The 71,461-nt window shown below is 49.0% G+C and overlaps 2 protein-coding genes and 1 long non-coding RNA gene across 14 annotated transcripts; 2 read left to right on the plus strand and 1 right to left on the minus strand.

Annotated features, from left to right (window-relative positions):
- The first annotated feature begins 504 nt into the window (after positions 1 to 504).
- On the plus strand, positions 505 to 31,181 carry LOC140420403 (uncharacterized). Of its 10 annotated transcripts, none has more exons than XM_072504421.1 (4): positions 505 to 627; positions 30,276 to 30,366; positions 30,510 to 30,729; positions 30,884 to 31,181. In XM_072504421.1, exons 1-4 carry the CDS (start codon positions 513 to 515, stop codon positions 30,971 to 30,973), a joined length of 516 nt encoding a protein of 171 aa, XP_072360522.1. In that variant the 5' UTR covers positions 505 to 512; the 3' UTR covers positions 30,974 to 31,181. The 10 variants fall into 10 exon arrangements, 6 of the variants coding, with proteins under 6 accessions (XP_072360522.1, XP_072360517.1, XP_072360518.1 ...); XR_011946344.1 differs by lacking the exon at positions 505 to 627 and adding an exon at positions 29,623 to 29,675 and having other exon boundaries at positions 30,510 to 30,741; XM_072504416.1 differs by lacking the exons at positions 30,276 to 30,366; positions 30,510 to 30,729; positions 30,884 to 31,181 and adding exons at positions 2,935 to 3,843; positions 5,455 to 6,762.
- On the minus strand, positions 19,917 to 30,051 carry LOC140420394 (uncharacterized). Of its 2 annotated transcripts, none has more exons than XM_072504402.1 (2): positions 29,313 to 30,051; positions 19,917 to 26,903 (listed from the first exon to the last, which is right to left on the minus strand). In XM_072504402.1, the coding sequence occupies exon 2, from the start codon at positions 26,516 to 26,518 to the stop codon at positions 25,583 to 25,585; it is 936 nt and encodes a 311-aa protein (XP_072360503.1). In that variant the 5' UTR covers positions 26,519 to 26,903; positions 29,313 to 30,051; the 3' UTR covers positions 19,917 to 25,582. The 2 variants fall into 2 exon arrangements, with proteins under 2 accessions (XP_072360503.1, XP_072360502.1); XM_072504401.1 differs by having other exon boundaries at positions 27,666 to 30,051.
- A 14,162-nt stretch (positions 31,182 to 45,343) lies between the features above and the next one.
- On the plus strand, positions 45,344 to 51,022 carry LOC140420409 (uncharacterized). 2 transcript variants are annotated; one of them, XR_011946348.1, is made up of 3 exons: positions 45,344 to 45,698; positions 47,393 to 47,781; positions 50,559 to 51,022. It is a non-coding gene; the product is annotated as an uncharacterized lncRNA (long non-coding RNA). The 2 variants fall into 2 exon arrangements; XR_011946347.1 differs by having other exon boundaries at positions 45,348 to 45,698; positions 47,393 to 47,724; positions 50,559 to 51,021.
- The last annotated feature ends 20,439 nt before the right edge of the window (positions 51,023 to 71,461 follow it).

Raw genomic sequence — 71,461 nt, forward strand, 5'->3', positions numbered from 1 at the left:
ACACCCCCGCGCCGGGGAAACTGCTCTATCCACCGGGAGGGGGGCAGGGACTGCGCATGTCCAAAGGAGAGGCGAAGAAGCGCGTGCGCAGTGACGGTTATTCCCGCTGAGGTCAAATGCGCATCCATGACCACATGACATCCGTTGCCCAATATGTCACCCAGATATCTGAAGTTAACAAACTGTTTTCTAAGGGGGACGTCACAATCAAACCCAGTGACATGTACTTTGTGTCCGGAATGGGGTCACTGCCCTCCACTCCCACGTTCATCCCAGTCCCAGGGGTTTGGAGATTGGGCTCCGGATGGGTACTGGCAGCTGAATCTCCCATAGTCCCCAGCGCCAGGGAAACCGCTCTATCCGCCATGGGGGGGAGGAAAGACAGGGGCTGCCCATGTCCAAAGGAGAGGAGATCCTGCGCATGCGTAGTGACGCTTACTCCAATTGAGGTCAAAAGGGCATCAATGATCACGTGACATCCGTTGATTATGTTTTCAGTTGGCCAGAATCCAATGGGAGTTGGAGGACCGGAAGGACTCTGGTCCTCCAACCAATCAGAGTGCGGGCGTTGTGTTAATGATGTTCCAGCTTCATGCAGACTGAAACGTCCTGCTGTGCGCAACATCTGTGAGTAACTCTTTTATTGTCGTCACAATTATTACAGAAACCAATTTACAAGGCTCCAGGCCTCATTACACTTCAAATTGACGATTAAACACACTTCAAATTGACGATTAAACAGTCACTGAACACGAAACAGCTGCAAGGCACAATTACATTTCACAGTAACGTTGTAACAGTCATTGAACACAAACAGCTGCAAAGCACAGGCCCGAAATACGTTTCCAAATACCAATTAACCAGTCACTTATCACAACCAGCCGCAAGGCACAGGCCCTATGCATAGTTCAAGTAACAATCGGACAGTCACATAACACGAACAGTCGTGAGGCACAAGGCCACGAAACCAAACGACCGTTCCAAAAGCAAGAAGGAACAGAGAACCACAATACACAAGTACATCGAGGCAACGACCTCTAAACATATAAACAAGCAGTCGCGAGGCACAAGGCCTCGAAACCATACGACCACTCCAAAAGAAACAGAGAAGAAAAGAAAAGAAACAAAACCCAAAAGTACAACACAAGACACAGGCACATTTCAAGGTGACGACTCTAAACACATAAGACAAGCAGTCGCGAGGCACAAGGCCCCGATACAATACGGCCGCTTCGGAAACAAATATGACCCACAGGGCCTCGATACATTTTAACAGTGTCATATCAAACCCAATCACCAGGCACCAGGCCTCAATTCACCCCAGAAAAGATTTAACAGGATAGAATCAATCACCGAACACTAATCCCCGCTCACCCACCCCGTTCACCCCGCCCTGCAGCCGACACCCCGGGGGAAAGGCTCCTCCTCGCGAAGAGCACAGACCATCGGAGAGCCAGACCCGGGCGCGGCGGAGGAGAGAGGGTTCCCCCCTCCTGGACCCCGCCCAAAGGCACGGGACCATTCGGAGGGAGAGCAGTTTCACACCAACTAGCGTTCCACCACAATTACTAATTACCATTTCAGGGAAACCCGAAATGAGTTGAATGTCATAGGCTGCTAAAGAAAACGAAAGCAAAGAAAACATGAAAACAAAATCCCTTAGTACTCATAGAAAAGTCCATAAAAAAGAGTCCATTAATTTTGCACGTTCCACCTCATGACCCCGGCGCTCCAGCCGAAATTTCACAAGGAACACCATGTCCTCAAAGTCCTCCAATGGCAGCGGCCAGAGTCGCTCCAATGTTGGCAACAGTCGACAACGGGGAAGAAAGTCCCAGAGTCAGTCCCAACCGCCCACAGGGCGTCCAGGGGGGCCGAACCCCCGGAGACCCCAGGAACGGCAGCAACCCACCCCGGGCTGCAGGCCGTGGGCCGCCAATCGGGTATCCACTCCCGGTTCCGACCCGCCGCTTCCAGCAGCCGATCCAGCTGCCATCCTTCCTCCATTCCTTCGTCCTCCATTGGGCGAACTCAAAACCGCCGACAGCAAACCTCGCAGTCCGAAGCAGCGTCTCCGCAGCTCAACCGCTGACTTGAAACACGACTGGTCGCAGTACTCCGAAACCGGTCTTCTCCCCTTCCCTCGGGGACCAGGAGCAATGGGCGCCGAGTTGCTGTTTCACCCCATCCAGGAAGCTCCCAGAGGCGGCCTGCCTTTCGAATCGGCCCGGGGGCGGACACCAAGCTCGCACACAACCGCCCAAGCTCCTCCACTTTTCACCCCAGGAGTTTGGACAGTGTCGGCCGTAGCTCCCACAATCCCCCGCGCTGGGGAACCCGCTCTATCCGCCGCACGGGCGGGTGATCAGGTACTGCGCATGTGTGGAGGAAAGCCCAGCCCCTGACCTTCCTGTGAGGTGTTGGCTAATGGATAGAGTTAGGACCGGAAGGACGCTGGTCCTCCAATCAGCACGGGCTTTATGTGAAAGGAGATTGGGCTTCACACAGACTGAAACGTCCTCCTGTCTCCAACATCTGTGAGTAAAACAGTTTCTTTTTTCCCCCCTTTCCATTTATTTTCTCATTCTCACCTTCAATTGGTCACTTGCAGCAACTGAAGGGAAAGGAAGTGAATCCAGGGAGGGTGCCGACTCTGCAAAGCTTGGCCCAGGTCTCTCTCTCTCTCTCTCAAAGACATTGACATCCTTTGCTCCCTCAGCTCGACACATTTATTTGTCTGGCTAAAAGGATTCAGAGACTTTACAGTGCAGAAGGAGGCCAATTGTCCCATTGAGTCTGCACCGGCCCTTGGAAAGACCATCCCACTTAAGCCCACCCCATCCCCGAAACCCAGTAACCTCACCTAAACTTTTTGCACACTAAGGGCAATTTATCCTGGCCAATCCACCTAACTTGCACATCTTTGCACTGTAGGAGGAAACCGGAACACCCGGAGGAAACCCACGCAGACACGGGGAGAACGTGCTGACTCCGTACAGACAGTGAACCAAGCCGGGAATCGAACCTGGGACTCTGGAGCTGTGAAGCAACTGGCCTAACCACTGTGCTACCTTGCTGCCCCTGATGGTCTCTTTCCTAGTGTTCACAATTAGTGGTCTGGTTTCCCCAGGAGATGGCTGACATTTAAGGGGACAGTAAATTAATGTAGGATTGAAATATGTGTAGTGTTGTTATATCATACAGATTAGATATATTATTGGTTCTGTAATAAAGCACATTTATTATTATTTCCGGTTGTGTAATATAGTACTGTAGAGCTACATTATATATTTCCAGAAGAGAAAATGCTGGAAAATCTCAGCCTGTCTGGCAGCATCTGTAAGGAGAGAAAAGAGCTCATGTTTTCGAGACCAGATGACCCTCTGTCAAAGGTAAAAAGGATAGAAGGTGGGAGATATTTATACTGTAGGGCAAGGGAAAGAAAGGTGAGTCAGAACCACAGAAACAAAGGAAATAGAGTGCTAAAGGGCAGCACAGTGGTTAGCACTGTGGTTTCACAGCGCCAGGGTCCCATGTTCAATTCCCTGCTTGGGTCACTGTGCGGAGTTTGCACGTTCTCCCCGTGTCTGTGTGGGGTTTCTCCGGGTGCTCCGGTTTCTTCCCAAAAGTCCCGAAAGATGTGCTATTAGATAATTTGGACATTCTGAATTCTCCCTTTGTGTACCCGAAAACCTGCTGGAATGTGGCGACGAGGGGCTTTTCACAGTAACTTAATTGCAGTGTTAATGTAATTATACTTAATAAAATAAAGATGATAATGGCAGTCCCCAGAGAGAATAAAAGGTGTGAAAGACCAAACAGCAGAGAAACTAAAATCAGAGGGTAAGCTGTGACAGATGTAGATGTGGGGGTAAGGGGGCATTGTTGGGAGAGAGACAAAATGAGAAAAAGGGGGGGAAGGGGGAAGCAAAGGGAACAAAAGGTAAAGAAAGGGGGGGATAAGATCGGGGGAAAGAGTGAGGGGCAAATATATATATGAAGAAAGTCAAGAAAGGAATAAAAGGTAATAGACAGTGAAAATGAAATGGAAAGAAAACAAAGGGGTTGAGGTGGGGTAGAGCTCATCATCTGAAGTTGTTGAATTTGATGTTGAGACCGGAAGGCTGTAGCGTGCCTAACCGGAAGATGATATGCTGTTCCTCCAGTTTGCGTTGAGCGTCACTGGAACATTGCAACAAGCAAAGGGCAGGCATGGGAGCAGGGTCTTGTGTTAAAATGGCAAGCAGGGACAGCACGGTGGCACAGTGATTAATCACTGCTGCCTCACGACGCTGAGGTCCCAGGTTCGATCCCGGCTCTGGGTCACTGTCCACGTGGAGTATGCACATTTTCCCCGTGTCTGCTTGGGGTTTGCCCCACAACCCAAAGATCTGCAGTGTAGGAGGATTGGCACGGTAAAATTGTCCCTTAATTGGAAAAAATGAATTGGGTACTCCAAATTTATATATATATATATATAAATAAATAAATAAAATGGCAAGCAACGGGAAGGTCAGGGTCCTGAGTGTGCACAGACCTAAGGTGCTCAGCAAAGCGACCACTACCATCGAGAAGGACAAGAGCAGCAGATACCTGGGAACCCCACCACCTGGAGGTTCCCCTCCAAGTCACTCACCAGATCGACTTGGAAATATATTGCCATTCCATCACTGTCGCTGGGGCAACTTCCTGGAACTCCCTCCCTAACAGCACAGTGGGTGTGCAAGGAGGCCACTGACGACCACTTTCTGAAGGGCAACTAGGGATGCGCAACAAATACTGGCCTAACCAGCGACACCCAAATCCTGTAAATTAATTTATTTTAAAAACAAATTTAGAGTACCCAATTCTTTTTTTTCCCAAGTAAGTGGCAATTTAGCATGGCCAATTCACCCACCCTGCACATGGTTTCACATTGTGGGGATGAGACCCATGCAGACACGGGGAGAATGTGCAGACTCCACACGGACAGTGACACGGGGCCGGGATCTTCAATGAATTTAAAGACAATGTAGTGATGCTTTGGAATTCTCTACCCCAGAGGACTGTGGAGCCTCAGTCGACAAGTATTTTCAAGACAGAGATTGATAGGTTTCTTGCTATTGAAGATATTGAGGGATATGGGGGACAGTGTGGGAAAATGGTGCTGAGGTAGATCAGCCAATGATCTCATTGAATGATTGAGCAGGCTCGATGGGCTGAATGGCCGACTGCAGCTCCTATTTGTTATGATCTCTGTGTCCAGGACGGGAAGCAGTGAGCATGGATCTGTCAATCATCCTGAATCAGCACCTTCAGGAGAATTGGGAGGGTGAATATTAGTGAGAATGGAGGGAGAGTGTGTGGGATGGAGATTTACAGCTTTTGGGGAACGAGAGAGGAAAGAATGTTCCTGAGAAATTAAAATAATCTCTTCTGAATTTCTATCCTGTACTGTCCAAACTCCTTTTACAGGATGTTAAAAGGATCGGATTTACAGACCAAAATCTCAAACATCACGGCTAATTCTGACAGTCACTCGATTCATCGGCCATTATCTAGGAGTAATGTTTACTCAACCTGTTGGCTTCAAAAGATTTTAAACATCATTGTGACTGGAAAAGCACCGAGACACACGCACTGACTGTGGAAAGAGCTTTAACCAGTTACACAGTCTGAAAAACATCACACCATTCACAGCGGGGAGAGACTGTACACGTGTCCTGTGTGTGGTCAAAGCTTCAACTGATAGTCCAACCTGGAGAGACTCGAGGAAACCCAAAATATGGAGAAACCATGGAAATGTGGGGACTGTGGGAAGGGATACAGAGCCCCATCAGAGCTGGAGATTCATCGACGCAGTCACACTGGGGAGAGACCATTCACCTGCTCTCAGTGTGAGAAGGGATTCACTCAGTTATCTAGCTTAAACTTACATCTGCAAATTCACACTGGGGAGAGGCCGTTCACCTGCTCTCAGTGTGGGAAGGGATTCATTCAATTATCTCGCCTGAATTTACATCAGCGAATTCACACTGGGGAGAGGCCGTTCACCTGCTCTCAGTGTGGGAAGGGATTCACTCAGTTGTCCAGCCTGAAGATACACCAGCGTGTTCATGCTAGGGAGAGGCCGTTCACCTGCTCTCAGTGTGGGAAGGGATTCAGTCAGTTAATCAACCTACAGGCACACCAGCGAGTTCACACAGGGGAGAGGCCATTCACCTGCTCACAGTGTGAGAAGGGATTCACTTACTTATCCAACCTGCGGAGACACAAGTTTGTTCATGCTGGGGAGAAGCCGTACAACTGCTCTCAGTGTGAGAAGGGATACAGTGACTTACCCAACCTGCGAAGACACCAACTTGTTCACAATCAGGAGAAGCCGTTCACCTGCTCTGTGTGTGAGAAGGAATTCACTCAGTTATCCAGCCTGCAGACACACCAGCGAATTCACACTGGGGAGAAGCCGTTCACCTGCTCTCAGTGTGAGAAGGGATTCACTTACTTATCCAACCTGCGGAGACACCAGCGAGTTCACACTGGGGAGAGGCCGTTCACCTGCTCTTAGTGTGGGAAGGGATTTTGTGTTTCCTCGTCCCTGCTGAGACACCAACAAGTTCACAATTGATTACAGTGATGGATTCTGCTGTTATTGTTTCTGCTTCGATTACATCCAGGACTGCATTTCGTTCTCTCTTCTCTTTCTCTCTCCGGGATTCTGAGACAGGAAAAGCTTCTATAGGAATGTGAAAAGATTAGCAAAGACCAATATATGTCCATTCCAGGCAGCGAAGGAGAGTTTATAATGGGGAATGAGGAAATGGCAGAGAAACTAAACAATGTGTGTCTGTCTTCACGAAGGAAGATACAGAAATTGTCCCAAAAACACGAGAGAACCATGGGACTCGTGAGCACGAGGGACTGAAAGAGATTAGTATTAGTGAAAAAGTAGTATTGGAGAAATTAATGTGGTTGAAAGTTAATGAATCCCCAAAAGCTGCTGCTCGACATCCCAGAGTGTTGAAAGAAGTGGCTGTAGAGATAGTGGATACATTGGTGATCATCTTTCAAAATTATATAGGTTCTGGAATGGTTCCTGCAGATTGGAAGGTGGTAAATGTAACCCCATTATTTAAGGAGGGAGAGAGAAAACAGGGAACCAGAGACCCATTAGTCTGATATCAGTAGGAGGGAAAATGCTACAATCTATTATAAAGGATGTAATAACATACGATTTAGGAGCAGGAGTAGGCCACTCGGCCCCTCGAGCCTGCTCCACCATTCAATAAGTTAACGGCTGATCTGATTAAATCCTCAAAACCAGATTCCCGCCGACCCCCCTCCCCACGCCCCCCCCCCCCCCCCCCCCCCCCAATAACCTTTCACCTTCTTACTTGGCAAAAATCTATCCAGCTCTGCCTTAAAAATATTCATAGACTCTGCTTCCACTGCCCTTTGAAGAAGAGAGTTCCAAAGACTCACAATCCTCGGAGAAAATAAGTTCTCCTCTGCCTCAAATGGGCAAGTTATTACTTTTCAAGTGACTCCAATTTCTAGATTCTCCCACAAGAGGAAACATCCTGTCCACATCCACCCTGTCAAGACCCCTCAGGATCCTGTACGCTTAAATCAAATCACCTAAACTCCATCGGACACAAGCCCAGCCTGTCCAATCATTCCTCATAAGACCAGCCTCCAATTCCAGGTATGAGTCCAGTAAACCTTCTCTGAACTGCTTCCAACACATTTACATCATTCCTTCAATGAGAGCAATACTGTACACCGTGCTCCAGATGTTGTCTCACCAATGTCCTGAATAACTGAAGCATAACCTCCCTACTTTTGTCTTCAATTCCCCTCACAATAAACAATAACATTCTATTAGCTTTCCTAATTACTTGCTGTACCTGTATACTCGCCTTTTGTGATTCATGCTCTTGGACACCCAGATCCCTCCGAATCTCAGAGCTCTGCAATCTCTCACCATTCAGATAAGAATTTTTATTTTTTATTTTTGCCAAAATGGATAATGTCACAATTTCCCACATAATACTCGATTGGGCAGATCTTTTCTCACTCACGTAACCTTTCTATAATCCTTTGTAACCTCCTTATGTCCTCTTCACAATTTACTTTCCTACCTATCTTTGTATCATTGGAACATAGGAGCAGGAGTTGGCCATTCAGCCCGTCGAGCCTGCTCCACCATTCAATACGATCATGGCTGATCATCCACTTCAATGTCTTTTTCCCCACACTGTCCCCATATCCCTTTGTGTTATTGGTATTTAGAAATCTGTCAGTCTCTGCTTTAAACACACTCAATTACTGAGCTTCCACAGCCCTCTGGGGTCGAGAATTCCAAAGATTCACAACCCTCTTGAGTAAAGAAATGTCTCCTCCGAGACCGGTCCAAAGTGATTTTCCCCTTATTTTGAAACTGTGTCCCCTGGTTCCAGACTCCCCAACCAGGGGAAACATCTCACCTGCACCTACCGTGTCTATTCCATTCAATATCTCAGAAGTTTTGGTGAGATCACCACTCATTCTTCAAAACTCGAGTGAATACAGGCCCAGTTTCCCCAATCTCTATTCATAGGACAGTCCTGCCATCCCCTGTGGTCTCTGGTTCCCTGTTTTCTCTCTACCTCCTTAAATAGCGGGCTTAGATTTACCACCTTGCAATCTATAGAATATTGAAAGATGATCACCAATGTATCCACTATCTCTCCAGCCACCTCTTTCAACACTCTGGGATGTAGAGCGTCAGCTTTTGGAGATTTCCGATTTATTTTTTTATTGCCACGTGTACCGAGGTACAGTGAAAAGTATTGTTCCACGTACAGTCCAGACAGATCATTCCAAACATGGAAAAAATACCATTTATTAACTTTCAACCACATTAATTTCTCCAGTACTAGTTTTTCACGATTAATAATCTCGTTCAGTTCCTCAATCTCACGAGTCCCTTAGTGTTCTCATGTTTGGGGGAAATTTCTGTATCTTCCTCTGTGACGACAGACACACAGTTTAGTTTCTCTGTCATTTCCTTATTCCCCATTATAAATTCTCCTGCCTTTGCCTGGAATAGACCCACAGTGGTCTTTGCTAATCTTTTCCTTTTCACATTCCTATAGGAGCTTTTCCAGTTGGTTTTATGTTTCTCGCCAGTTTGCTCGCATATTCTATTTTCTCTTTATCAGTCTCTTGGTTTGGTTTTCAGCAAAGGACGACCAAGTTCCCAATCCTCGGGCTTGCTACTATTTGGGCCACTTTATGAGCCTCTTCCTTTGATCTAATGCAATCTTTAATTTTGCTTGTCAGCCACGGTTGCAAAACGTCTGTTGGATTTTTGTTTATTAAGGGAGTCTATATTTTATGTAAATATGTAACAATTCCTCAAATACTTGTGATTGCCTGTCTATCGTCAGAGCTTTTATTGTAATTTCCCAATCCAGCACAGACAACTGTGAATACAGGCCCAGTTTCCCCAATGGCTCATCATAGGACAGTCCTCTGTGGTAAAATGTGCCGTGGCCTGTATTTTAGGCTCGATAAAATCAGACACTTTAAATTAAAAATTGGACATTTTAAATCAAGCCACAGCCAGCTCCAGCAACCAGCCTGAATACACTGAACTCCGACAAGCTGCCAGCACATGTCTGGAGCTGCTCTGCTCCATCAATCACCAATCAAGAGATAATTGGCTCTATTCATCGATTGATTGTTTTGAATAGACAAAGTTACATAACAAACAATGCACCGGGAAATGGACTCCTGTGGACAGATTCCAGTGTCCTGCTGAGTGGCCATTGGTAACTCCATTGGGTGGTACCACTCCCACCCTGTGACCTCATCGGCTGGGGTCAGAGAACATTCTGGGAGGACCTAGAAAGGGTATAACGATCGAACCCTCTGACCGCCCAGCAGTGAAGACTCCACGCAGAGGTAATCAAGACAACTGACTCGAGACAGAAAGAAGCAGCAGCGAGACCCATCTTCTCAGAAGAAGACCCCGAGGAGATTGAGATACAGAATCAAACCCGCAGCTCGAATGAGTCCATCGGCTCGGGTACTATTGAGAATCTTGGGACTGTAATTAGTGGGATAATTTAAGGGTAACTGTTTTACTGCTTGTGGAATAAAGTTATGTGATTTATACACTCCGTTGTCCTTTGTTTATCTGGTCAATAAAGATACCTGGGTAAAACATTTGATTAATAAACTGGTCGAAGTGTCTGTGGTTTTATAGAAACAACACCTCCCATCCCCGGAACAAGTCTGGTGAACTTTCCTTACTCCCTCTGTGGCAACATTATCTTTCCTGAGGCAAGGGGAGTAAAACTGCACACAGTACTCCAGCTGTGGTCTAACCAAGGTTCTATACTATTGAAGCAAGTCTTCACTCCTCCTTTACTGAAATCTGCTTGTGATAAAGGCCAACATCCCATTCGCCTTCCTAATAACTTGCTGCGCCTGTATGTTAGCCTTCAGTGACTTATTGATGAGGACACCCAGGTCCCTTTGTACATCTACACTTTCTAATCTCTGACCATTTCAGAAATACTCTGCTCATCGGTTCCTCCTTCAAAGTAATAATCTTACATATTTCCACATTATATTCCACCTGCCATGTCCTTGCCCACTCACTAAGTCTGTCCAATTCCTCCTGTATCCGTTATCTTCCTCACAACACACATTCCCACCCAGCTTTGTGTCATCAGTGAACTTGGAAATATTCCATTTGGTCCCCACATCCAAATCATTGTATAAACTATGAATAGCTGGGCCCAAATACTGATCTTTGCAGTAACCCACTTGTCCCAACTGCTAATGTGAGAATGACCCATTTATTCCTCCTCTCTGTTTTCTGCCTGTTAGCCAATCCTCAATCCATGCAAGTATATTACCTCCCATCCCATGTGTTTTCATTTTGCTGAGTAACCTCCTGTGGGGTGTTTATCATAAACCTTCTGAAAATCCAAGTGTGCCACATCCACGGACTCCCCTTTATCAATTCTGTTAATAACATCCTCAAAAACTCCAAAGGTTTCGTCAGACATGATTTCCTATTCCGAAATCCATGTTAGAAGTCTTACAACACCAGGTTAAAGTCCAACAGGTTTGTTTTGAATCACTAGCTTTCGGAGTGCAACTCCTTCATCAGGTGAGGAAGAAGCTCCTTCACCTGAGGAAGGAGCAGCGCTCCGAAAGCTATTGATTCGAAACAAACCTGTTGGACTTTAACCTGGTGTTGTAAGACTTCTTACTGTGCCCACCCCAGTTCAACGCCGGCATCTCCATATCATAAATCCATGTTAATTATTATTATCCAGGTGTCCATTTACACATCCTGTATAATAGATTCTCGCATTTTCCCAATACTGATGTCAGGCTAACAGGTCTGTAGTTCACCGTTTTCTCTCTCCCTCCCTTCCTGAACAGTGGGGTGACATTTCCTATCTTTTAATCTGCAGGAACCATTCCAGAATCTATAGAATTTTGGAAGATGATCACCAATGTATCTGTGATCTCTATAGCAACCTCTTTCAACTGGGATGTAGAATATCAGGTCTCGGGGACTCATCAATATTCAATCCCATTAATTTCTCCAATGCAGCATAAGACCATAAGACATAGGAGCGGAAGTAAGGCCATTCGGCCCATCGAGTCCACTCCACCATTCAATCATGGCTGATTTCAACTCCATTTACCCGCTCTCTCTCCATAGCCCTTAATTCCTCGAGAAATCAAGAATTTATAAACTTCTGTCTTAAAGACACTCAACTTCCCGGCCTCCACCGCCCTCTGTGGCAATGAATTTCACAGACCCACCACTCTCTGGCTGAAGAAATTTCTCCTCATCTCTGTTCTAAAGTGACACCCTTTTATTCTAAGGCTGTGCCCCCGGGTCCTCGTCTCCCCTGCTAATGGAAACAACTTCCCTATGTCCACCCTATCTAAGCCATTCATTATCTTGTAAGTTTCTATTAGATCTCCCCTCAACCTCCTAAACTCCACGAATATAATCCCAGGATCCTCAGACGTTCATCGTATGTTAGGCCTACCATTCCTGGAATCATCCGTGTGAATCTCCGCTGGACCCGCTCCAGTGCCAGTATGTCCTTCCTGAGGTGTGGGGCCCAAAATTGCTCACAGTATTCTAAATGGGGCCTAACTAATGCTTTATAAAGCTTCAGAAGTACATCCCTGCTTTTATATTCCAAGCCTCTTGAGATGAATGACAACATTGCATTTTCTTTCTTAATTACGGACTCAACCTGCAAGTTTACCTTGAGAGAATCCTGGACTAGGACTCCCAAGTCCCTTTGCACTGCAGCATTATGGATTTTGTCACCGTTTAGAAAATAGTCCATGCCTCTATTCTTTTTTCCAAAGTGCAAGACTTCGCACTTGCCCACGTTGAATTTCATCAGCCATTTCTTGGACCACTCTCCTAAACTGTCTAAATCTTTCTGCAGCCTCCCCACCTCCTCCATACTACCTGCCCCTCCACCTATCTTTTATATCATCGGCCAACATAGCCAGAATGCCCTCAGTCCCGTCATCTAGATCGTTAATATATAAAGAGAACAGCTGTGGCCCCAACACTGAACCCTGTGGGACACCACTCGTCACTGGTTGCTATTCCGAAAAAGAACCTTTTATCCCAACTCTCTGCCTTCTGCCTGACAGCCAATCGTCAATCCATATTAGTACCTTGCCTCGAATACCATGGGCCCTTATTTTACTCAGCAGTCTCCCGTGAGGCACCTTATCAAAGGCCTTTTGAAAGTCAAGATAGATAACATCCATTGGCTCTCCTTGGTCTAACCTATTTGTTATCTCTTCAAAGAACTCCAACAGGTTTGTCAGGCACAACCTCCCCTTACTAAATCCATGCTGACTTGTCCTAATCCGACCCTGCACTTCCAAGAATTTAGAAATCTCATCCTTAACAATGGATTCTAGAATCTTGCCAACAACCGAGGTTAGGCTAATTGGCCTATAATTTTCCATCTTTTTCCTTGTTCCCTTCTTGAACAGGGGGGTTACAACAGCGATTTTCCAATCCTCTGGGACTTTCCCTGACTCCAGTGACTTTTGAAAGATCATAACTAACACCTCCACTATTTCTTCAGCTATCTCCTTTAGAACTCTAGGATGTAGCCCATCTGGGCCCGGAGATTTATCAATTTTTAGACCTCTTAGTTTCTCTAGCACTTTCTCCTTTGTGATGGCTACCATATTCAACTCTGCCCCGACTCTCCGGAATTGTTGGGATATTACTCATGTCTTCTACTGTGAAGATTGACGCAAAGTACTTATTTAATTCCTCAGCTATTTCCTTGTCTCCCATCACTAGATTACCATCGTCATTTTGGAGCGGTCCAATGTCTACTTTTGCCTCCCGTTTGTTTTTAATGTATTTAAAGAAACTTTTACTATCATTCCTAATGTTACTGGCTAGCCTACCTTCATAATTGATCCTCTCTTTCCTTATTTCTCTCTTTGTTATCCTCTGTTTGTTTTTGTAGCCTTCCCAATCTTCTGACTTCCCACTACTCTTTGCCACATTATAGGCTTTCTCTTTTGCTTTGATGCATTCCCTAACTTCCTTTGTCAGCCATGGCTGCCTAATCCCCACTCTGATAACCTTTCTTTTCTTTGGGATGAACCTCTGTACTGTGTCCTCAATTACTCCCAGAAACTCCTGCCATTGCTGTTCTACTGTCTTTCCCACTAAGCTCTGCTCCCAGTCGATTTTCGTCAGTTCCACCCTCATGCCCCTGTAGTTACCTTTATTTAACTGTAACACCTTTACATCTGATTCTACCTTCTTTCTTTCAAATTGGAGATTGAATTCTACCATATTACGATCACTGCCTCCTAAGTGTTCCCTTACTTTAAGATCTTTAATCAAGTCTGGCTCATTACATAACACTAAGTCCAGAATGGCCTGTTCCCTCGTGGGCTCCATCACAAGCTGTTCCAAAAAGCCCTCCTGTAAACATTCAATGAATTCCCTTTCCTTGGGTCCACTGGCAGCATTATATACCCAGTCCACCTGCATATTGAAGTCCCCATGATCACTGTGAGCTTGCCTTTCTGTCATGCACTTTCTATTTTGTGGTGCATTTTGTGCCCCCGGTCTTGACCACTGTTAGGAGGCCTGTACATAACTCCCATTATGGTTTTTTTGCCTTTGTGGTTCCTCAACTCTACCCACACGGACTCCACATCATCTGACCCTATGTCGTTTAGTGCTATTGATTTAATTTCATTCCTAATTAACAAGGCAACCCCGCCCCCTCTGCCCACCTCTCTGTCTTTTCGATAGGTTGTGAATCCCTGGATGTTTAAATGCCAGTCCTGAACCCCCTGCAACCACGTCTCTGTGATGCCTACCACATCATACCTGCCAGTCACAATCTGGGCCACAAGCTCATCTACCTTGTTCCGTACACTGCGCGCATTTAAATATAGCACCTTTAATTCTCCATTGACCGTCCCTTTTTGTTTTCTTAGTGTGGTAGACCTTGGTTTACTGAGCCTTTCCATACACTGTCATATTTTGTGGGGTGGGGACTATCGTAACCTCTCCTGAGTTTTGTCTTTTCTTGCTTTTTTTGTATTCCTAAGCAGCTACGCTTCCCACTGATTACTTCACCTCTTGGTTCCCTGACTTTCCCTTCCCCCCCCTCTTAGTAATCCTTTATTCCTCATTCTCCCTAGTTCCTTGGATCTCTAACTTTGGGAAATTTCTTTCGCTAAATTCTCCATTCCTGAGACTAAGTGTTGATGCCGGGGCAGGATTCGAGAGTTCTACGATAGCAAAACTGATGCCGCACCTGGTCCAATTCAACGACTGTTGAGGGGCCAGGACCGGCACAACATGGAACACAATCCATTCCAATGAGAAACAGTGCCAGATTTGCCGGATTCACGATTGACACTCGGGAGGCTGACAAGCTGCAGAAACACACTTCACTCCACATACACACCATCCCAGCTAACAAGATGGCAGTGAGGAGAGTGGCATCCCGCTTTACAGACACAGAGCTTGAGATCCTGCTGGACGCCATGGAGGAGATGTGGGCAACCCTGTACCGTGGCCCGGGAAGGAGGCTGCCAGCTGCCACCATTCATCGTGCCTGGGCACAGGTGGCAGAGGCAGCAACCTCCATGAGCAACACCTTCCGGACAGGCCAACAGTGCTGTAAAAACCTGTACAACCTCCTCAGGGTGGCCAGGGTAAATAGGCAGCACTGTGCCTCTGGCACCAAACTCGTCCCATGCTGTTTCTTAACTCCACCCAAACAGATTCTACATTTTGTATTCCTAATCTGAGACCCTCCCTTACTAATGTACTGATCCCGTCCCTTATTATCAGTGCAACACCACCTCCTTTTCCTTTTTGCCTGCATCATCAGCAAACTCAACAATCATTACCTTCAGACCCATCATCCAAGTCATTGATACAAATTGTAGAAGATTGACGCCCCAGCACTGGTCCCTTTGACACACCACTCGTTACATCTTGCCAACCAGAAAATGATCTATTTATGCTTCATCTCGGTTTTCTGGTAGCTAGCCAATCTTTCACTGTGAAAGATAGTTCTGGAGTTAAAGGCTGCCAGTTTGGGAAAAGAAAAGAACGGAACCCTCGGGAATGAATAATCACTTTGGACTGTAGTGTACTTAAGGTGTAGGTTTCCTACAAAAATAATGTTTAGTTAACATTGCTTCTAGTTTGTTTGTTGCAGTAAAAGTTATAAACCTTAAGTCCTGTCATGTGATCCTTTAATTTGTTGACTGGGGATTTGATTTTTGTTTTGAAGTTACTGATCTTTACAGAGATCCTAATCCACAAGTTTTGTCTTCCCATTTGAACCTCGGGCATCTTTCTGTCTCTATTGCTCGTGTCAATGACAGCGAGGCAACTGAGCTGAGGGCTGAATTTAGCTGAGAATAACGGGGCTGTGCCCCAGTTGAGAATCTGCCATGGGCGTCACACTAACAGAGAGACAGGAAGGTGCTGGAGGACTGACTGGGAAATCAAGGGTTTGGGATGATCAGACTGATGGTGTCTTGAACCTGGGGTCCGGTGCTCCTGTGCCCAAAGGGGCTGTTAGGGGCTGTTTAGTACAGGGCTAAATCGCTGGCTTTGAAAGCAGACCAAGGCAGGCCAGCAGCACGGTTCAATTCCCGTACCAGCCTCCCTGAACAGGCTTTTTCATTTGAAGCCTACTTGTGACAATAAGCAATTTTCATTTCATTTTTCATTTTCAAGTGGGGAGTCACGGGAACAAGCTACAGAGGAACCGAAGAGAAACATTGTAAACATCCTTTTACCATGGTTACTCTTTTACTCTGGTTGTCTTTGATCTGCAAGTAATTTTCTGATATTTTTTAAAACCATGTTCTATTTCATTAATAAACTTGTTTCATTAAAAATATTTCATTTTTGGTGGTCTTTTTGTGCTTAAATTCATTCACTTTGGGGAAAGTGGGTGAAAGAGGTTGACAGGCTCTTTAACTGAACGTGAGTCTCTCTTAAGCTAATTGCAAAGGAGCCAGAGGGGGAGAGGAGATTTATTTTGACACAATGTTTGAAAATATGGTTCAGAGAGTCAATCGGGATTGACTCGTTTATTGAGTCTTTTTCAGGAAATTACAAGGGATGTCAATAAAGGGGAACCTGTAGATGTGGTTTGTCTAGGTTTCCAGAAGGTATTCCCCAGGGTGCCACATCAAAGGTAATAATAATAATAATCTTTATTGTCACAAGTAGGCTTACATTAACACCAAAATGAAGTTACTGTGAAAAGCCCCGAGTCACCTGTTCGGGTACACAGAGGGAGAATTCAGAATGTCCAAATTATCTAATAGCACATCTTTCAAGACTTGTGGGAGGAAACCGGAGCATCCAGAGGAAACCCACGCAGAGACAGGGAGAATGTGCAGACTCCGCACAGACAGTGACCCAAGCTGGGAATTGAACCTGGGACCCTGGCGCTGTGAAGCCATAGTGCTAACCACTATGCTATCATGCTGCTGATTACACATAGTAAGAGCTCTTGGTGGCATGTGGGGGTGGGGGAGAGAAAAACGTATCAACATGAATAGAGGATTGGTTAGCTCACATTAAGCAGAGAGTAGGTATAAATGGGTTACGTTTGGGTTGGTAAGATGCGACAAGTGGAATGTCACAAGGATCAGTGCTGGGCCCTCAACGATTTTACAATATATATGAATGAGTTGGATGATGGGATTGAATGTATGGCGGCTAAATTTGCTGATGACACAAAGACAGGTGGGAAAGTAATTTGTGAAGTGAACTTAAGGAGTCTGCAAAAGACAAAAAATAGATTAAGTGAGTGGGATCAAATTGACAGAAGGAGCATAACTTGGGAAAATGTGAATGTGTCCACTTTGGCAGAAAGGGTTAAATAAAACAGAACATTATTTAAATAGAGAGAGATTGCTGAAGCATGAGGTACTGATGGATCTGGGTGTCCTGGTACAGGAACCACAATAAATTAGTTTGCAGGTACAGCAAGTGATTAGGAAGGCAAATGGAATATTGTCATTTGTTGCAAAGGAACTGGAATATAAATGTAGCTATGATTTGCTACAGTTGCACAGGGCCTTGGTGAGACCATATTTAGAGCACTGTGTACAGTTTGGGTCACCTTATTTCAGAAATGAAATTAATGCATTGGAAGCAGTTCAGAGAAAGTTGACTCCCTTGTTTCCTGGAATGAGGGGGTTATCTTCTGAGGAAAGGTTTGACAGGTTGGGACTGTATCCATTGCAGTTCAGAAGAATGAGAGATGATCTTATTGAAACACGTGAAATCCTGAGTGGAACTGACAGCAAGAATGCGGAGAGGATGTTTCCCTTGTGGCAGAGACTAGAACTACATTTAAAAAGGATTTCCCACTGAAGACGCAGATGAGGATATTTCTTTCCCCTGAGGCCCACGGATCTGTGAATCTCTCTTCCCCAGGAAGTGGTGTAGTTGGGGTCATTGATGGATCACAAAACCATCGACCAGCCTCACTGAAGTTCTCAACATGAGAGTTTTAAATGGATTTTCAATGCCCCCTCTCTTTATCCTGAACCCCCAGGAGGAGTTCAACAGGTGAGAGAAAGCTCAGAGCTCTGGCCTCACAGTTGCATAATCAGAACAGAAATGACAATTTGGCAACAGCTCCCAGGTTGTGCAGAAAGAGGAAGGTATTTGGTCACAAGTCCTCAGCTGAGAGAGATCTGCTTTAGCTTCTAGTGGAACTTTCACAGGCTGGCTGGAAGCATTTTAAATCGCCAGGCAGGGAGGTAATAGAGAGAGTCCAGACTTGCTGTGTGCTGCCTTCTAGGTGTAAATAGAAGTGAATTAAAATGGAGATTGCTTCTTTTCCTAGCCTTCCCTTCAGAGGTTTCTGAAGGGTTCCACCAATCACAATGAAGAATGGGGTAAATCTCGGAATTTTAGAAGAGCTGATTGACTGCTAGTCAAGTCCATCAAAATGACACCACGGGACCCTACCACACATCACAGAGGGGACTCCCTTTGGCCAGTTCAACTGACAGCTTGCAGCCGGGGGGGTTTCCAAAGTCTGTAGTTCAAACCCAGAATCTGCAATGGTGCAGCAGTGAGCAAGACAGTAATAAAAAGGGAGACATGGATCAGACAAGGATGTTAAAAAGATTCGTTACACATGGACTAATTACAAAACCTGTCATTGAACCATTTGTACCCGCCCAAGCCACGTCAAACTCTCAAACAAGTGTCTTCCCCACGCTCCGTCCCCGGTACAGGGAATCAGCATCCCCATGCCAAGCAGTGAAAACATGGTGGCCTTGACACTCAGGTGTTGTCTAGGATTCCAGGCACTCTTGTTTTCTCTGTCCTCTGGGAGCTGTTTATCTCCCTGTTCCCACACAGCAAGTTGTCTGTTCTCAGCTCTGCTTGATTTCTGCTGGAGTTTGGTCCCTTTTACACCTTTCCGATCAATAAAACATTTGGTCAGTGAAGACCCAAACCACAATTTCCCATCCTGTCACCTGTCACCCATCCTTACCCAGAGCGTAATCACAACAGGAATAAGAACAGGAGAAGTAACAATAAAATTCAAAATAAATCCACAGCCAGTCATAGAATTTAATTTAATGTTCACTAATTAGCAAGAAAACCTGAAGTAGGGGGTCCTCCACGAATCATACAGTCCACACCTAGAGGGTGTGTTGGGGGGGGGGGGGGGCGGGGGGGAGTCTTTCTGACCCATCACTCAATGTCTCTTCATTATTTTCCATTTTTGTTCTGACTCCGCCTGGGGTAACATCTACTCCATCTTTTCTTCTCCTGAATTAGCGCCGTGAGTTCTCAGTTACATTGGGACAGATGCTTCAAGGAACAAATCAAACATGGATGTAAAAGATTCTCCAGCTCTCTCTTTGTGGACAGTTCTTACTCAGTATTATTTCTCCCAAGCCCTTCATTGTCCCATTATCGCTTTAATTTCACTCCCACTTTGACCATGTCCAGTGTGTTTAATTCTATACGGATTGTTTTAAAGTCAGTTTCTCTCTGGAGTGTGTCAATGTCTTGATGATGTCACAATGGTGTCTCAATCCTCTGGCCACATTAACCATTTCATCTCCTGCTGTGTCTCCAGTAGCTGTGTGTGTTTGGGACCCGGTCTTCAGTCCCTTTCACCATGAATTTAGGCTTGTTATCTTTCACATGTAACAAATCTCATCGGCACACCCACACCGGTATCCCAAAATCATGTCACATATTGTTGCTCTTTTTAACCTTAGTCTATTGGCTCTGATTACGTCACCTTTGCTCACGAGTCGCCAGGTATCTTTATGATACCGCCACATGGTTCAAGTTCAGGTTATGATTAATAATACAGCACACCGCTTAGTAAGGATTAAAACAACGGTCATTTATTATATACAACAAACAATATTAATACCCTAATACTACTTTCTATATAATAAACCTATCACTACTGGCCAATACTTAACTTAGGAAGAGCCCACCAGGTCAGGGAAATGAATGGCTTGTCCAATCAGATCTGGCCCGCGGGATTCAAAAGGCTGCTACAGGTCGGTGGCTAGGTGTCTCTACCGGATAGCGATCGCTGGATTCAAACCACAGCCGGTTGCTGTTCTTGCGAAGGTCTCGAGCAGGCGAAGAGGAAAGAGAGAGAGATCTGAACTTGGCCCCTCACTTTTATAGGGCCCAGGGGCTTCCCGCCTCCCGGGGCGGCCCTTGACCCTGAGTCCCAAGTGATTGGATTTGTTCCCAATCCCTGGGGTCGTGTGTCCAATGGTGAGGCGATTCCTCGATCGGGGGGGTGGTCGTTCACCTGTCTTTGTTTCGGCCACTGCAGGCACCGACAGGTCTGGCCCGGTATTCAATTGCTAATATGTTGCAATTGTTCCCGGGGATAGCCGATTTAACTGCAGATGTCTGAATAGATGGGCTGCAAACAGTCCTGAATGTAACTGCAAATACCTGGGTTGATGGGCTGTTGATAGCCCTGAGTATCGATCTGGGCTAACATCCCCAGAGCCGAATATGCAATACTGTCTGCAGCTGCCTGCTTGTGTCTTGTTAGCTGCTTTTCCCAGCAGTCTTTCGGGTTAGCCATTTCAAACTGGGTTTTGGCCAGATTAATCGGAACGCAGCCATTTTACGTGGCTACAATATTCTTAACTCTCAGATGCACTGATGAAAAGATCAAAGTGAGTGTCTGTCTTTCTTATCTCCCCTGTTATGGTGCTGATATTTCATGTTGTGGCCGGGCTTTCAAATGTGGATTTCTTCAAAACAAATTTCATGGGCCAAGATGTAAATATTTCCAAGAGAAAGTGATCAATTTATTTATCTCGTCTACACATTCCAGACTTTCACTAGAACGTAGGAGGATACCAGATTGATATATTCCATTCACCCACACCCAAGGTAAAGTATTCCAATCATTTATTGTCCAGGACAATATTCCCAGTATCTCTCAAACAGAAATTATACATTCCCATCTGATCCCAGGTATTAACATATTCTGTTCGTTTGTTCATGTCAGGTTGGGATTGTTCACCTTGGAGCAAAGGAGGTCGAGGGGAGATTTGAGAGAGGTGGACAAGACTATGACAGGTTTAGGTAAGATGGATAAAGAAAAGTTGTTCCCATTAGCTGGTGGGACAAGGTTGAAGGGGACAACATATTTCAGGTTTGGGGTAAGTGATGTGGGGGGGGAGACATGCGAGGGAGAATATTTTAATGCAGCGAATGGTAATGATCTGGAACTCGCTGCCTGTGAGGGGGGTGGAAATGAAGACAATGAAGGATTTCAAACAGAAATTGGATTGATATTTAAGGGAACTAAATTGCAGGGCTACAGGGTTAGAACAGGGCACTGGGACTGACTGGTTTGCTCCAGAGCCAACAGGGAATCGATGGGCTGTATGGTCTCCTTCTGTGCCCTCATGGCTCTAACCTAACAATTTCAGCTGCTCCAGTCTCTCCAACTCACTGAAGTCCCTCATCCCTGGTCCATTCTCATAAATCTCCCCTGCAACCTCTCTGAGAATGTAAAATCTTCCTATGGTGTGGGGCCCATATCTAAGGCTCCATTCGAGAGGGATAGAATTAAAAAGCAGGGAGGTTATGCCAGCTTGTTTAGACCCAGGGTTAGACTACACTGGGAGCACTGTCAACATTTGTCATCTCCATTTAGAAAAAGGAAATAGAGGCACTGGAGAAGGTGCAACAAAGATTCACAAGAATAATACCAGAACTGAGAGCATTTACCCTCAGGAAAGGCTGGGGCTGCTTTTCTCTAGAAAAGAGAAGACTGAAGGGTGACCTGATGGAAGTCTTTAAGATGATGAAGGGGTTCCATAATCCAATAGGGATTTGATGAGAAACCTCTTTACCCAGCGAGTGGTGAGAATGTGGAACTCACTCGCACAGTGAGTGGTCGAGGTGAACAGCATGAATACATTGAAGGGGAAGCTAGATACATACATGAGGGAGAAAGGAATAGGAGATGCTGATGGGGGAGATGAAAAGGGGTGGGTGGAGGCTCATGTGGAGCATAAATACAGACAGAGACCAATTGAGCCGACTGGCCTGGCCCTGTGCTGTAGACTCAATGTAACAGAGACAAATGTATTTATTTTAGATCTACCTGTAGTGGGGGAAAAACACTATTTACTATTCAGGATAAAATAAATGTCCTTCATCAGTTTCTGTGGATCATTTCAGTGGAAACGTGCTCTCCCCCAGGCTCAAAGAGCATCAGCCCACTGGAAACAAAGTCGTGAGACCGGCCAGTCCAGCAGAAAGAAACCCTCCGACCTTCCCACTTCACCAAGTGTCAGAATGAACAAGGTTCGATTTAGATTTGTCACGTGCACCGAGGTACAGTGAAAAGTATTGTTCTGTGTACAGTCCAGGCAGATAATTCTATACATGAAAAAAACAAAGGACATACGGAGGTTTTGGAGAATGGGCAGGACAGTGGAGTTGAGGCCAGGATCAGCCATGATCACATTGAGGGTGTTAGGATCGGGAGGCTAAATTGCCCACTCCCGCTCCTATGTCATGTGCTCCAGGGAGGAGATGATCTGGCTCATTTTGCAATCCAGCAACATTGTAGGCAGCAGATGAGGAACATAACAGTCATGATAGAATGGCAGAGCAAACTTGATGGGCCGAACGGCCTAATTCTGCTCCTATATCTTATGTACTTCTGAAATACAAAATATAAATACATAGACATCGGGTGAAGCATACGGAGTGTAGTGCTACTCAGCAGAGAACATGTGTGGAGACATCAGTTCAGTCCATAAGAGGGTCATTCAGGAGTCTGGTAACAGCGGGGAAGAACCTGTTTTTGAATATGTTCGTTCGTGTTCTCAGACTTTTGTATCACTTGCCTGATGGAAAAGAAAATAACCTGGGTGGGAGAGGTCTTTGATTACGCTGCCTGCTTTCCCAAGGCAGTGGGAGTTGTAGACAGAGTCAATGGATGGGAGGCGGGTTTGTGTGATGGACTGGGCTGTGTTCACAGCTCTCTGTAGTTTCTTACGGTCTTGGGCCGAGCAGTTGCCATACCAGGCTGTGCTGCAGCCAGATAGGATGCTTTCTCTGGTGTATCTGTAATAAAATGTAAGATTCAATGTGGACATGCTGAATTTCCTTAGTTTCCTGAGGAGGTATAGGCGCAGTTGTACTTTCTTGGTCGTAGTGTTGATGTTGGTGGACCGGGACAGATTGTTGGTGATGTGCACACCTCGGAATTTGAAGCTGTCAACCAGCTCCACCTCGGCACCATTGATGCAGACAGGGGTGTGTACGATATTTTGCTTCCTGAAGTAAATGACCAGCTCCTTAGTTTTGCTGACATTGAGGGAGAGATTGTTGTCATTACACCATGCCACTAGGTTCTCTATCTCCCTCCTGTACGCTGACCCATTGTTGTTTGAGATCCGACCCACTACGGTCGTGTCATCAGCAAACTCATAGATGGAGCGGGAGCCAAAATTTGCCACAGTCGTGCTTGTACAGGGAGTATAGGAGCAAAGTACGCAACCTTGTGGAGCCCTGGTATTGAGGACTATCGTGGAGTTGTTGTTGTTTATCCTTACTGATTGTCGTCTATGGGTCAGGAAGTTGAGGATCCAGTTGCAGAGGGAGGAGCCAAGTCCTAGGTTTTGGAGTTTTGATGTGAGCTTGGCTGGGATTATGGTGTTGAACGCGGAGCTGTAGTTAATGAATAGGAGTCTGACATAGGAGTCCTTGTCGAGATGCTGCAGGGATGAGTGTAGGGCCAGGGAGAAGGCGTCTGCTGTGGACCGTTGAGGCGGTATGCAAATTACAGTGGATCAAGGCACTCTGGGAGTCTGGAGTTGGATGTGAGTCATGGCTAACCTCTCGAAGCACACCATAATGATCGATGTCAAGGCCACCGGATGGTAGTCGTTGAGGCACGTTGCCTGGTTCTCCTTTGGCACCGGTATGATTGTGGTCTTCTTGAAGCAGGTGGGAACCTCTGAATCGAGTGGGGAGAGATTGAGGATGTCCGGAAACACACCTGCCAGTGGGTCAGCACAGGATCTGGGTGCGCGACCTGGGATCTCGTCAGGACCCATCGCTTTCCGAGGGTTCACTTTCAAGAAGGCCAATCTGACTTCAGAGGCTGTGATGGTGGGCATGGGTGTGTCCAAGGCTGCTGGGGCAGTTGACAACCGTTTGTTGGTTTCCTGCTCGAAACAAGCATCAAATGCATTACGTTTGTTGGGAAGGGGTGCGCTGTTGCTGAAGATTCTACTCGACTTTACTTTGTAGCCCATTATGTTTAGCTGGGCTGTTTAGCACTGGGCTAAATCGCTGGCTTTGAAAGCAGACCAAGGCAGGCCAGCAGCATGGTTCAATTCCTGTACCAGCCTCCCCGAACAGGCGCCGGAATGTGGCGACTAGGGGCTTTTCACAGTAACTTCATTGAAGCCTACTTGCGACAATAAGCAATTTTCATTTCATGTTGTTTAAACCTTACCACAACCTACAAGAGTCCCTGTTGTTAGTCTGCGACTCTAGCTTAGTCTGGTATTGTCACTTGGAATCCCTGATGGCTTTGAGGAGGTCATATATAGATTTATTGAATAGGTCAGGGTTGCCTGCCTTGAACACTTTCAGTCGGGAGTGAATCTCCCAATTAAACCATGGATTCTGGTTGGGTAACGTACAGACTACCTTCTTTTGCACACAATCTTCTACACTAACTGATGAAGTCTGTGACGGTGCTGGCATACTCGTCTAGGTTGGCAGCTGAGTTCTTGAATATGGACCAGTCCACTGACTCCAAGCAGTCGCGTAGGAGCTCTTCTGTTGCCTCAGACCAGCATTTGCACAACCTTCTCAACTGGATTCTCGCGCTTAAGTTTCTGCTTGTATGCTGGGAGAAGGAGCACCATCTTGTGGTCCGATTTTCCGAAGTGCGGTCAGGGTTGGATCATCAGGCGCCCTTGATGTTTGTGTAGCAGTGGTCAAGGATGTTGGGGCCCCTGTTGGGACAAGAGATGAGTTGGTGGAATTTTGGCAGTACACTCGAGGTTGGCCTGGTTGAAGTCCCGGCCACGATGAACAAGGCCTCCGGGTATTCTGCTTCATTGTTATTTATAGCGGTTACAATTCATCAAGCAGCGTCTTCACATCCGCCTGGGGTGGGATGTAGACCACCGTGATGATGGCAGAAGTGAACTCCGTGGAACAGTCGGGTATTCCAGGTCCGGGAGCAGTAGTTCGCCAGGGTCGCCACATCCGAGCACCAGGAGTTGACGAGGAGACAAACCCCTCCACCCACTCCAGGTTCAGTCCTGGATGTGATTAACAGCAGGAATAACAGCAGAATCCAACCCGTCATCACTTGTGAACCCTTTGGTATCTCAGCATGTTGGATGACTGAGTGAATCCCTCCCCACAGTGAGAGCAGGTGAATGGCTTCTTTCCAGTGTGAACTCGCTGGTGTGTCAACAGGGCAGATGAATCACGGAATCTCCTCCCACAATCAGAGCAGGTGAATCAACTCTCCCCAGTGTGGACTCGCTGGTGTCTCCGCAATGTGGATGATGTTCGAAACGTCTTTGTGCAGTGAAAGCAGCTGAACCGTCTCTCCTCAGAATGAATGCACTGGTGGGACATCAGTAACTGTGAGCTTTTGAAACTCATCGTGCAGTCAGAGCATTTAAAGGGCCTGCTCTTGGTGTGAGTGACATTGTGGCTACGCAAGCCGGATAATTGACTGAATCCCTTATCACACACAGTGCAGATGAATGGCCTCTCCCCGGTGTGAAGTCGCTGGTGTGTCTGCAGGTTGGATAACTGAGTAAATCCCTTATCACACACAGAGCAGATGAATGGCCTCTCCCCGGTGTGAGCGCTCTGGTGTCTCTTCAGGTGGGATAACCGAGTGAATGCCTTATCACACACAGTGCAGGTGAATGGCCTCTCCCCGGTGTGAACTCGTTGGTGGTTCTCCAGATGGGACAGCTGAGTGAATCCCTTCCCACACACAGTGCAGGTGAATGGCCTCTCCCCAGTGTGAACTTGCTGGTGGTTCTTCAGATGGGATAACTGAGTGAATCCCTTCCCACACACAGTGCCGATGAATGGCCCCTCCCTGGTGTGAAGTCTCTGGTGGCTCTGCAGGTTGCATAACCGAGTGAATGCCTTATCACACACAGTGCAGGTGAATGGCCTCTCCCCCGTGTGAACTCGCTCGTGTCTCCGCAGGTTGCCAATGTCAGTGAATCCCTTTTCACACTGAGAGCAGGTGAAAGGTCTCTCTCCAGTGTGACTGCGTTGATGCCTTGCCAGCTCGTGTGCGGCTCTGAATCCCTTCCCACACACAGAGCAGGTGAACGGCCTCTCTCCAGTGTGACTGCGTTGATGCCATTCCAGCCCGGAGGGGCCTTTGAATCCCTTCTCACAGTCCTCACATTTCCATGGTTTCTCCATGGTCTCGGTGATCTTGCATCTCACCACATTGGACGATCAGTTGAAGCCACGTCCACACACAGAACACCTATAGTCTCTCCCTGCTGTGAATGGTGTAGTATTTTTTCAGGCTGTATCACTGGTTAAAGCTCTTTCCACAGTCAGTGCTCTGTAACAGTCTCACACGGGTGTGTGTGTGTGTGTGTGTGTGTGTCTGTGTGTCTCAGTGTTTTTCCAGACACACCGATGTTTAAAATCTCTTGAAGCAGACAGAATAGACAAACATTTCCCCTTCTAGATTCAAAGGTCGATGATATTCGGTTCCCAAGAATTGAGTGACTCAGTCAGTTCCTGACATGATATTTAGTTTGAGATATCGGCCTCAAACTCCTCTCGTTTTAACTTCCTGCAAAAAGATTTTTCAAAAATTATCACTGTCAGTACAGGATAGAAATTCAGAACAGACAATTCTAGTTTCTATCGAACATTCTTTCCTCTCTCACTTTCCCTGAAATGCTCTAAATCTCCATCCCACACACTCTCCCTCCATTCTCACTCTGCTGTATCTAATATTCACCCTCCCAATTCTCCTGAAGGCACTGATTCAGGCTGATTGACAGATCCATGCTCACTGCTTCCTGTCCTAGACACAGAGGCTGCCAGGCAGATATATGTCTATGTTACTGGACGAAAAATGTGTGTAATATACGGACTGGATTCACTTCCTTTCCCTCCCAATTCTCATGAAGGTGCTGATCAACAAATCTAAACTCATTACAACCTGTATAAAAGTAGAGACTCTCCATCTAAGTATATTTACTGATTAGATGGGATGATCCTGAGGAAGAATTTTATTTAGTCACGGAGTGGTCATGAGCAGGAACCCACTGCCCACAAGGGTTGTGGAAGTCGAGATGATCAATAATTCAAAATAAAATATGAAGAAAATCAGCTTTCAGAGGAACAATGATATCGAGGGGGAATGGGACTGACTGGATTGCTGTACAGAGAGTCAGCATTGACCCAAGTTCTCAAATGGATTCTGTCAGTGCTGCAATGACTGTATGGCTGGAAATATATAATGTAGGTACAGTACAATATTACAAAACTAGAAATAATAATACATGTATTTTATGACACAACCATCAATAATATATATAATACATACCATATAACACTAGATATATCTCTATCCGATATAACATTTTTAAAAATTCATTTACGGGGTGTGGACATCGATGATCAGGCCAGCATTTATTGCCAATTCCTAGTTGCCCTTCAGAAGGTCGTGATGAGTTGCCTTCTTGAACCGCTGTAGTCCTGGAGTTGTAGGTACATCCCCTGTGCTGTCAGGGAAGGAGTTCCAGGATGTCGCCCCAGCAACAATGAAGGAAGGGCAATATATTTCCAAGTCCGTCTGGTGAGTGAACCTCCAGGTCGTGGGGTTCCCAGGTATCTGTTGCTCCTGTCCTTCTAGATAGTAGTGGTTGTGTGTTTGGAAGGTGCTGTCTGAGGAACCTTGGTGAGTTACTGCAGTGCACATTATAGATGGTATACACGGCTGCCACAGTTTGCCAGTGGTGAATATTTGTGGAATGGGGAGCAGTCAAGCAAGCAGGCTGCTTTGTTCTGGATGGTGTAGAGCAGCATCTTGAGTGTTGTTGGAGCTGCACTCAACCAGGCAAGTGGTGATTATTCTATTACACACCTGACTTGTACCTTGTATATGGTGGACAGGCTTTGGGGGGTCAGGAGGTGCGTTACTCACTGTAGTCTTTGACCTGCCCTGGTGGCCACCGTATTAATATGACTGGTCCAGTTCAGTTTCTGATCAATGGTAACCCTCAGGATCTTGGTTGTGGGGATTCAGCGATGGTATGTCAAGGGGCGGTGGTTAGATTCTCCTTTGTAGGAGATAGTCACTGCCTGGCATTTGTGTAGCACAAATGTAACTTGCCACTTATCAGCCCACATCTGGATACTGTCCCGGTCTTGCTGCATTTGGAATGGACTGCTTCATTATCTGAGTTGTCGCGAATGATGCTGAACATTGTGCAGTCATTGGCAAACATCCCCACTTCTCACCTTATGATGGAAGGGAGGTCATTGATGAAGCAGCTAAAGATGGTTGGGTCTGGGAATGTGCCCTGAGGAACTCCTGGAACTGAGATGATTGACCTCCAACCATCACAACCATCTTCCTTTGTGCCAGGTATGACTCCAACCCATTGACTCCAGTTTAGCTAGGGCTACTTGATGTCATACTCGATCAAATGCTGCCTTGATGCCAAGGGCAGTCACTCTCACCTCATCTCTGGCATTCTGCTCTTTTGTCCATGTTTGAAAGCTGTAATGAGGTCAGGAGCTGAGTGACCCTGGCGGAACCCAAACTGAGCGTCTGCGAACAGGTTATTGCTCAGTAAAGTGCTATTTGATTGCACTGTTGATGACTCCTTCCGTCAGTTTGCTGATGATGTAAATAAACTGACAGGGAAGGAATTGGCTGGGTTGAATTATGTCCTGTTTACTGTCCGCTTAAATGTCAGCCATCTCCTGGGGAAAGCAGCCCTTTAATTGAGAACATTAGGAAAGAGACGATCCTTTTAGCCAGACAAATAAATGTGTCAAGCTGAGGGAGCAAAGGATGTCAATGCCTTTAAGAGATTAGAGAGAGAGAGACCTGGGCCAAGCTTTGCAGAGTCTGCACCCTCCCTGGATTCACTTCCTTTCTCTACAGTTATTTGCAAGTCACCAATTGAAGGTCAGAATGAGAAAAGAAATGGTAAAAGGGGAGAAAAGAAAGTGTTTTACTCACAGATGTTGGAGACAGGAGTCTGTGTGCAGCTCAAGCTCATTCAGGGTTGGGGGAACAACAGCTTTGCTCGGCAGAAACCTCCATGTCCAGCTTCCGCAATGAGGGAGCTCTGATTGGCGGAGAAGCAGGGTCCTTCCGGTCCTCCAATCTTCCTATTGGACACAACTCAGCAGTGTCACCGGAGGTGAGCTCCCTCTGCACATGCGCACAGTCCCTTCTCCCTGAGGCATGCGCAGTCCCGGGTTGGGGAGAGAGGGAATCATCGATAGCCGGAACTGCCAGCCTGTTGCCTGGAAAACTTGTCTCGAGGATGCGGAGGGGAGAGGGGAAAAGTGCGCTCAAATGCAGTGACGTCTCCGCGGAGTGGATTTATTCCTATTGGCTGATCTAGAGGACGAGCATCTTTGTGATGTCACAATGTGGAGGGTGGACAATGAGTTTCAGCAACAAAACTTCTTCTTCTGGGCAACATCTGGGAGCAAATCAATGTCTCCCCCTTTCATTAGTTCATAAGATATAGGAGCAGAATTAGGCCATTTGGCCCATCAAGTTTGCTCTGCCATTTGATCATCGCTGATCTCATCCTGGCCTTAACTCCACCGTCCTGAGAGTTCTCCATAACTCTTCAACCGATTAAAAATCTGTCTAACTCCACCCTAAATTTACTCACTGTCCCAGCTCCACCACACTCTGGGGTAGTGAATTCCACAGCCCTTGGGAGAAGCAGTTTCTCCTCAACTCTGTTTTGAATTTGGTATCTCTTATCCGAAGACTATTACCTCTCGTTCTCGAATGCCCCACAAGAGGCAGCAGCCGCTCCAAGTCTACTTTATCTTTCCATTTATTTTCTCATTCTGAGGGGACATTGGTGACTTGCAGCAACTGAAGAGAAAGGAAGTGAATCCAGTCTGTATGTTGCACACATTTTGAGTTCAGTAATATAGACATATTTCTGTCTTGCAGCCTGCATGGAGAATTTCAGGCCTCTGTCCAGGGTGGAAAGCAGTGAGAATGGATCTGCCAGTCAGACTGAATCAGCACCTTTAGAGAATTGGTAGGGTGAATATTACATACAGCAGAGTGAGAATGGAGAGAGAGTGTGTTGGATGGCGATTTACAGCTTTTGAGAAATGAGAGAGGAATGAATATTTCATAGGCACTAAAATTGTCTGTTCTTAATTTCCATTTGTTTTACAGGATATTAGATGATGATTTACCGAAAAACAGACTTCAGAATTTGGAAGAGTCACTTGGTTATGGGCAGCATGATGGCACGGTGGTTAGCACTGTTGCTTCCCAGCTCCAGGGTGCCAGGTTCGATTCCCGGCTTGGGTCACAGTGCGAAGTCTGCACGTTCTCCTCGTGTCTGCGTGGGGTTCCTCCGGGTGCTCCGATTTCCTCCCACAAGTCCCGAGAGGTGTGCTGTTAGGTAATTTGGACATTCTGAATTCTCCCTCAGTGTACCCGAACAGGTGCCAGAATGTGGCGACTCGGGCTTTTCACAGCAATGTCATTGCTGTGTTAATGTAAGCCTACTTATGACCATAAAGATTATTATTATTATTTATCAGGACCTGAATATCATCAGGAGCACCATCACTGCAAAATACACTTCTGGAGTTAAGGATTGCCTGTCAGGCAAAGGAATAGAATGGAAGTAAACACAGGAACAAAGAATCACATTGGACTAGTTCCAGGAGAATTGAGTGACAACTTCAATGATGTAACCATGGAGTGTGATTTTTGATTGTGTTAAAAGTAAAAGGGCAATGTTCTATTGAGAGTTTAAGGGATACGTTCCTTATAAAAATAGTGTTAAGGCATTGTTGTTTCTAGTTTGTATGTTGCAGTAAAATTCATAAACTTGAAGTTTTTGTCTTATGATTCTTTAGTTTGTTCACTGGGTTTAGAATTTATCTTTTGAAGTTACTGATCTTTTCAGAAATCTTACACAGTTGGTCTTGAGTCGCAAGTTTCAACTTCCCATTTAAGCCTCAGGCAACTTGCTGTCTCTCTGTTGCTCATGACAATGACAGCCCAGTAACAGAGCTGAGGGCTGGAGATGCTGTGACCCCTTGTCGGAGTGGAATCAGTAGAAAGAAGAACCATAGTTTCTGGTTGAGCTTTGTGCTAGCTGTCCAACCATGATGATGTGCCTTTCACCACTGAATGGCCTCTCCCCAGTGTGAACTCGCTGGTGTTTCTGCAGGTCAGATAATTGAGTGAATCCTTTGCCACACTGGGAGCAGGCGAATGGCCTTTTCCCAGTGTGAATGCGTTGATGAATTTCCAGCACTGACGGTGCTGTGAATCTCTTCCCACAGTCCTTACATTTCCACGGTTTCTCCATGTTTTGGGTCTCCTCGTGTCTGTCCAGTTCGGACAATCAGTTGAGGCTTTGTCCACACGCAGAACAAGTGTATGGTCTCTTCCCACTGTGAATAGTACAATAGTTTTTCACACTGTGTAACTGATTAAAGCTCTTTCCACAGCCAGTGCTCTGGAACATTCTCACTTGGGTGTGTGTGACTTGGTGTTTTTCCAGTCACACTGATCTTTAAAATCTTTTGAAGTTGACAGACGAGGCAAACATTTCTCCTTCTAGATTCGAAGGCCAATGATATTCAGGTCCCAAGGAATTGAGTGACTGTCAGATCCAGAGAACATATATTAGATTTCTGTCTGTAATTCCTCCTCTTTGAATCTCCTGTTGAAACAATTTATAAAATACATCACTGTCAGTACAGGATAGAAATTCAGAACAGACAATTCTAGTTTCTCTGGAACATTCTTTACTCTTGCATTCCGCAACATCTGTAAATCTCCATCCCTCACACTCTCCCTCCATTCTCACTTTGCTGTATCTAATATTGACCCTCCCAATTCTCCTGAAGGTGCTGATTCAGGCTGATTGACAGATCCCTGCTCACTGCATCCTGTCCTGGACACAGAGACCATAACAAATCGGATCTCCATTCGGCCCATCAAACCTGCTCAACCATCCAAAGGGAACATTGGCCTATCTACCTCAGCATAATTTTCCCACACTATCCCCCATATCCCTCGATATCTTCACTCCCTTGAAATGTTATCAATCTCTGATTTGAAAATACTTGATGACTGAGGTACCACAGTCCTCTGGGGTAGAGAATTCCAAATGCTGACAGGGGGAGTGAGGGGAAGATATGTTTGGTGGTGGAGTCATGCTGGAGTTGGCAGAACTGGCGGAGGATGATTTCTTCAATGCAGAGACTGGCGGGGTGAAAAATGAGGACAGTGGGGATTTTATCCTGGTTCTGGGAGAGAGGAGCGAGGGGGAGGGCAGAGGTGTGGGAGATGGGTCGGACACGATTGACAGCCCCGGCGACCACAGTGGGTGGGAACCTATGGTTAAGGAAGAATGAAGACATGTCAGCAGCACCATTTTGGAAAGTGACATAATCGGAACAGATGCGACGGAGGCGAAGGAACTGAGAGAATGGGATGGAGTCCTTACAGGATGTGGGGTGTGAAGAGCTGTAGTCGACGTAGCTGTGGGAGTCGGTAGGTTTGTAATGGATATTTGTGGACAGTCTATCTCAGAAATTGAAATAGAAAGAATCATAGAATTTACAGTGCAGAAGGAGGCGATTCAGCCCATCGAGTCTGCACCGGCTCTTGGAAAGAGCACCCTACCCAAGGTCAACACCGTCACCCTATCCCCATAACCCAGTAACCCCACCCAACACAAAGGGCAATTTTGGACACTAAGGGCAATTTATCATGGCCAATCCACCTAACCTGCACATCCTTGGACTGTGGGAGGAAACCGGAGCACCCGGAGGAAACCCACGCACACACGGGGAGGATGTGCAGACTCCGCACAGACAGTGACCCAAGCCGGAATCGAACCTGGGACCCTGGAGCTGTGAAGCGATTGTGCTATCCACAATGCTACCGTGCTGCCCAAAGGTCAAGGGTGGAGAGGTAAGTGTTGGAGAAAGACATGTGGAGGTGATAGAGCAGTGGAAACTAGAAGCAAAATGAATATATTTTTCCAGGCTTTGCAGAACACCTCCGGTCCATCCGCAAGCAGTTCCCAGACCTTCCTGCCGTTTGCCATTTCAACTCACCGTCCTGCTCTCAGTCCACATGTCCATCCTTGGCCTGCTGCAATGTTCAGGTGAAGCCCAGCGCAAACTGGAGGAACAGCACCTCATCTTCCGATTAGGCATGTTCCACCCTTCTGGACTTAACATTGAGTTCAACAACCTCAGACTCTCCACCACCTTTACCCCATTTTTATCTCTCAATTTATTTTTGTTTTCATTTCTTCCATTGATCGTTTTTTCCCTCCCCATTATTTTCCTCCCCTCCCCCCATTCGAATTATTTCAAGTTGCCCTTGACACACTGCTCACCTTTATTCTGCCATTCACACATTCTCACCTTTTTATGTACCATTATCAGCACCCTTCTTAGCCTTAATTACCACCATTTGCATTCCTTTTATCTTCTGTTCTCAACATCTTTATCTATATCTCCACCTATTGCTGGCCCCTATCCAGCCACACTGCTCCATTCCACCCCTCCCCCAATACAGTACAAATCTGACCCCATTTCCAGTTCTCTCTAAATGTAACAAAGAGTCATCCAGACTCGAAACATTAGTTCCCTTTTCTCTCCACCAATGCTGTCAGACCTTCTAAGATTGTCCAGTATTTTCTGTTTTTGTTTAAGATTCCAGCATCCACAGTAATTTGTTTTCATGATTATATCTAATCTGTACCATGTAAAACACTAGACATATCTCTGTCCAGCATTTATTTACTGTCCCTTTAAATTTTAGCCAACTCTAATAATAATAATAATCATCATCTTTATTGTCACAAGTAGGCTTACATTAACACTGCAATGAAATTATTGTGAAAAGTCCCTAGTCGCCACATTCTGGTGCCTGTTCGGATACACTGAGGGAGAATTCAGAATGTCCAAATTTTCAGACAGTACGTCTTTCGGGACTTGTGGGAGGAAACCAGAGCACCCGGAGGAAACCCAAGCAGACATAGGGAGAACTCTGGGGAAAGCAACCCTTTTAGTTGTGAACCTTAGGAAGCGGACCACCCTTTTAGCCAGACAAATAAATGTGTCAAGCTGAGGGAGCAAAGGATGCCAATGTCTTTGAGTGAGAGAAGGACCTGGGCCAACCTTTCCAGAGTCTGCAACCTGACTGGATTCACTTCCTTTCCGTTCAGTTGCTGCAAGTGACCAATTGAAGGTCAGAATGGGGGAAGAAAAGAAAGTGTTTTACGCCCAGATGTTGGAGACAGGAGCAGGTTTCAGTCTGTGTAATGGTCAATCTTCATTAACACAAAGTCTGCGTTCTGATTGGCTGGAAGACCAGAGTCCTTCCGGTCCTCCCACTTTCCCATTGGTTAATACCTCAGCCCATAGTGTGGGCTTTCCTCCACGCGCAGCTGCCCCTCCCTTGGATATGCGCAGTACCTGATCACCCGCCTGTGCGGCGGATAGATCGGTTTCCTCAGCGCGGGGGATTGTGGGGGCTGCGGCCGCCATTACTCATCTGGAGTCCTGTCTCCAAACCCCTGGGACTGGGAGGAAAAGGGGGGAGAGGGGGGTAGTCACCTCACCATGACACAAAGTACATGTTGGTAGTCATGGGAATTGATTGGGCAGCACGGTAGCATTGTGGATAGCACAATTGCTTCACAGCTCCAGGGATCCAGGTTCGATTCCAGCTTGGGTCACTGTCTGTGCGGAGTCTGCACATCCTCCCCGTGTGTGCGTGGGTTTCCTCCGGGTGCTCCGGTTTCCTCCCACAGTCCAAAGATGTGCAGGTTAGGTGGATTGGCCATGATAGATTGCCCTTAGTGTCCAAAATTGCCCTTAGTGTTGGGTAGGGTTACTGGGTTATGGGGATAGGGTGGAGGTGTTGACCTTGGGTAGGGTGCTCTTTCCAAGAGCCGGTGCAGACTCGATGGGCCGAATGGCCTCCTTCTGCACTGTAAATTCTATGATTCTATGATTGTGACGTTCCTCTTCGCAGATGGGTGACATATTGGGGAGGACAATAGATGAGAGTGAAACTGAACCCGAGAGTCAACACTTTCAGGGGAGGAGACTTGGGGAAAAGGAAGAGGACAGTAGGATAAATTAGTGTTGAAATCAATAGTGAGGAGGGCATGTGTGGGGGTCAGACATTTATAGTTTAAGAGGAAGAAGGATTTTCTGTACAATTAGAATTGACAGTTCCGAATCTATTCTGTAATCACAGCGAAGACTTTAATTTTTTTAAATATAGATTTAGAGTACCCAATTATTTTTTCCAATTAAGAGGCATTTTAGCATGGCCAATCCACCTAACCTACACATCTTTTGGGTTGTGTGGGGCGAGACTCACGCAGACACGGGGAGAAAGTGCAAACTCCACATGAACAGTGACCCAGAGCGAACCAGGGTCCTCAGGGCTATTAAGAAGCAGTGCTGACCACTGTGCCACCCTGATGATGTCAATCGTATCACACCCATTAAAGTCTCTACCAGGTCAGTCTTCAACCTTCCCTTCCCCAGGGAAAATATCCCCAACCTGTTCAATATCTCCTGAAACTTAAACACTCTCATTTCTGATATCATCCTTGTTAATCTTTCTTGCACATCCTGGCGGCCCTGTCTCTGTTTTAAAGGGTATATAATTAATATTCAGATTCAGTTTAATTTGGTTGAAGGTGCCTTATTTATTCAGTTCCAAATTGACCCTCAAAAATGTTTTATTGGATTTAACCATTGATGTAAATTGTTCCGTGGAGCAGAACAATGAGACTGTTCAGGATCTTTCTATTATCTGAGTTTAGACAAGATCATGATCGAGGAAATATAGAAAAAACATTTCCACCAACAAAAGGGTTGTTAACCAGAGGACACAGATTTAAGGTCATTGACATAAAAGCCAGAGGGGAAATGAGGATGATGAATCTTCCGGAATGCAAAGAACAAAGAGATGTACAGCACAGGAACAGGCCCTTCGGCCCTCCAAGCCTGCGCCGACCATGCTGCCGTCTGAACTAAAATCTTCTAAACTTCCAGGGTCTGTATCCCTCTATTCCCATCCTATTCATGTATTTGTCAAAATGCCCCTTAAACGTCACTATTGTCCCTGCTTTCACCACCTCCTCCGGCAGCAAGTTCCAGGCACCAACTACCCTCTGTGTAAAACATCTTGCCCCTTACATCTCCTCTAAGCCTTGCCCTTCGCACCTTAAACCTATGCCCCCTAGCAACTGACCCCTCTACCCTGGGAAAAAGTCTCTTTTTTTTTTAAACAAACAATTTTATTGAGGTATTTTAGGCATATAGAAAAAGTGACATTGTACAGTACAAAAAAGAGAAGTCAAAACACAAATTAAACGGCTCTGTTCCCCCAAGTCCCTTTGTGTTGCAGCATTCTGTAGTTTTTCGCCATTTAAATAATACTGTTCTTTTGTTCTCCCTTCCAAAATGAACTTCACATTTTCCCACATTATGCTCCATGTGGCAACTTTTTGTCCACTTGCTTAACCTATCAATATCTCTCTGCAAACTGTTTGTATCCCCCTCACAACTTGCCTTTCCATCTATTTTTGTGTTGTCTGCGAATTTGGGCAAGTACGTTTGCTTCCTTCCTCCAAGTCATTAATATAAATTGTACACAGTTGCGGTCCCAGCACTGATCCCTGTGGAACCCCACTGGTTACAGGTCACCAACCTGAAAAAGAACCCCTTACCCCCACTCGCTGTTTCCTGCTCATTAGCCAATTCTCTATCCACGCCAACCCCATGTGTTCTTATCTCATGACTTAATGTTTTGTGAGATACCTTGTCAAAGGCCTTCTGGAATTTTAAATACAACACATCTACTGGTCCCCCTCTATCCACTCTGGTTGAGACTTCCTCGAAACACTCTGATAAATTAGTCAGACACGGTTTCCCTTTCACAAATCCATGCTGACTCTGCTTGATTAGATTATGATTTTCTCAACGTGCTGCTATTACTTCCTAATAATTGATTCCAACATTTTTTTCAACAATAAATGTTAGGCTGATCGTCGTATAGTGTCTCGTTTTTGCCTCCCTCCCATTCTGAATCGGCGGGTTGTCACATTGGCAGTTTTCCAATCCTCTGGTACTTCTCCAGAATCCAAGGATTTTTGGAACATTACAATTAATGCATCCACTATCTCTGTAGACATTTCTTTTAGGATCCGAGGATGCAGCCATCCAGGGGACTTATCTTATCCCCATTAGTTTGTCCAATACAACTTCTCCAGTGATGGCATTTAATTGCTCCCTCCGTATTCTTTAGTATTAATGGGATATTCGATTTATCTTCCACCATAAAGGCTCATGCAAAATATCTGTTTAACTCCTCTGCCATTTCCTTGTTCCCCATAACTGACACAGTGGCATGGAGGCACAGTGGTTAGTACTGTTGCTTCACAGCTCCAGGGACCCGGGTTCAATTCTCGGTTTGGGTCACTGTCTATGCGGAGTCTGCACGTTCTCCCCAAAACTGCGTGGGTTTCCTCCGGGTGCTCCGGTTTCCTCCCACAAGTCCCAAAAGACGTGCTTGTTAGGTGAATTGGACATTCTGAATTCTCCCTCTGTGTACCTGAACAGGTGCCGGAGTGTGGCGACTAGGGGCTTTTCACAGTAACTTCATTGCAGTGTTAATGTAAGCCTACTTGTGAAAATGATAAAGATTATTTTTATAATAAAAAATATTATTATTAGGCTCTCCCAAGATTTATTTTCAAAGGAGCCTCTGTGGAGTTGAGGTTTCAATTAGATCAGCCGTGAACTTATTGAATTGTGGAGCAGGCTCGAGGGGTCGAGTGGCCTGCTCCTGCTCCTAATTTGTATGTTATCACATCCTTTATAATAGATTGTAGCATTTTCCCTCCTACTGATGTCAGGCTAATGGGTCTGTGGTTCCCGTTTTCTCTCTCCCTCCTTAAATAGTGGGGTTACATTTACCACCTTCCAATCTGCAGGAACCATTCCAGAATCTATAGAACTTTGAAAGATGATCACCAATGTATCCACTATCTCTACAGCCACCTTTTTCATCACTCTGGGATGGAGAGGTCAGCTTTTGGGGATTTATTAACTTTCAATCCCATTAATTTCTCCAGAGCTACTTTTTCACGAATACTAATCTCTTTCAGTTCCTCGTGCTCACTGGTCCCTTGGTTCTCTCGTGTTTTGGGGATGATTTCTGTATCTTCCTCCGTGAAGACAGATTCACATTGTTTAGTTTCTCTGTCATTTCCTTATTCCCCATTATAAACTCTCCTGTCTGTCTGGAATGGACCCACATTGGTCTTTGCTAATCTTTTCCTTTTCACATTCCTATTGGAGCTTTTCCAGTCGTTTATGTTTTCCCCAGTTTGCTCTCATATTCTATTTTCTCTTTATCAGTTTCTTGGTCCTTTGCTGAATTCTAAAACAAATTCCCAATCCTCAGGCTCACTACTATTTGGGCCACTTTATGAGTCTCCTCCATTGATCTAATGGAATCTTTAACTTTTCTTGGTAGCCACGATAGCTTCATTTTGCGGCTTAATTTTTGCTTCTTAAAGGAATCAATATTTTATGTAAATAAAATGCGAGTGGTTGCCTGTCTATTGTCTATCAACAAAGAACAACAAAGAACAAAGGACAGTACAGCACAGGAACAGGCCCTTCGGCCACCAAGCCTGCTCGGATCATGATGTCTGTCTAAACAAAAACCTTCTGTGCTTCCAGGGTCTGTATCCGTCTATTCCTATCCTATTCATGTATTCGTCAAGATGCCTCTTACACGTCACTATCGTACCTGCTTCCACGACCTCCTCCGGCAGCGTGTTCCAGGCACTCACCACCCTCTGTGTAAAAAACGTCCCTCGCACATCTCGGCTAAACTTTGCCCATATGTCACCTGGTAATTGACTTTTGCCCCTCGCACCTGAAACCGCTGTCATCTGGGAAAAAGCTTCTATCAACTCTGTCCATGCCACTCATAATTTTGTAAACTTTTATCAGGTCGTCCCTCAACCTCCGTCGCTCTAGTTAAAACAATCAGAGTTTATCCAACCTCTCCTGACAGCTAATCCCCTCCAGGCCAGGAAACATCCTGGTAAACCTCCTCTGTACTCTCTCCAAAGCCCCCACATCCTTTTGGTAATGTGGTGACCAGAATTGTAGGCAATATTCCACGTGTGGCCTAACTAAGGTTCTGTACAGCTGCAGCATGACTTGCCAATTTTTATACTCAATGCCCCGACCAATGAAGACAAGCATGCCGCCTGCCTTCTTAGCTCCTTATCCACCTGCGTTGCCACTTTCAGTGATATGTTTATTGTAATTTCCCAATCTACCACAGACAACTTGCCCCTCATATCATGACAGTTGGCTTCTGCGAGAAACACCCAGATAAATTAGACAAATGAAGTATGTAACCACCGTAGCCCATCGTCATGGCAACATGGTTGCTTTGGGAACTAAATATCTTCCAACATGCAAACACCTTTTCATTCTGTGCTCCTCGTCACACATGGAACCAGGTAATCGCAACGAGGCTCAAAAATGGTCAGCCCACCGGAGGCAGAGGTGTTAGACCGGCCAGTCCAGCAGAAAGAAACCCTCCAATCATCACCATTCACCAGATATCAGAATGAACAAAATGCAGTCCTGGATGTAAGTGAGAGCAGAAACCATAACAACGGAGCCAACATCTGTAATTTGTGAACATGTTGGAATCACAACAGATGTGATGAATCAGAAAACCCCTCCCACATTGAGAGCAGATGAATGGTCTCTCCCCAGAATTAACTCGCTAGTGTCTCCGTAGTTGGGACGGATCATTGAATGTCTCCCCTGCTCAGAGCAGGTGAATGGTCTCTTCCAGGTGTGAACTAACTAGTGTTGCCGCAGGGTGTATGGATATCTGAATCCCTTCTCTCACTAAGAGCAGGTTAACGCCTTCTCCCCTGTGTGAACTCGCTGGTGGCTCTGCAGGTTGGATAACTGAGTGAATCCCTTCCCACACAGAGAGCAGATGAACGGCCTCTCCCCAGTGTGAACTCGCTGGTGTCTCTGCAGGTCGGATGAATGAGGGAATCCCTTCTCACACTGAGAGCAGGTGAACGGCCTCTCCCCAGTGTGAACTCGCTGGTGTCTCTGCAGGTCGGATGATTGAGTGAATCCCTTCTCACACTGAGAGTAGATGAACGGCCTCTCCCCAGTGTGAACTCGCTGGTGTGTCCGCAGGCCGGATAACTGAGTGAAACACTTCTCACATTGAGAGCAGGTGATCGGCCTCTCCCCAGTGTGAACTCGCTGGTGTCTCCGCAGGCTCAATGAAGTAGTGAATCCCTTCTCACACTGAGAGCAGGTGAAGCCTCTCCCCAGTGTGAACTCGCTGGTGTGTCTGCAGGACGGATAACTGAGTGAAACACTTCTCACATTGAGAGCAGGTGAACGGCCTCTCCACAGTGTGAACTCGCTGGTGTGTCTGCAGGACGGATAACTGAGTGAAACACTTCTCACACTGAGAGCAGGTGAACGGCCTCTCCCCAGTGTGAACTCGTTGGTGTAATTGCAGGGTGGATAACTGAATGAATCCCTTCCCACACACAGAGCAGGTGAACGGCCTCTCCCCAGTGTGACTGCGCCGATGAGCTTCCAGTGCAGATGGAACCCAGAATCCCTTCCCACAGTCCCCACATTTCCATCGTTTCTCCAGGGTGGGGGTCTCCTCATGTCTCTCCAGGTTTGTCAATCAGTTGAAGCCTCGTCCACACACAGAACACGTGTAACGCCTCTCCTACTGTGAATGGTGTGATTTTTTTTCAGGCTGTGTAACTGGTTAAAGCTCTTTCCACAGTCAGCGCTTTGGAACACCCTCACTCGGGTGTGTGTGTCTCGGGGCTTTTCCAGTCACACTGATGTTTTGAAGCGGACAGAAAAGACAAACATTTCTCCTTCTCGATTCAAAGTCCGGTGATATTCAGTTCCAAGGAATTGAGAGACTCAGTCAGATTGAGACGTGACGTTTGAGATTTCTATCTGTAATTCCTCCTCTTCTAATATCCTGTAAAAACAATTTACAAAAGTGACTTTTCTTCTCCTCATTTTGGAGAAGGTATCCGGAGTGTAACCACAGTCTGGCCGTGGGGTTAATCCTCCGGGTCCTCAGTATTATTGAGGAATGTCCCCATGGATCTATTGAGGTGGTGATTCTTTTGTATTTTTGTTATTATGGGAGGGTTTGTGTTGTTGACTTTATCCTACTCTAGTACAGACGGGGCTTTTATCTGTGAAAGGAGCAGTTTGGGGAGACTTTGGTGCCTCTGGTGTAAAGAGAGTTGGAGGAGGGGGTAATGGTGCATGCCCGATTGTGGTGTGAAAATCTGTTCCTGTCTCTCTGTCGCCTAACTAATGGCAGCAGTTAATCTGCAAATTTTCTCAGGGAATGTACGGGGCATCCATCACCCTATCAGAAGGAAAAAGATCCTCTCATTTCATTAGGAGAAAGTCGACATAGCTTTAGTACAGGAAACTCATCTGGATTATGAGGAACACTTTAAATTGAGGCGGGATTGGTTGGGGCAGTTTTTTTCACCTCTTTTCCATTGAGTCGCAGGGTTGTGGCAATGCTTATTATACACTATCCAAGCAGTCAGGGTAACTCTGCCGATTACAATGTGCATGTCAATTTCCTTTGTGCCGGTCCCCCCATCTCCCGTCCCTCCCCTCCGCCCCTTCACTTGTCATTTCTGGGTCCTTTCCTGGGCCCTTCACTGTACAATGGGAGTTATCTGTTATTTACAAGTGGACAGTGCCCTCCCTTCCCCCCCCATTGATGGGCCTCCCCCCTTCCACCCCGCGCACTCCCTGTCCTGTTTTAAACCTTCCCTTGGGGGTTCCTCTTCTTGTGTTTTTGTTCTGGTCTCTCTGGTCTCTGTGTCAGTTGGTTTCTGTTTCTCCCTCCTTGTCCCAGTACCGCACCCCCCCCCCCTTCCCTGTGATCCCGTTGGCTCCCATACGCCCACCTCCCTCCCCAGTGTTCCATTGGCCGCTGGCTTCAAACAGGTCCTGGAACAGGTTGGTGAATGGCGACCAACCTCTGATCCACGGACAGTGAACTTGTTCTTCTCCAGGTGGAGAAATCCCGATAGGTCTGCCAGCAAGTCTGAGCTGTGGGTGGTGCTGCTAATTGCCAGCCGAGCAGGATTCTCCAGCGGCCGATTAGAGAATCAAAGGCAAGAGCGTCCACCCTCTTCCCCATGAATAGTTCTGGCTGGTCTGATACCCCGAAGAGTGCCATTTGTGGGCACGGCTCCACCCTCATAACCATGGACATTGTCTCTAAATAGGCTGTCCAGAATTCGACTGTAAATATGCTGTCCAGAATTCGACTGTAAATATGCTGTCCAGAATTCGACTGTAAATATGCTGTCCAGAATTCGACAAGTCTGGGGCATACCCAGAACATGTGGGCATGGTTTGCCGGGCCCCGCTGGCACCATTCACATTTGTCCTCCATCTCCGGGAAGAACCTGCTCATTTGGGTTCTTGTCGGGTGTGCTCTGTGCACAACATTCAGCGGCATGAAGCTTAGCCTTGCGTAGGAGAAGGTGGAGTTGGTCCCGTTCAGTGCTTCGCTCCAGAGTCCCCACCCTATTTCCGTCCCTCGCTCTTCCTCCCATTGTTCCTGGATTTCGTCAAGTAAGGAGCGCATCCTTATTAAGAGTTGTCCGTACAGGTCCCCACAGTTTCCCTTCCCCAGACTGTCTGCGTCCAGTAACTCCTCTTGCATTGTGCTTCTCAGGGTTCCTGGGTATGCTGGTGTCTCCTTGCGGAGAAAGTTTTTGACCTGGAGCTCATCCCTGTTTGGTAGGTCCAGTCTCTCCGTCAGCTCCTCTAAGGTCACTAGTCTATTTCCCGTGTAAAAGTCCCTAATTATCAGTGTTCCACCGTCCTGTCTCTACCTCTTGAAGGTGGTGTTGAGAATGGCTGGTGCAAACCTATGGTTGCCGCAGATGGGGGCCAGAAAGGACACATCGGTCATACTGAAATGCTGCCACATCTGGTTCCAGGTTCTCAGGGTAGCTGCCACCACTGGACTGGTGCTGACGGGGATGGGAGTGTTGCCGTAGCAAGGGCCGGGAGGGTCATTCCTGTACACGAGGACTCGTCCATCATCAACCATCCCATGTCTGGGTCCTTTACCCATCTCCTCACTCTTTCGGCCGTGGCTGCCCAGTGACAGTATTGCAAGTTCGGGAGGGCCAGTCCTCCCATGTTTCTTCTCCATTGTAGTACTGTTTTAGGGATTTTTGAATTCTTGCCCCTCCGCACAAACGATGTTAGGTTAGGTGGGTTGACCATGATCAATGGACCGGATTATGGGACTAGGATGGGGAGTCTGCCTCTGTGAGTGCTTTTTCTGAGGGTCAGTGCAGACTTGAAGAAGCAAATGGCCTCCTTCTGCACTATAGAGATTCTATGTCATCTATGTTATTTTAATTCGACTCTGCTGTTCGTGTGTTTTGTAATATTTTGGGGTATGCGCCCTGCATTGTTATTCTTCTGTTTTTATATAATCTTACCCTCTTTCCCCGCTCACTATGTTAACCTGTTAACTGATCTGGCATTTCATCTAGAGGCTCTGGTCGCTCAAATATCCTGCTCTGAATTAATTCTGCAATGTGTTGCTTGTATTTATGCGGCAGTATCAGTTGTTCTACACTGTACCCATTTTCCATCAATATTTCTGTTATTCTGTTGCATTCATTATTTTAAAAATGGTAAAAAAACATAACAAAAGCAATATTAAAAATCTGTCCAACTCATCCTTGAATATATTCAGTGACCCACAGACTCCACTGATCCCTATGGAAGAGAATGCCATAGACTAATAGCCTTTTGAGGGAAGAGATGACTGGAAATATATAAATAGCGACAGTACAATATTATACAACCAGAAATAATAGTAAATGTACTTTATTACAGACCATAAATAATATATCTAATTTAAAACTACTAGACATATCTCGAGCCGATATTAATTTACTGTCCCATTAAATAGCAGCCATCTCCTGGAGAAACCAGCCCTTTAATTGTGATAAAAGAAAATTACTGTGGGTGCTGGCATCTGAAACTAAAGAGAAAATGCTGGAAAATCTCAGCAGGTCTGGCAGCATCTGAGCATCTGTAGGGAGAGAAAAGAGCTGACGTTTCGAGTTCGATGATTCTTTGTCAAAGCTTTGTCAAAGAGTCATCGGACTTGAAACATCAGCTTTTTTCTCCCTACAAATGCTGCCAAACCTGCTGAGATTTTCCAGCATTTTATCTTCCTTTAATTGTGAACATCAGGAAAGAGACCATCCTTTTATTTATTAATTATTTTTTCAATGCATTTTATTCAAACTTGTATCAAAGTGGGTTACAGCAAATAAACACCCCCGGGAAACATTCTTCCCAACAATCAACTATATGGTTTGTACAGATTTTTCTCCTTTTCCATTCCCCCCACCACCCCCCACACGACGAACAGCTCCTCAAACATGGTCACAAACATCCCCCACCTTTTCTCAAACTCCCCTGCTGCAACCTTAACTCATACTTTCTCTTCTCTAACCGCAGTAAGTCGTGCAGGTCACCCAACCGCGCTGCTACCCCCGGTGGCGAGAGACCATCCTTTTAGCCAGACAAATAAATGTGTCAAGCTGAGGGAGCAAGGATGTCAATGTCTTTCAGAGAGAGAGACCTGAGCCAAGCTTTCCAGAGTCTGCACTCTCCCTGGATTCACTTCCTTTCCCTTCAGTTGCTGCAAGTGACCAATTGAAGGTCAGAATGAGAAAAGAAATGGAAAGGGGGAGAAATGAAAGTGTTTCACTCACAGATGTTGGAGTTTTTTTCCTTCACTTCCGCTGTGACATCACAATGGGGCACTGCCCGAATCAGCCAATAGGAATTACTCTTCCGCGCTGTCGTCACCGGGTTCCAGTGCGCAGGCCCGGCGCTCCCCGCCCCCACCCGTTGTTTCGCCCGCCCCTTGAACAAGGGGGAAAATTAACCGACAACAGAACCTCCTCGAGACAAGGTTTCCAGGCAACCGGCTGACGGCCAGAGCGAGAAGCCAATCGGTGATCTCCCCCTGCCCACGACTGCGCATGTCCAAGGGAGAGGGGAGGATGCGCATGTGTAAAGGGTAGCCCGCCTTCTGACCTTTTACCTGAGGTATTGACCAATGGCAAGAATTGGAGGACCAGAAGGACTCTGGTCCTCCAGCTAATCAGCGCGGGCTTTGTGTGACTGCTCGATTGAACTTCACAAGGACGCAAACTTCCTCCCGTCTCCAACATCTGTGAGTAAAACATTTTCTTTTCTCCCTCTTTCCATTTCGTTTCTCATTCTCACCTTCAATTGGTCACTTGCAGCAACTGAAGGGAAAGGAAGTGAATCCAGGGAGGGTGCAGACTCTGCAAAGCTTGGCCCAGGTCTCTCTCTCTTAAAGACATTGACATCCTTTGCTCCCTCAGCTCGACACATTTATTTGTCGAGATCTTCTCAGAAGCCCAAATACGACATTCATGAACCCTGCCGCTGCCCAGCTTGTAATATAATTAGGAGCCAATTTAGCTCAGCTGGTTAGTGATGCAGAGCGAGGTCAGACTGGTCCTCCCTCATGATTGTCAGATGGAGGGCAGCACGGTAGTGCAGTGATTAGCACTGCTGCCTCACGGCACCGAGGTCCCAGGTTTCATCGCGGCTGTGGGTCACTGTCCGTGTGGAGTTTGCACATTCTCCCCGTGTTTGTGTGGGTTTCACCCCCACAACCCAAAGATATGCAGGGGAGGTGGATTGGCCAAGCTAAATTGTCCCTAAAATAGAAAAAATGAATTGGGTACTCTAAATTTAAAAAATAAATTGATTGTTGGAAGGATGCCCTCCAGCTTTCTCACCAAAACTTTAGATAGCAGTTTCAAGTCAACATTCAAAAGATAGATTGGCTGATAAGAGATGCGCTCCCTCGATCCTTGTCCGCTTCAGAATCAAACAGACATAAGCCTCAGAAAGAGTCAATGGCAGCATACTTGAGTCAAAGTGATAATACAAACCCACAAATAGTTCCAACAGTAAACCTCAAATCCCCTATAAAACCCCTATAAAACCCACACCCACAGCCATGTGGTCCCAGCGCTTTACCTGGCTGAAGCTCCTCCATGGTCTTTGACATCGCTTCCCTAGAAAGATTAGCGTTAAGAGCCTCATGCTGGCTTTCTGAGGCTTCCGGGAGATTCAAGGAAAATAAATAATGCTCCACACTGCCAATACATCACCAGACTGCTCAGACTTGTATAATCCTGCATAGAATTCCCGAAATTCCTGTTTATTTCCTCCGTCTTCGTGACCCTTTTCCCTTTGCCAAGCCGCACAGAGAAATTTGCTCCAAAGTCGGCCTTTGTATTTGCTCGGGTTACTCCCAAACTCGTACAACTTCTGCCTCGCAATCTTTCAACTTTTCTCAACCTGCTGAGTAAATAGGGAGTCTTGCTGCGTTAACCTCCTTCAGCAATAGCTTACTCGGGCCTCCTTATAATTCTCCTCGGCCTTCGCCAAACAAACCTCCAGACAGCGCTGGTTCTCCAACACCTGCACCTCTTATTTGCAGTGTAAGAAGTATTCATCCACCTGCCCCCCCCCCCCCCCCCCCCCATGAGTGAAAACATCACCCAGTGTCTTATTAACACATGTCCACAAAGTCCTCAGTTCGGCACCAGCCCTTCTCTCTTGGCGAAGTCCATCGCATCCTCGGGCTCCTCAAAGTAATGGTGCCGTCCCTCGTGTGTGATCCACAGGCGAGCCGGATACAGCAGCCCAAACTTCACCTGCTTCTTAAACAGAATCTCTTTGACTTGCCTGTAGCCTGCCCTTCTTCTGGCCACCTCCACGCTCAGGTCCTGGTAGATGCGCATGGCACTGTTATTCCAATGGCAGCTCCGCGTACGCTTAGCCCACTGTCGCACCTGCGAGAGGCGCCCCCCCTGCATCTTACAGGATATTAGATGAAGATTTGCAGAAAAAAACAAACATCACTTCAGGATTTGGAAGAGTCACTTGGTTTATCGGGACCTGAATACGGTACACGTGACAATAAACAAATCCAATCCAATCCGGAGAAGCATCACAGCAAAAGACACCTCTGGGGTTAAGGGTTGCCAGTCAGGCAAAGGAACACAATGGCAGTAAACACAGGAATGAAGAATCACATTGGGCTGGTTCCAGGAGAATTGAGTGACAATTTCTGCAACGTAACCATGGAGTGTGATTATTGATCGTGTTAAAGTAAAAGTAAGAAGTCTCACAACACCACGTTAAAAGTCCAACAGGTTTGTTTCGAATCACTAACTTTCAGAGCACAGCTCCTTCCTCAGGTGAATGAAGAGGTGGGTTCCAGAAACACATAGATAGATAAAGGCAATGATGCAAGACGATACTGTTGAATGAGAGTCTTTGCAGGTAATTAAGTCTTTACAGGTCCAGACAGAGCAACTGGAGAGAGGGATAATCACAGGTTAAAGAGATGTGAATTGTCTCAAGCCAGGAGAGTCGATAGGATTTTGCAACCCAACAATGCAGAATCGCCAAGCAGAAACTTATAGCTAAGTTCCGCACACATGAGTACAGCCTCAACCAAGACCTTGGATTCATGTCGCATTACATTCACCCCCCACCATCTGGCCTGGGCTTGCGAAATCCTACCAACTGTCCTGGCTTGAGACAATTCACACCTCTTTAACCTGCTCCATCTGGACCTGTAAAGTACATTTATTATTATTTCTAGTCTTTTAATATTGTACTGCAACCATGTTATATATTTTCAGTAATCTCTTATCTCAGAGGGTTGTTAATCTCCGGAATTTGTTTCCCCCAGGGTCCAGTGGAGTCTGGGAGTCATTGAATATATTCAAGAATAAGCTAGACAGAATTATTTGTTTTATTATACGTGCCCAGTCTTTTTTTCAATTAAGGGTCCCTCTCCCTTGGACATGTGCAGTTCCAGACCACCCACCCATCTGGGATAAAGCAGTTTCTCCAGCATGGGAGGATTGTGGGAGCTGCGTCCGCCATTACTTGTCTGGAGCAGTCTCCAACCTCCTGAGACTCGGATGAAAAGTGAGGGGGTGGACATTGACACCAACCTGACACAAAGTATATGTGGGTAGTCACTGGATTTGATTGTGACCACCCCCTCCCTCCCTCCCTCGCCAAAACATAATTTTTTCATTTAAGGTACCCAATTCATGTTTTTTCCAATTAAGGGCCAATTTAGAATGGCCAATCCACCAACCCTGCACATCTTTGGGTTGTGGGGATGAGACCCACACAGACACGGAGAGACTGTGCAAACTCCAAACGCAGTGTCCTGGGGCCGGGATCGAACCTGGGTCCTTGGCGCCGTGAAGTTAGACAGAATTCTGATTGACGAGGGAGTTGAGGGGCACGGGGAACAGGTAGGAAAATGGACTGAAAGTTAAGATGAGGAGCGAATTCTTCACTCCAGGATGTGGTGAAGCTTTGGAATTCTCTGCTCCAGAGGACTGTGGAGCCTCAAGTCATCAAGTATTTTCCAGATCGAGTTGATAGGTTTCGAGATGTTGAAGTCACTAAGGGAAATGGTGCTGAGCTAGATCGGCCATTGAGCTTATTACAGGGTTGAGCAAATTCAATGGGCCAAATGGCCAACTGCAGTGCCTATTTGTACTGGAAGCTCATTGGCGCATTCACACTTGGCTGAGACCATTCAGCTGCTCTCTTTGTGGGAAAGGATTCAGTCAGTCATTCACCCTGCAGACACACCAGTGAGTTCACACTGGGGAGAGACCGTTCACCTGCTTTCGGTGTGGGAATGGATTCACTCAATTATCCAGCCTGCAGAGGCACCAGTGGGTTCACACTGGGGAGAGGCCATTCATCTGCTCTCACTGTGGGAAGGGATTCTGTGAATCATCCACACTGCGGAGGCACCAGCGAGTTCACGCTGGGGAGAAGCCGTTCACCTGCTCTCAGTGTGAGAAGGGATTCTGTGCTTCCTCGAACTTGCTGAGACACCAACATGGTCACAATTGATTACAGGGGTTGGATTCTGTTGTTATTGTTTCTTCTCTCAATTACATCCAGGACTGCATTGTGTTCATTCTGTCAGTTGGTCAATGGGGAGGGTCGGAGGGTTTCTTTCTGCTGGACTGGCCTTCTCATGACTGATGCTCTTGAGCCTTGTGGCAAATTTCATAAGGATCACAGAGTGAAAGGGTGTTTGGAAGGTAGATGACAGATAGTTCCTGTTTCTGTTTGAAACCCCTAAAGAATGCAGGTATAGGCTTTGGTGGTTACATGGTTCTGTCTCAGAAGGAAACTGTCAAGCTATGAGGGGCAAGTTGATTGGGAACTTACAATAAAATGTGTAATGATACACAGGCAGTCGCATTTAAGGAATTATCACATATTTACATAAAATATAGATTCCTTTAAGAAACAAAAATCCAACAGGAAAAGTGACGCAACCGTGACTATCAAGAAACATTAAAGATTCCATTAGGTCAAAGGAAGAGGCTCATTGATAGATTACAGATTTATTGCTTCACTGATTTATTGGTACCTTGAAGAATCAATGCAGTATAATTCTTAAATTCAGTATACATACAGGCAGAAATTGTTTCAGATAAAAATATGAGAATTGCTGTACAGCAACTTAATATGTGTCAGAATCTAACACAGTTTCAAGAAAAGTTGCATAAAAGCCCTCGTAATGAATAAAACATTGTTCTACAAATACATCTAGCAATGAAAACGTATCGCAGCCTCAGCAACAGAAACATTTACAAAATGTAGCAAAGCCTTAGCCACAAGCAAGGTTAATGCAGAACGCCTTATCTTCAGAGGATTGGTACACATGGTGGGAGCATGTAGACATTTAATTAACTTGATAGACATTAATGAATCTTAAGTAAAGACCAATGCCTGGATAACAAATCATGCTCCAAGTGACAGAGTTTTCTGATTAAATCAGGAAGCCTCAGCTGAGAATTTGAAACCAATAAGGGGTTAGACCATTGATAAGAATTTCTTTAAGAATAGTTTCATGACTAAAGTTTGTTCTATATTCATGCTTTAAGAAATTCTGAACCATCTATTGATTTCCTAATATTTTCTTATTTCATAGAATTTCATTTCATAGAATTTACAGTGCAGAAGGAGTCCATTCGGCCCATCGAGTCTGCACCGGCTCTTGGAAAGAGCACCCTACCCAAGGTCAACACCTCCACCCTATCCCCATAATCCAGTAACCCCACCCAACACTAAGGGCAATTTTGGACACTAAGGGCAATTTATCCTGGCCAATCCACCTAACCTGCACATCTTTGGACTGTAGGAGGAAACCGGAGCACCCGAAGGAAACCCACGCAGACACGGGGAGGATGTGCAGACTCCGCACAGACAGTGACCCAAGCCGGAATCGAACCTGGGACCCTGGAGCGGTGAAGCAATTGTGCTATCCACAATGCTACCGTGTTTCCCCAATGTTTTTGTTTAACTCTCTTTGTTTTGTTTTGATGTATTATTTGATCTGAATTTGGAATTATTTTTATGTAAGAGAATTGAGGTGGATAGTTAGCAATAAAGTTGTATTTTTGGACACCTCCAATCAACCAGATTTTGGGCTCATTTTTGAAGATAAAATAAGAGATCAGGGGCGAAATTCTCCGTTATCGGCGGAAACTCCGCCAATCGGCGCAAAAAACGGCGCAAATCCCACTTGCGTCACGTCATAAAAATGGGCCGATAGTCTGCGGCCCGAAATGGGCTAGCAGCGACGTAACGGGATCCGCGCTTGCGCAGTGGTTCACGCCGTGCAGCGTCATACGCGCTGCACGGCGTGACGGCTCATAAGGCCGCGCAGCTCCCCCCCCACCCGACCGGAACAGCCGACCGCAACACCCGACTTGATGGCTGGCCGTCGCTCAGCCCCGAGGTTCAAGTCACGCGATGTGGAGGCGCTCCTGGATGCGGTGGAGCAGAGGAGGGACGCCCTGTATCCCGGGCACGGCCGCAGAGTTGCCCCACGCCACAGCCGGCGTCTGTGGAGGGAGGTGGCAGAGGCCGTCACCGCTGTGGCCCTAACACCACGGACAGGCACCCAGTGCCACAAGAAGGTGAACGACCTCGTCAGAGCAGGCAGGGTGAGCGTCCCCCATATCCCCTCTCCCCCAAATCCCCCCCTCCCCCATATTCCCCCCTCCCCCATATTCCCCCCTCCCCCCCACATCCCCCCTCCCCCATATCCCCCCCCTCCCCCATATTCCCCCCCTCCCCATATCCCCCCTCCCCATATCCCCCCTCCCCATATCCCCCCTCCCCCATATCCCCCCTCCCCCATATTCCCCCCTCCCCCCATCCCCCTCCCCATATCCCCCTCCCCATATCCCCCCTCCACCATATCCCCCATATTCCCCCCTCCCCCATATCCCCCCCTCCCCCATATCCCCAAGTGAATCCAGCCCTAACCTTAACCTCTGCAATGCACGCGCAACCGATGGCGTGCATTCATATACCTGCCTAACACTGTTGCCTTTTACCCCTGCCACCACCCCCCCCCCCCCCCCCCCCCCCAGGAGAAGCGCGCACACAACAATAGGGAGCATGTGAGGACTGGAGGAGGGCCCGCTGATGAGAGGCCACTGACCGTACACGAGGAAAGGGCCCTGGAACTGGCTGGCGGACCTGAGGACCGGGAGGTTGCTGATGCAGAGGTCGGGGCCCCACGAGCAAGTGAGCCACCAACAGCCCGTCCCCATATCCCCCTCTCCCGTATCACCTGATCACTGCCTGATGTCTAACCATGCATGCTTCATTGTGTATCGCAGGACCAAACGTCCAGGCACCCATCCCCGCAGATGCAGACCGCCCGCAGGATGCCCCTCGGAGACCACGGGAGACGGAGAGACCCGAACCCTCCAGCATGCGACGCCCGCAGGATGCCCCTCGGAGACCACGGGAGACTGAGAGACCCGAACCCTCCAGCATGCGACGCCCGCAGGATGCCCCTCGGAGACCACGGGAGACGGAGAGACCCGAACCCTCCAGCATGCGACGCCCGCAGGATGCCCCTCGGAGACCACGGGAGACGGAGAGACCCGAACCCTCCAGCATGCGACGCCCGCAGGATGCCCCTCGGAGACCACGGGAGACGGAGAGACCCGAACCCTCCAGCATGCGACGCCCGCAGGATGCCCCTCGGAGACCACGGGAGACGGAGAGACCTGGAGCAACAGGGAGACGACACCCCCGTCACGTGCGGGAGCGACCACCCAGCGATGAGGGGGGCAGCCACAGGCCCCCGTCACATCCGAGCCAGGACACCACTACCCAGGACACCACTACCCAGGACACCCCTACCCGGGACACCACTACCCAGGACACCCCTACCCGGGACAGCACTACCCGGGACAGCACTACCCGGGACAGCACTACCCGGGACAGCACTACCCGGGACAGCACTACCCAGGACACCCCTACCCGGGAAGACGAAATACCGGACAGTGACTCAGAGTGGATGGGTGGAGACGAACCCCCACCCCAAAGTGCCATGGACTCAGAGTGGGACGAAGAGCACGACACAACGCCACTGCTGTCACCAACACCCTCCACCATCGCAGAAACACTCACCACGGTTGGGCACTTTAGTGATGAGGCGTCTGGTACACTCACTGGTGCGCACAACACAGCCGTCCCGGTACAGCAGGTGGAGGTAGGAGCAGCAGAGGGACCGGGCGGTCGGAGGGCAGCCCAGGCCAAGCGAACATCTGCCGCCCAGATGGATCCCGGGTTCCTGCAGTTACCACACCCACACATAGATCCGATGCAACCACCGACACGGAGACGAGCGAATAGGGTGACGGGTGGCTTGCGGCGGCTGCGGTCGCAGGTGGAGGAGTCCACCCGCGTCCAGGAGCTGGGAGTGGTCCCGGTCATGCGTGCCACCCAGGCTGACACCGCACGGGTGGCGTCCGCGGTGGAGGCAATGGGTGCGACGGTGTCAGACATGGGGAACGGTTTGCGAGGCCTGGGGCCTTCCGTGCAGGCGGCGTCTGTGGCCCAGGAAATGGCTGCCCTCTCACAGGAGGCCATGAGCCAGTGCCAGCGCCAGATGGCAGAGGCGCTCAACGCCATAGCCCAGTCTCAGCAGGCCATGGCCCAGTCTCAGCAGGCCATAGCCCAGTCTCTGCAGGCCATGGCCCAGTCTCTGCAGGCCATGGCCCAGTCTCAGCAGGCCATCGCTGAGGGCATCGGCGCCAGTGGCCATGTGCGAGCTGGCGTCGCACTGTCGCAGACAGGGTTCGACAACCCCCTGGGCTCCATGGCTGCAAACCTGCAGACCCCTGTCGATACCAGCACGGGCCTCCAGGACTGGCAGCGCCAGATGTCGGGGGCGCGTCGGATGGCCAGTCCGTTCGCATCCCCCACCCATGTAGAGGCCTGGGGGCCATCGGGCACCCCGAGGGAGGAGGAGGTGGTGTGGTCCGTCCCGGCTCCCTCTGTAGGGGAGGTCCCGGTACACCGCGACACCTCGGACTCCCCCCCTTCCGTCCCAGGTGCGTCGGGTGGGCAACGGGCAGGACAGGCTGGCAGCTCGCCATCCCAGTCGCCCGGGCCGCAGCGTGGCGCATCTAGGCCAGGACGCCCCAGGAAACGGCCGCCAAAGGGATCCAGTGTCAGAGGGCAGGAATCACAGGAGTCCACCTCCAGTTCTGCTGTACCATCTGGGGAACCACGTAGACGTAGTCAAAGGGCCAATTAGACACTGAGTAAGTTGGCACGGGTGCAGGGCACAGATGAGTTTTAGGCGCTAGGGCACGTGCATGAACTCCTTTGGTTATTAAAGTCAATGTTACACCTACCGAAGCTGCCTTTGTGCTCTGTCCAAAGTGTGCGGGGGTGTCATGTACGTTGAGCGCAAGTGTGTGTGTGAGGGGTGGTCTTACCTCAGCCCCAGGTGAGTCTGCCCCCTTCCCCCTGGGCCGCCATCAACATCCCCCGGGCAGAGGACGGGACCGTGCGCTGCAGTGTCACAGCCGCATGCAGGGATGGTCCGGGTGGATGGTGGTACTGTGGCCATGGGTCAGACATAGTCCAACGATGTAGAGCCAGGAGCTCATCGGAGGCGGGTTGTCATCATTCTCCATGGCCTGCGATAGACACGCGTCCACCCGCAACTGGGTGAGCCCGGCCCGTTGTGCCGCCGGTGGATCGGCAATTGGGAGTGGGGGGGTGGTGTGCATGCGGGTGGGGTGTGTGGGGTTGGGGAGGGGGGTGAGGGTGCTGGGTGGGTGGATGGGTGGGGGGTGTGGGTGGTCGGCTGTTGTCATGGTGTGCGGTCTGTGGCCATACTACCCGATTCCCACGCCCATCTAGTCAGTGAAGCGGGCGTCTATCAGTCTGTCCCGTGCCCGCTGGGCCAGCCGGTAACGGTGGACAGCCACCCGTCTGTGTCTACCCCGTCTGCCCTGACCATTGCCCCCATCCCCCTCATCTGGGGAGGACTGGGCCTCTTCCTGCTGCTCCTCCACTCCGCCCTCCTCTGCCTGCGGCACATCGCCCCTCTGCTGGGCTATGTTGTGCAGGACGCAGCACACCACAATGATGCGGCCGACCCTATCTGACCGATACTGGAGGGCGCCCCCAGAGAGGTCCAGGCACCTGAAACGCATCTTCAGCACGCCAAAGCACCTCTCGATCACTCCCCTTGTCGCTACATGGGCATCATTGTAGCGGTTCTCCGCCTCATTGCGTGGCCTCCGTATAGGCGTCATCAGCCACGATCGCAATGGGTAGCCCCTGTCGCCCAGCAACCAGCCCCTCAGCCGGGGATGGCGTCCCTCGTACATGCCGGGGATGGATGACCGCGACAACACGAATGAGTCGTGTACACTGCCTGGGTGACGGGCGCAGACGTGCAGGATCATCATGCGGTGGTCGCAGACCACCTGTACGTTCATCGAATAGGTCCCCTTCCTATTAGTGAACACGGCCCTGTTATCTGCAGGTGGCCGCACGGCGACGTGCATCCCATCGATCGCGCCCTGGACCATGGGGAACCCGGCAACGGCAGAGAAGCCCACGGCCCGGGCATCTTGGCTGGCCCGGTCCACGGGGAAGCGGATGTAGCGGTGCGCCATGGCATCTGTCACTGCCCGGATGCACCGATGTCTGCGATATGCCGGACAGGTCCCCACTCGGTGCCTGGAATGACCCCGTTGCATAAATGTTCAGGGCCACCGTAACCTTGACGGACACGGGGAGAGGGTGTCCCCCGCCAGTGCCACGCGGTGACAGGTGTGCCAGCAGGTGGCAGATGTGTGCCACGGTTTCCCGGCTCATCCGGAGTCTCCTCCTGCATTCCCGGTCCGTGAGGTCCTGGTATGACTGCCGGGGCCGGTACACACGGGGCGCCCTCGGGTGCCTCCGTTGCCGTGGGGCCGCGACGTCCTCCTCCCCCTCCTCGTCCTGTCGGTCAGGTGTCCCTCCAGCCTGGGCGGCTGCCGCCTGCCCCTCTGCGGCAGCCTGCGCCGCCTCTCTGGCACGCTCCTCCTCCTCCTCATCCAGGGCAACAGACATGAGCGGCTGCCACCACGGCGGCCAACATCGCTGGATGGTCTGAAAACATGACGGCCTGGTGGGGGGGAGGGGATCGACGACATGTCATCATTGCCCATATCCCCTCCTCCCCCCAGCCAGGTGGCATGGACCGCATGGGTCCAACTGTTGGAGGCTGGCACCTGGCCAGGTGGACCAACTCATTTGCCCACCCATCACCCACCCCGGCACGGACCCCCCCCACCCCAACCTCCACCCCGGCACGGACCCCCTCCCCAACACCCACCCCAGCACGGACCCCCCAAACCTCCACCCCGGCACGGACCCCCTCCCCAACCCCCAACCTCCACCCCGGCACGGACCCCCCCCCAACCTCCACCCCAGCACGGACCTGCCCCAACCTCCACCCCGGCACGGACCCCCTCCCCAACCCCCAACCTCCACCCCGGCACGGATCCCCTCCCCAACACCCACCCCAGCACGGACCCCCCCCCCCAACCTCCACCCCGGCACGGACCCCCTCCCCAACCCCCAACCTCCACCCCGGCACGGACCCCCCCCCCCCAACCTCCACCCCAGCACGGACCCCCCCCCAACCTCCACCCCGGCACGGACCCCCCCCCAACCCCCAACCTCCACCCCGGCACGGACCCCCTCCCCAACACCCATCCCAGCACGGACCCCCCCCCAACCTCCACCCCGGCACGGACCCCATCCCCAACACCCACCCCAGCACGGACCCCCCCCCCAACCTCCACCCCGGCACGGACCCCCTCCCCAACCCCCAACCTCCACCCCGGCACGGACCCCCCCCCAACCTCCACCCCAGCACGGACCCCCCCCAACCTCCACCCCGGCACGGACCCCCTCCCCAACCCCCAACCTCCACCCCGGCACGGACCCCCTCCCCAACACCCACCCCAGCACGGACCCCCCCCCAACCTCCACCCCGGACCCCCTCCCCAACCCCCAACCTCCACCCCGGCACGGACCCCCCCCCAACCTCCACCCCAGCACGGACCCCCCCCCAACCTCCACCCCGGCACGGACCCCCTCCCCAACCCCCAACCTCCACCCCGGCACGGACCCCCCCCCCAACCTCCACCCCGGCACGGACCCCCTCCCCAACCCCCAACCTCCACCCCGGCACGGACCCCCTCCCCAACCCCCAACCTCCACCCCGGCACGGACCCCCTCCCCAACCCCCAACCTCCACCCCAGCCCGTCCCCCCCCCAACCTCCACCCCGGCACGGCCCCCTCCACAACCCCCAACCTCCACCCCAGCACGGACCCCCCCCCAACCTCCACCCCGGCACGGACCCCCTCCACAACCCCCAACCTCCACCCCAGCACGGACCCCCCTCCCAACCTCCACCCCGGCACGGACACCCCCCCCAACCTTCACCCCGGCACGGACCCCCCCCCAACCTCCACCCCAGCACGGACCCCCCCCCAACCTCCACCCCGGCACGGACCCCCTCCCCAACCCCCAACCTCCACCCCGGCACGGACCCCCTCCCCAACCCCCAAACCTCCACCCCGGCACGGACCCCCCCCCAACCTCCACCCCGGCACGGACCCCCTCCCCAACCCCCAACCTCCACCCCGGCACGGACCCCCTCCCCAACCTCCACCCCAGCACGGACCCCCCCCAACCTCCACCCCGGCACGGACCCCCTCCCCAACTCCCAACCTCCACCCCGGCACGGACCCCCTCCCCAACCCCCAACCTCCACCCCAGCACGGACCCCCCCCCCAACCCCCAACCTCCACCCCAGCACGGACCCCCCCCAACCTCCACCCCGGCACGGACCCCCTCCCCAACCCCCAACCTCCACCCCAGCACGGACCCCCCCCCAACCTCCACCCCGGCACGGCCCCCTCCACAACCCCCAACCTCCACCCCAGCACGGACCCCCCCAACCTCCACCCCGGCACGGACCCCCTCCACAACCCCCAACCTCCACCCCAGCACGGACCCCCTCCCAACCTCCACCCCGGCACGGACACCCCCCCCAACCTTCACCCCGGCACGGACCCCCCCCCCAACCTCCACCCCAGCACGGACCCCCCCCCAACCTCCACCCCGGCACGGACCCCCTCCCCAACCCCCAACCTCCACCCCGGCACGGACCCCCTCCCCAACCCCCAAACCTCCACCCCAGCACGGACCCCCCCCCAACCTCCACCCCGGCACGGACCCCCTCCCCAACCCCCAACCTCCACCCCGGCACGGACCCCCTCCCCAACCCCCAACCTCCACCCCAGCACGGACCCCCCCCAACCTCCACCCCGGCACGGACCCCCTCCCCAACCCCCAACCTCCACCCCGGCACGGACCCCCTCCCCAACCCCCAACCTCCACCCCAGCACGGACCCCCCCCCAACCTCCACCCCGGCACGGACCCCCTCCACAACCCCCAACCTCCACCCCGGCACGGACCCCCTCCCGGCACTCCCCCGGAGCCCAGCCTACTCTAACCACCCCCCCCCCGCCCCCCCCCCCCCGCCGCACACACACACAAGCCGAGACACACCTCTCCTCAGGCAATCAGTCTGCGGCCACGCCATTTCCTGCCCAGAGCCAACCCCCCAGGCCGTCACTCACCTCCTCGCTGGTCGGCGTGAGCCTGGAGCACCGGGTCACGCCGATGAAAAGGAGGTTTGATTCACGTCGACGTGAACGGTCATCACGTCGACGGGACTTCGGCCCATCCGGAAGGGAGAATATCGGCAGGCCGAAAATCGGCTGCCTTGCGCAGACCCGTGACATTCTCCGCGGCAGCGGCGCCATTAACGCCCCGCCGACTTTTCTCCCTTCGGAGACTTCGGCGGGGGCGGGATTCACGGCGGCCAACGGCCATTCTCCGACCCGGCGGGGGGTCGGAGAATGACGCCCCTTATCACTCATATAGTTGCCAAAATAAGTGTAACCCTGAGGATTGGAAACTTGTTTTAGTATTTACAAAGGAGGATCAAGAAACTCAAAGAGAAAATAGAATACGAGAGCAAACTGGCTAGAAACATAAAAAAACGATTGAAAAAGTTCCTATAAAATGTGAAAAGGAAAAGATTCGCAAAGACCAATGTGGGTCCATTCCAGGCAGAGACAGAAGAGTTTATGATGGGGAATAAGGAAATTACAGCGAAACTAAACAATGTGTGTCTGTCTTCACAGAGGAAGATACAGAAATTGTCCTAAAACACGAGAGAACCAAGGGACCAGTGAGCACGAGGAACTGAAAGAGATTAGTATTAGTGAGAAAGTAATACTGGAGAAATTAATGTGGTTGAAAGTTAATAAATCCCCAAAAGCTGATGCTCTCCATCCCAGAGTGTTGAAAGAGGCGGCTGGAGAGATAGTGGATACATTGGTGATCATCTTTCAAAATTCTATAGATTCTGGAATGGTTCCTGCAGATTGGAAGGTAGTAAATGTAACCACACTATTTAAGGAGTGAGAGAGAAAACGGGGAACCACAGACCCATTAGCTTGACATCAGTAGGAGGGAAAATGCTACAATCTATTATAAAGGATGTGATAACATACGAATTAGGAGCTGGAGTAGGCCACTCGGCCCCTCGAGCCTGCTCCACCATTTAATAAGTTGATCTGATTGTAACCTCAATTCCACATTCCCCCCGATAACCATTCGCCCCCTTGCTTATCAAGAATCTATTCAACTCAGTCTTCAAAATATTCAAAGACTCTGCTTCCACTGCCCTTTGAGGAAGAGAGTTCCAAAGACTCCCAACTCTGAGAGAAAAAAGTTCTCCTCTGCCTTAAATAGGCAAGTTGTTACTTTTAAAGTGACTCCAATTTCTAGATTCTCCCACAAGAAGAAACATCCTTTCCACATCCACCCTGTCAAGGCCCCTCAGGATCTGATACGGTTCAATCAAGTCACCTAAACTCCATCGGATACAAGCCCAGCCCGTCCAATCATTCCTCATAAGACCAGCCTCCAATTCCAGGTACGAGTCCAGTAAACCTTCTCTGAACTGCTTCCAACACATTTACATCCTTCCTTAAATGATAGCAAGACTATACACAATGCTCCAGATGTGGACTCATCAATGTCCTGTATAACTGAAGCACAACCTCCCTACTTTTGTATTCAATTCCCTTTTTGTGATTCATGCTCTTGGACACCCAGATCCCTCGGAGTCTCAGAGCTCTACAATCTCTCACTATTCAGATCAGAAACTGTTTTATTCTTCTGGCAACATGGACAATTTCTCATTTTCTCACATTATTCTCCATTTGGCAGATCTTTTCCCACTCACATAACCTACCTCTATCCTTTGTAGTCTCCTTATGTCCTCTTCACAGTTTACTTTCCTACCGATCTTTATACCATTGGAGCATCAGAGCAGGAGTTGGCCATTCAGCCCATCGATCCTGCGCCGCCATTCAATGCGATCATGGCTGATCATCCATTTCATGGTAGCACACTGGTTAGCACAGTTGCTTCACAGCTCCCGGGTCCCAGGTCCGATTCCCGGCTTGGGTTACTATCTGTGCGGAGTTTGCACTTTCTCCAGGTGTCTGAGTGGGTTTCCTCCCACAGTCTAAAGATGTGCAGGTTAGGTGAATTGGCCATGCTAAAATGCCCTTAATGTCCAAAAAGGTTGGGTGGGGTTACTGGGTTACGGCGATAGGGTGGGGGTGTGGACTTTGGTCGGGTGCTCTTTCCAAGGGCCGGTGCAGACTCAATGGGCCAAATGGCCTCCTTCTGCCCTGTAAATACTATGATCCTATGATTCAATGTCTTTTTCCCCACACTATCTCCATATCCATATGGGTTATTGATATTTAGAAATCTGTCAGTTGGGTGGCACGGTTGCCCAGTGGTTAGCACTGTTGCCTCACGGCACCAAGAACCTGCGTTCGATCCTGGCCCTGGGTCACTGTCTATGTGGAGTTTGCACATTCTCCTAGTGCCTTGTGGGTCTCAGATCCACAACCGAACTTGATGTGCAGCATTGGTGAATTGGCCACGCTCCACTGCCCCTTAATTAGAAGAAAATAATTTATTAAACAAAAAAAAAAGAAATCTGTCAGTCTCTGCTTGAAACACACTCAGTGACTGAGCTTCCACAGCCCTCTGGGGTAGAGAATTCCAAAGATTCACAACCCGAGGAGTAAAGAAATGTCTCCTCAGAGACCCGTCCTAAGTGGCTTCTCCCTTAGTTTGAAATTGTGTCCCCTGGTTCCAGACTCTCCAACCAGGGGAAACCTCTCACCTGCACCCACCCTGTCTATTCCTTTGTGGATTTTGTAAGTTTCAATGAAATCCCCTCTCATTCCTTGGAACTCTAGAGAAAAGAGGCCCAGTTTCCCCAATCTGCTTTCATAGGACAGTCCTGCCATACCCGGGACAAGTCTGGTCAAACTTTGTTGCTGTTCCTCTGTGGCAATACCTTTCCTAAGTAAAACTGCACACATTACTCCAGCTGTGGTCTAAGCATTTCATAATGATCGATGTCATTGAGGCACGTTGCCTGGTTCTTCTTTGGCACCGGTATGATGGTGGTCTTCTTGAAGCAGGTGGGAACCTCAGAACGGAGGAGGGAAAGGTTGAGGATGTCCGCACATGATCTGGGTGCATGGCAGGGACTCCCGTCAGGACCTGTCGCTTTCCGAGGCTTCACTTTCAAGAAGGCCAATCTGACTTTGGAGGCTGTGACGGTGGGCATGGGCGTGTCCAAGGCTGCTGGGGCAGATGACAAAGGTTTGTTGGTTTCCTGCTCGAAATAAGCATAGAATGCATTGCGTTTGTTGGGAAGGGGTGCACTGTTGCTAAAGATTCTATTCGGCTTTGCTTTTTAGCGCATTATGTTGTTTACGCCTTGCCACAATCGATGAGAGTCCATGATTCTCGCTTAGTCTGGACAACTCTTCTGTTGTCTCTTGGTATCCCTGTTGGCTTTGCAGAGGTTGTACCTAGATTTTTTTGTACAGGTCAGGGTTGCCTGACTTGAACGCCTCAGACCAGTCGGGAGTGAATCTCCCGATTAAGCCATGGTTTCTGGTTGGGTAACGTACGTACTACCTTCTTTGACACACAATCTTCTACACACTTGCTGATGAAGCCTGTGATGGTGCTGGCATACTCGTTTCGGCTAACTGCCGAGTTCTTGAATATGGACCAGTCACGTAGGAGCTCTTTTGCCTCAGACCAGCATTTGCACAACCTTCTTAACCGGATTTTCCCGTTCAAGTTTCTGCTTGTACGCCGAGAGAAGGAGCGCCATCTTGTGGTCCGATTTTCCGAAGTGCGGTCAGGGGATGGATCATCAGGCGCCCTTGATGTTTGTGTGGCAATGGTCAAGGATGTTGGGGCCCCTGTCGGGACAGGAGATGTGTTGGTGGAATTTTGGCAGTACACACTTGAGGTTGGCCTGGTTAAAGTCCCCGGCCACCATGAACAAGGCCGCCAGGTATTCTGTTTCATTGTTATTTATAGCGGTTACAATTCATCAAGCGCCTTCTTCACTTCCGCCTGGGGTGGGATGTAGACCGCCGTGATGATGGCAGAAGTGAACTCCATGGAAGGCCGTATGGATGGCACTTCACAGTCAGGTATTCCAGGTCCAGGGATCAGTAGTTCCCCAGGGTCGCCACATCCGAGCACCAGGTGTTGACGAGGAGACAAATCCCTCCACCCACTCCAGGTTCAGTCCTGGATGTGATTAACAGCAGGAATAACAACAGAATCTAACCCATCATCACTTGTGAACCCTTTGGTGTCTCAGCGTGTTGGACGACTGAGTGAATCCCTCCCCAGTGAGAGCAGGTGAATGGCTTCTTTCCAGTGTGAACTCGCTGATGTCTCCGCAATGTGGATGATGTTTGAAACCTCTTTGTCGCAGTGAGAGGAGCTGAGCGGTCTCTCCTCAGTGTGAATGCACTGGTGTTCCATCAGTACCCAAGAGCTTTGAAACCCACTCCCACAGTCGGAGCATTTAAAAGGGTCTCTCATTGGTGTGAGTGACGTTGTGGCTCAGCAAGTGATGACCGAGTGAATCTTTTCCCAGTCGGCGAGGTGAACGGGCTCTCCCCAGTGTGACCTCGCTGGTGTCTCCGCAAGTTGGATGAGGTACTAAAGCTCTTTGTGCAATGAGAGCAGCTGAACGGTCTCTCCTCAGAGTGAAAGCGCTGGTGGGACATCAGTAGCTGAGAGCTTTTGAAACCCCTCTTGCAGTCAGAGCATTTAAAGGGCCTGCTCTTGGTGTGATTGACATTGTGTTTCAGCAGGTGGGATGAATGAGCAAATCCCTTATCACACACAGTGCAGATGAACGGCTTCTCCCCGGTGTGAACTCTCTGGTGACTCTGCAGGTCGGACAACTGAAAGAATCCCTTCCCACAGTCAGAGCAGGTGAATGGCATCTTCCCGGTGTGAACTCGTTCGTGCCTCCGCAGGTGGCCAATGTTAATGAATCTCTTTTCACACTGAGAGCAGGTGAAAGGCCTCTCTCCAGTGTGAACTCGTTCGTGTTTCCGCAGGTTGCCAATATAATTGAATCTCTTTTCACACTGAGAGCAGGTGAAAGGCCTCTCCCCAGTGTGAACTCGTTCGTGTCTCCGCAGGCTGCCCATTTCAGTGAATCCCTTTTCACACTGAGGGCAGGTGAAAGGCCTCTCTCCAGTGTGAACTCGTTCGTGTCTCCGCAGGTGGCCAATGTTAGTGAATCCCTTTTCACACTGAGAGCAGGTGAATGGCCTCTCCCCAGTGTGAACTCGTTCGTGTTGCCGCAGGCTGCCAATGACATTGAATCTCTTTTCACACTGAGAGCAGGTGAAAGGCCTCTCTCCAGTGTGAACTCGTTCGTGTTGCCGCAGGTTGCCAATATAATTGAATCTCTTTTCACACTGAGGGCAGGTGAAAGGCCTCTCCCCAGTGTGAACTCGTTCGTGTTGCCGCAGGCTGCCAATGTTAGTGAATCCCTTTTCACACTGAGGGCAGGTGAAAGGCCTCTCTCCAGTGTGAACTCGTTCGTGTGTCCGCAGGCTGCTAATGTCAGTGAATCCCTTTTCACACTGAGAGCAGGTGAAAGGCCTCTCTCCAGTGTGAACTCGTTCGTGTCTCCGCAGGTTGCCAATGTCAGTGAATCCCTTTTCACACTGAGGGCAGGTGAAAGGCCTCTCCCCAGTGTGAACTCGTTCGTGTCTCCGCAGGCTGCCAATGTCAGTGAATCCCTTTTCACACTGAGGGCAGGTGAAAGGTCTCTCTCCAGTGTGAACTCGTTCGTGTGTCCGCAGGCTGCTAATGTTAGTGAATCCCTTTTCACACTGAGGGCAGGTGAAAGGCCTCTCTCCAGTGTGAACTCGTTCGTGTTTCCGCAGGTTGCCCATTTCAGTGAATCCCTTTTCACACTGAGAGCAGGTGAAAGGCCTCTCTCCAGTGTGACTGCGTTGATGCCTTTCCAGCTCGCACGGGGCTCTGAATCCCTTCCCACAATCCTCACATTTCCATGGTTTCTCCATGGTCCGGGTGATCTTGCGTCTCACCACGTTGGATGATCAGTTGAAGACTCGGCCACACACAGAACACATGTACAGTCTCTCCCTTCTGTGAATGGTGTAGTATTTGTTCAGGCTGTGTGACTGGTTAAAGTTCTTTCCACAGTCAGTGCTCTGTAACAGTCTCACACGGGTGTGTGTGTGTGTCTCAGTGCTTTTCCAGACACACTGATGTTTAAAATCTCTTGAAGCAGACAGAATAGACAAACATTTCTCCTACTAGATTCAAAGGCCAATGATCCCAAGAATTGAGTGACTCAGTCAGTTCTTGCGTGATATTTAGTTTGAGAGCTCGGCCTCAAACTCCTCTTGTTCGAACTTCCTGCAAACAGATTTTACAACAGTAATCATTGTTAGTACAGGATAGAAACTCAGAACAGACAATTCTAGTTTCTATCGAACATTCTTTCCTCTCTCTTTCCCTGAAATGCTCTAAATCTCAATCCCACACACTCTCCCTCCATTCTCACTCTGCTGTAGCTAATATTCCCCCTCCCAATTCTCCTGAAGGTGCCGATTCAGGCTGATTGACAAATCCAAGCTCACTGCTTCCTACCCTGGACAGAGAGACCTATATTCACTTACTTTCCCTCCCAATTTTCCTGAAGGTGCTGATCAACAAATCTAAACTCACTAAAACCTGTACAAGAGTCGAGAATCTCCATATAAATACATTTACTGATTAGAGATAGGGAAATTCTGAGGAAGAACTTTATTTAGTCATGGAGTGGTCATGACAGGGAACTCACTGCCCACAAGCGTTGTGGAAGTCGAGATGATCAATAATTCAAAATAATATATGAAGAAAATAAGCTTTCAGGGGAACAGGGATATCGAGGGGGAATGGCACTGACTGGATTGCTGTACAGAGAGTCGGCATTGACTTGAGTTCCCAAATGGATTCCATAAGTGCTGCAATGACTGTATCACTGGAAATATATAATGTAGGTAGAACTAATAATACATGTATTTCATTACAGAACCATCAATAATATATCTAATACATTCTATATAACACTAGATATATCTCTGTGCAATATAACATTTTTTAAAATTCATTTACGGGATGTGGGAGTCGCTGGTTCAGCCAGCATTTATTGCCCATCCCTAGTTGCCCTTCAGAAGGTGGTGATGAGTTGCCTTCTTGAACCGCTGCAGTCCTTGAGTTGTAGGTACACACCCTGTGCTGTCAGGAAAGGAGTTACAGGATGTCGCCCCAGCAACAATGAAGGAAGGGCGATATATTTCCAAGTCTGTCTGGTGAGTGACTTGGAGGAGAACCTCCAGGTAGTGGGGTTCTCAACTATCTGCTGCTCTTGGCCTTCTAGATAGTAGTGGTTGTGGGTTTGGAAGGTGCTGTCGGAGGAACCTTGGTGAGTTACTGCAGTGTATCTTGTAGATGGTATACACGGCTGCCACTGTTCGTCGGTGGTGGAGTGTTTGAATATTCATGGTATGTGGAGCAGTCAAGCGGGCTGCTTTGTTCTGGATGGTGTAGAGCAGCATGTTGGAGCTGCACTCAACCAGGCAAGTAGTGATTATTCTGTTACATGCCAGACTTGTGCCTTGTAGATGGTGGAGAGGCTTTGGGGGTCAGGAGGTCCGTTAGCCGCTGTAGCCTTTGGCCTGCCCTGGTGGCCACCATATTAATATGGCTAGTCCAGTTCAGTTTCTGATCAATGATAACCCTCAGGATGTTGGTTGTGGAGGATTCACCAATGCTAATGTCAAGGGGCAGTGGTTAGATCCTCCTTGGTAGGAGATGGTCGTTGCCTGGCACTTGTGTAGCACAAATGTGATTTGCCACTTATCAGCCAACATCTGGATACTGTGCAGGACATGCTGCATTTGGACATGGACTGCTTCATTATCTGGAGTCATGAATGGTGCTAAAGATTGTGCAGTCATCCACAAACATCCCCACTTCTGGCCTTATGATGAAAGGTAGGTCATTGATGAAGCAGCTAAAGATGGTTGGGCCTAGGAGTGTGCCCTGAGGAACTCCTGCAGCTGAGATGATTGACCTCCAACCACTACAACCATCTTTTTTTGTGCCAGGTATGACTCCAACCAGCGGAGAGTTTCCCACGATTCCCACTGACTCCAGTTTAGCTGGGGCTCCATGATGCCATAGTCGGTCAAATGCTGCCCTGATACCAAGGGCAGTCACTCTCACCTCTGGCATTCACCTCTGGCATTCAGCTCTTTTGTCCATGATTGAACCAAGGCTGGAATGAGGACAGGAGCTGAGTGACCCTGGTGGAACCCAAACTGAGCGTCCGTGAGCAGGTTTTGCTGAGTAAGTACCACTTGATAGCGCTGTTAATGACTCCTTCCATCACTTTGCTGATGGTGGAGAGTATTCCGACAGGAAAGTAATTGGTTTGGTTTGTCCTGTTTACTGTTCCCTTTAATGTCAGCCATCTCCTGGGGAAACCAGCCCTTTAAATGTGAACATTAGGAAAGAGACCATCATTTTAGCCAGACAAATAAATGTGTCAAGCTGAGGGAGCAAACGATGTCAATGTCTTTCAGAGAGAGAGACCTGGGCCAAGCTTTTCAGAGTCTGCACCCTCCCTGGATTGACTTCCTTTCCCTTCAGTTGCTGCAAGTGATCAATTGAAGGTCAGAATGAGACAAGAAATGGAAAGGGGGAGAAAAGAAAGTGTTTTACTCACAGATGTTGGAGACAGGAGGACATTTCAGTCTGTGTGAAGCCCAATCTCCTTTCCCATAAAGCCCGCGCTGATTGGAGGACCAGCGTCCTTCCGGTCCTAACTCTATCCATTAGCCAACACCTCACAGGAAGGTCAGGGGCTGGGCTTTCCTCCACACATGCGCAGCTTCCCCTCACCCTTGGACATGCGCAGTACCTGATCACCCGCCCGTGCGGCGGATAGAGCGGGTTCCCCAGCGCAGGGGATTGTGGGAGCTACGGCCGACACTGTCCAAACTCCTGGGGTGAAAAGTGGAGGAGGCTTGGGCGGTTGTGTGCGAGCTTGGTGTCCGCCCCCGGGCCGATTCGAAAGGCAGGCCGCCTCTGGGAGCTTCCTGGATGGGGTGAAACAGCAACTCGGCGCCCATTGCTCCTGGTCCCCGAGGGAAGGGGAGAAGACCGGTTTCGGAGTACTGCGACCAGTCGTGTTTCAAGTCAGTGGTTGAGCTGCGGAGACGCTGCTTCGGACTGCGAGGTTTGCTGTCGGCGGGTTTGAGTTCGCCCAATGGAGGACGAAGGAATGGAGGAAGGATGGCAGCTGGATAGGCTGCTGGAAGCGGCGGGTCGGAACCGGGAGTGGATACCCGATGGGCAGCCCGCGGCCTGGGGTGGGTTGCTGCCGTTCCTGGGGTCTCCGGGGGTTCGGCCCCCCTGGACGCCCTGTGGGCGGTTGGGACTGACTCTGGGACTTTCTTCCCCGTTGTCGACTGTTGCCAACATTGGAGTGACTCTGGCCGCTGCCATTGGAGGACTTTGAGGACATGTTGTTCCTCGTGAAATTTCGGCAAGAGCGCCGGTGCTGTGTTATGGAACTTGCAAAATTAATGGACTTTTTCGATAGACTTTTTCTATGTATAATGAGGGATTTGCTTTCTTGTTTTCCTTGCTTTTGTTTTATTTAGTAGCCTATAACATTTAACACATTTCGGTCCTCCGGAATGGTATTTAGTAATTGTGGTGGAACGCTGGTTAGTGCGGAACTGCTCTCCCTCCGAATGGTCCTGTGCCCTCGGGCGGGTCCAGGAGAGGGGAACCCTCTCTCCTCCGCCGCGCTCGGGTCTGGCTCTCCGGGGGTCTGTGCTCTCAGCCAAGGGGGGGCCTTTCCCCCGGGGTGTCGGCGGCAGGGCGGGGCAAACGGGGGTGGGTGAGCAGGGATTAGTGTTCGGTGATGGATTCTACCCTGTTAAACCTTTTCTGGGGTAAATTAAGGCCTGGTGCCTGGTGATTGGGTTTTGATATGATACTGTTAAAAAGAATTGAGGCCCTGTGGGTCATATTTGTACTGGAGCGGCCGTATTGTATCGGGGCCTTGTGCCTCGTGACTGCTTGTCTTTTGTGTTTAGAGTCGTTACCTTGAAACGTGCCTGTGTCGTGTGTTGTACTTTTGGGTTTTGTTTCTCTTTTCTTTACTTTATTTTGGAGTGGTCGTATGGTTTCGGGGCCTTGTGCCTCGCGACTGCTTGTGTATGTGTTTAGAGGTTGATGCCTCGATGTAATTGTGCTTTGTGTCTCCTTGTTTCTTTTTACTTTTAGAACAGTCGTTTGGTTTCATGGCCTTGTGCCTTACGACTGTTCGAGTTATGAACCTGTTTGATTGAACCTGTTTGATTGTTACCTGAACTACACGTAGGGCCTGTGCCTTGCGGCTGGTTGCGATAAATGACTGGTTAATAGGTATTTGGAAACGTATTTCGGCTCTGCGCTTTGCAGCTGTTTGTGTTCAATGATTGTTACAACGTTGTCGTGAAATGTAATTGGGCCTGGCGCCTCACAGCTGTTTTGTGGTCAGTGATCGTTTAATCGTTAATGTGAAGTGTAATTGGGCCTTGTGCCTTGCAGCTGTTTCGTGTTCAGTGACTGTTGAATCGTTAATGTGAAGTGTAATTGGGCCTTGTGCCCTGTAAATGAGTCTGTGTTGAAAATTGTGACGACATTAAAAGAGGTACTCACAGATGTTGGAGACACAGGAGGATGTTTCAGTCTGTGTGAAGCCCAATCTCCTTTCACATAAAGCCCGCGCTGATTGGAGGACCAGCGTCCTTCCGGTCCTAACTCTATCCATTAGCCAACACCTCACAGGAAGGTCAGGGGGCTGGGCTTTCCTCCACACATGCGCAGCTTCCCCTCACCCTTGGACATGCGCAGTACCTGATCACCCGCCCGTGCGGGGGATTGTGGGAGCTACGGCCGACACTGTCCAAACTCCTGGGGTGAAAAGTGGAGGAGGCTTGGGCGGTTGTGTGCGAGCTTGGTGTCCGCCCCCGGGCCGATTCGAAAGGCAGGCCGCCTCTGGGAGCTTCCTGGATGGGGTGAAACAGCAACTCGGCGCCCATTGCTCCTGGTCCCCGAGGGAAGGGGAGAAGACCGGTTTCGGAGTACTGCGACCAGTCGTGTTTCAAGTCAGCGGTTGAGCTGCGGAGGCACTGCTTCGGACTGCGAGGTTTGCTGTCGGCGGGTTTGAGTTCGCCCAATGGAGGACGAAGGAATGGAGGAAGGATGGCAGCTGGATAGGCTGCTGGAAGTGGCGGGTCGGAACCGGGAGTGGATACCCGATGGGCGGCCCGCGGCCTGCAGCCCGGGTGGGTTGCTGCCGTTCCTGGGGTCTCCGGGGGTTCGGCCCCCCTGGACGCCCTGTGGGCGGTTGGGACTGACTCTGGGACTTTCTTCCCTGTTGTCGACTGTTGCCAACATTGGAGCGACTCTGGCCGCTGCCATTGGAGGACTTTGAGGACATGTTGTTCCTTGTGAAATTTTGGCTGGAGCGCTGGGGTCATGATGTGGAACGTGCAAAATTAATGGACTTTTTTTTTTAATGGACTTTTCTATGAGTACTAAGGGATTTTGTTTTCATGTTTTCTTTGCTTTCGTTTTCTTTAGCAGCCTATGACATTCAACTCATTTCGGGTTTCCCTGAAATGGTAATTAGTAATTGTGGTGGAACGCTAGTTGGTGCGAAACTGCTCTCCCTCCGAATGGTCCCGAGCCTTTGGGCGGGGTCCAGGAGGGGGGAACCCTCTCTCCTCTGCCGCGCCCGGGTCTGGCTCTCCGGTGGTCTGTGCTCTTAGCGAGGAGGGGCCTTTCCCCCAGGGTGTCGGCTGCAGGGCGGGGTGAACGGGGGTGGGTGAGCGGGGATTAGTGTTCGGTGATTGATTCTATCCTGTTAAATCTTTTCTGGGGTGAATTGAGGCCTGGTGCCTGATGATTGGGTTTGATATGACACTGTTAAAATGTATCGAGGCCCTGTGGGTCATATTTGTTTCCGAAGCGGCCGTATTGTATCAGGGCCTTGTGCCTCGCAACTGCTTGTCTTGTGTGTTTAGAGGCCGTTACCTCGAAATGTACTCGTGTCTTGTGGTTTTTTTGTTCCTTTTTTCTTTGGAATGGTCGTTGGGTTTCGAGGCCTTGTGCCTCACGACTGTTCGTGTGATGTGACTGTTCGATTGTTACTTGAACTATGTGTAGGGCCTGTACCTTGTGGCTGGTTGTGATAAGTGACTGGTTAATTGGTATCTGGAAACGTATTTCGGCCCTGTGCCTTGCAGCTATTTGTGTTCAATGACTGTTCCAACGTTATTGTGAAATGGAATTGGGCCTTGTGCCTTGCAGCTGTTTTGTGTTAAGTGACTGTTTAATCATCAATTTGAAGTGTAATGAGGCCTGGAGCCTTGTAAATTGGTTTCTGTAATAATTGTGACGACAATAAAAGAGTTGCTCACAGATGTTGGAGACACAGGAGGAAGGTTCAGTCTGTGACGTCCAAGCTCCATTCACACAAAGCCCGCGCGGATTGCCTTGGAGGACCAGAGTCCTTCCGGTCATCCAACCATTCCCATTGGTCAACGCCTCAGCAGGAAGGTCAAGGGTGAGTTTTCCCTCGCACATGCGCAATCTCTGCTCTCCCTCGGACATGCTCAGTCCCGGGGTGGGGAGAGGGGAATCACCGAGAGATTTCTTGTTCTGGCCGCAGCCGGTTGCCTGGAAACCTTGTCTCGAGGAGGGGGAACAATGAGTGAGGCGGAGGAAAGTTGTTGACCAATGGGAAGAGTTGGTGAACCGGAAGGACTCTTCCAACATCCACTTAGTTTCCCGTTTTCTGAATGCGGAAGCTGGACAATGAGCAAAACTGGGGCCTCACACAGACTGAAAACTTGTTTTTGTCTCCAACATCTGTGAGTAAAACACTATCTTTTCTCCCCCTTTCCATTTATTTTCTCATTCTGACCT

The sequence above is a fragment of the Scyliorhinus torazame genome, chromosome 5 (genome assembly GCF_047496885.1).
Source record: "Scyliorhinus torazame isolate Kashiwa2021f chromosome 5, sScyTor2.1, whole genome shotgun sequence".
NCBI classification, from domain to species: Eukaryota; Metazoa; Chordata; class Chondrichthyes; order Carcharhiniformes; family Scyliorhinidae; genus Scyliorhinus; species Scyliorhinus torazame.

Bases quoted from the DNA above. Each gene is read 5' to 3' on its own strand.
- LOC140420403 (XM_072504416.1), top strand. From the start codon at position 5,765: ATGGAGAAACCATGGAAATGTGGGGACTGTGGGAAGGGATACAGAGCC.
- LOC140420394 (XM_072504402.1), bottom strand. From the start codon at position 26,518: ATGGAGAAACCATGGAAATGTGAGGACTGTGAGAAGGGATTCAAAGGC.